The following is a 72,089-nucleotide window of genomic DNA, read 5'->3' on the forward strand; positions in this document are numbered from 1 at the left end:
TGCTAATGTTCAGTTCTTCTTGTAGTTGAATATATAGTTCTTCAAATATCGATTCTAATTGAATAAAATCTCCTTGATCTACTTCATCATTGCTGAGCAAGTATTCATCGTTTAGTTGTGAGATCTTTGCCCAACAATTCTTCAATTTTTCCATCTTAAACTGCAATGCTTCAACATTTTTTCTTAAGTCTATTGTCTCTTTGATTTGCAACAGATTTGTGCTTAATATTGCCAAATGTTTGTTCGTACTATTACTTGGCTCGATGATGGTGACTTCGTCATTGCTACTTATATCGTGATGCCTTTATGACCGAGCTTTCTCTTGCTCTCTTGTAACTTGATGCCTTGAGATTTGAGCTTCCTTTTGTTGCATTTGCTTTATTATTTTTAATTCATTATTAAATCGATTTTTAATTTTATCCCGTCTTTGCTGTAACTGGCCGAAGCAATTTTTTTTGATATATTCATGACAGGCTTTAAAATTTTGATCAGATTATCATCATTATCTTCAAATGCGTTCCATTTCTGACTCACATTTTGAGATGCGTTTTAAGATTTTGAGATGCATCCCAAACGCGTCCCGTTTGATAGCAACCATGCGTTCTAATAATATCGCATGATTGCTCCGTTAATGAAATTAAGCGCAGGGCCGGATTTGGGAGACGCGTGGGTTAACTCCTCCCTTACGAATTTCAAACGTCCTCGTTTGGGCCCTTGTACTTAGTTCCACTCACCGCATCGATTTCCACTCACCGCATCGATGCTCCTCTCCACAAAAAGAACCCGACACTCTCACCTAAAGATACCATCTTTTATTGAATTAAATAGATTACATAAATTCGTACTTAGACTTAACTTAAATATAAAATTTAATTACAATTCATTCATAAAATTTAATTATAATTTTAAATAATTAATTTATTAAATTCCATAATTACAAAATTAAGTTACAAAATTGTTTGGTTAAAAATTCATTAGTAAATTTAAATTTTAATCTTAAATAATCAATTTTTTATAATTTTTTTATATTATATTATAGTTATAATTTTAAGTAAATATGATTTAGAATCTTAAAATATAATTTAATTGTAGTTAATCTATTGATTAACTAATAATTTTTTTCAATTTAATTTTTAATTTTTTTTTATAATTAATAGTTTAGGTTTAGTTAATAGTTAACCTATTGATTACAAAGTATTTAGTATTTACAATTTCAATTTCATTTCAAATAATTAACTTATAATTTTTTTGTAATTCGTTTTACTTATAATTTTTTTGTTTAGTTACAACATATTTTCCTACAATTTTTCATTTAGAAAAGAATTAAATATGATTTTTTTTATTTAAAACTTTTATAATTATTTATTTAATCAATATTTGATTTAGTTATAAAACATTATTTACCATTAATTAGAATTCATTTACCACCGTTACTCTTTTTTCTTCTTCTCTTCTCTCATAAATTGTCGGCTCAGAAAAAACTTGTAAAACAAAAACTATTAAATTTTATTTAGAACATTTTCTTAAGCAGCGCTATGCACTCTATAATAAATAATTACGTAGGTAATAAGGGATAAAGAAAAAGAATAATTATTGCATTTTGTGCCAATATGATTATAATAACTATCAATGTTCTACTTTTTGGCAGCGCTATGCGCTTTATTATAAGTTAAATAAAATATTGATAGATTCACATTTTAATGTATGAAGTTAACTCATTATATTATTATAATAAATATCAATATCCTACCTTTTGGGAGCGCTATACGCTTTATTATAAGTTAAATAAAATATTGATGGATTACCTTTTAATTTATAAAGTTAACTCATAGCCCCTCGACCTTGAATTGAACCCCTTCCAGATTCGGTAAGAACTGTTGAGCGGTGATTTTCCTTTACCTTTTCCTTTTTAAAACGCTTAGCCAGTTTAGTCCCTATTCTTTTGTTTTGTTTTACGTAAATCTCCTGTCCGGGTTCGTAATCTTTAGCTTCCTTCCTATTTTTATTGTGATATTTCATATCCTTTTTTTGTTTAGCCAAAAGCCTTTCATAGATCCCTAAATGGGTTTTTTCATAATCTCTGGGTCCAAAATTTGATATTCTTCCAAAAAATAAATCCACAGGTCTTTTATTTGTTACAGAATGAATGGAGTGGTTATACTCGTTCACAGCAGTCTCAACTAGATCTGCAAAATTTTTATTTGAATCTTCATATTTTAAGCACCTCATGATTTCAGAAAGAGTTGAATGGAATCTCTCTACTTGTCCATTTACTGCACTTTAAGGAGGGGTGGTGAAGATATTAATTTTTAAGTCATTTTCCATAATGAACCGGATTGACTGCGAATTAAAAGATTTTTCGTTATCGAAAACAACAAATTTCGGGACTCCAAAATAAAAAAGAATTTCTCAGCGGTTTTCAAATGTTTCAGTACTCTTACCATCTAACATCCTAACAACGGCGAACTTTGTAAACTTGTCGATTGCGATAAGGATCTTTTTCTTATTGGTGCAAATATATCGATGTGGAGGGTATGACCAGGATATGTAGGCATTGGTGTGGCACTTCAAATTTAATTATCAGGACGCCTATTATATTTATTTTCCCTGCATATCGTGCATTTATTTACCAAGTCTCTTATTTTTCTTGACATGAAAGGAGAATAATATTTTTCTAGGATTTGCTTTCTATTTTCGCAAACATTTCTATGCGCTCTATTATGGGTCTCTGTGTTTCTGTTCTTCTTTAGTTATTACATCTGATCCGACAATTTGTGAAAATGTAATTTTATAATCTTTAAGATGTTTAAAATAAATGGACTGAATTTGCGACATAAGTGGATCTGTTGTTTTAATAAAGAACATTAGGGTGGGGTTTTGTCAAATGTTGAGTTGGGTTGGAGTGGCGTCCTTGTATCCCAAAAAGCCCACTTAAGCACAAATAATGGCCCATTGTGGTACCACAGGAGTTACATTGATTTGTATATAGATTGTAATCAGTATACATTCAACGTCGCAGAAAGGTAACGACTCCCCTATTAGGTAAAGGAAAACCAACCTGACAGTTCTATGAACTTGGCTAGGTCCCTAACATTACAGGATGACAGCTCAGTCAGGTCAGTTAGAAAAGGATATCTAAGGGTTTTTAATCTTCTTCTGGCTATGGAAGGGCACTGACACATGAGATGGAGTACAGTCTCCTCCTCATCCTCAGAACCACAACCTCAACAAAAGTCATTAAAGGGGAGACCCAGTCTCATAGCGTGCTTTCCTATTACGCAGTGTCCCGTCAGCACAGATACCGTAGTGCTGAGCAGGTTCCGTCTTAGTGGAAGTAGCTGACTAGTTCTTTTCTTGTCTAGGTTCGGCCAAGTCAACCTAGAAATCTGACATTGAGGTTCGTCAGCTCAGTATTGCTTGGGTATGCACAGGTATTTTTGTATGATTGCCAGTTTAACTGTAGCAAGTGGAACGCCTATATCAGAGAGGTTAATGTTGGGGAGAAGAGCACCTGCCTTGGCTAGGTCGTCTGCCCTACAATTTTCTGTGATATCCCTGTGACCAGGAACCCAACAAACCTAGCTAGGTCATTTAGTGAAGCACGGCAGTCTTGAGTTGTAATTGATGTGGCTGAGATGCCAATCAGTGATCTGGTGGCAGCTTGGCTATCAACCCATTTTACAGCTTGGTGAATTGCCATTATTTCAGCTTGAAAGACGCTACAGTGGTTTGGAAGTCGAAGCGAGATGCTAAGACCCAGTCTTTCAGAGAAAATGCCACAGCCGACTCGTTTATCTATTTTGGAGCCGTTCGTGTAAATGTCAACCGTTTGGAGAGGGATCACTCTTTCAAGGATCCAGTCCTCCCTGCTAGGTATAAGAGATTCGAACCCCCTGTTTAGGTCTGGGTAACATGTAGTCAATAGAGACGGGAGTTGGCAGATCCTGATTCAGTATGATCGCGTGGCTCATATAAGTTCTTGACCAGCAGGAGAGGGCGTTGAGCCTGGTTGCAACTATTTTGGCTTGCTGTTTTACCAGAAGCCGAATGACAGCCTATGAAGCAGAGCGGAAAGAGCTTGCGTGGGGTGGAGCGAAGAGCACCAGTGATTTGTAGTGCAGCTATCCTCCTAGTTTTGTCAATTAATTTGGTGTGACACGCTTTTTCAGTTGCCTGCCACCAGAAAGCAGTCCCATACAGAAGAATTGGTTCGATAACAGCTGAATAAAGCCAGACTATAATGCACGGTTTGAGCCCCCAACTGCGGCCTATAGCTCTTCTACAGCAGTTGGTGGCGCATACGGCTTTGCGGGCTCTCTCAGCCGAGTTGTCTTTCCAGCTGAGTTTAGAGTCCAGAATAATACCCAGATATTTGACGTTCGAACTTAAATTTAGATTAACGCCCTTTATCTTTGGTAAGGAAAATATCGGTATTTTATATTTCCTGGTAAAGAGAATAACCTCTGTCTTTGCGGGGTTAATATCAAGACTGAATTCCTTACACCATTTAGTGACAATGAGGAGCGCAGAGTTAATAAAATTGGACAAACCTTGGGGGAATTTGCCAGATGAGGCAATAGCAATGTCGTCCGCATAAGCTATAACACTGCATCCGGATTGTTCCAAAAGTTTTAGCAAAGAATCAACCGCTATGTTCCATCGAAGAGGAGAGAGAACCCCACCTTGTGGCGTTCCCCGACAGACTGCTCTGGAGGATTGAACACTTCCGATGTCGGATGTAATAATCCTAGTTTTGAGAAGGGCCTCTACAAATTTAACCAGACTATTGTCGAGATTTAGCTTTGAGAGGGATTTTATGATACCATTGGGGCAGACATTGTTGAAAGCGCCCTCAATATCGAGAAAAGTGGTAAGTGTGTATTCACTGAGAGAGATAGAGTGGTCAACTTGCGAGATGAGTGCATGAAGCGCAGTATCGACAGACTTGCCTTTAGTATAAGCGTGCTGTGATGGAGATAAGAGTACTGAGTTTATCTTGTTCCTGATATGCAGATCAAGAACTCTCTCCAGTACTTTTAGAAGAAAAGAAGACAGACTGATTGGTTTATAGTCCTTGGCACTGCAGTGAGTTATTTTCCCTGCTTTGGGAATGAAAACTACTCGAGCCACTCTCCAGCAGCTTGGGACATACATAAGCTTGAGACAACTATTGTAAATGCTTAGGAGCCAGGGGAGGATTACGAATTCACCCTGTTGCATATTGGCGGGAATAATTCCGTCCGGACCTGGAGATTTATAAGGTTTAAAAGTTCATATAGCCCACTTGATTTGATTGTTGGTCACTTGAAACGGTTTCAGATTGTTTAGAGGGGGCAAGCTGATTAAATCAGCATCAGAGGCTACACTCCCTGGCAAGTGCGAGTCCAGAAGGATGTCGAGAGTTTCCTTACTGGAGTTGGTCCATTGACCATTTAGAGCCTGGATACAATCGAGTGTCTTATGGGTGGAATTGAGGATTTTGCGCAGTCGGCTAGACTCAGAGGAGGATTCTATGTTGCCACAGAAGTTTTTCCAAGCTGCCCTTTTGGCCCGCCTAATAGCGTATTTAAATTCTCTTTGCTTCTCTTTATATGCAACCCAGTTTCCTGTTGCTTTAGCATCATTAAAAAGTTTTCTACAGGTTTTTCGGAGGTCTGCAATGTTTAAGTTCCACCAAGGAGGTTTGGGTTTGCCCCTAAATTCGGGTTGCTTGCAGGCCGCGTTTGTGCCGCATCTAAATGCTGATGTGAGAAGGTCAACCGCTCGATCTATATCGGAACAGTTGAGAATAGTGGGAGGGTCCAACTGTAAGTTGGATTCCAGGTTGGCTCGAAAAATGGGCCATACAGTACGTTTCCTATTTATTGGTTTAGATGATCTGTTCATTTCAGGGTTCCCCACAAAATCTAGATCAAAATTGATGTACCTATGGTCTGAAAAGGAACAATCTTGCGATACGGACCAATTAGTAATAAAGTAAGAGGAGTGCTCGCTAATCAGGGTGATATCGAGAACTTCCCTTCTGATTGAAATCATGAAGGTTGGTTCCCTACCTATGTTAGCAATCACTAAGTTTCCTGCAAGAATGAAATCAAAAAGACACTCAACTCTCGCGTTAGTATCTGTGCCAACCCCACATCTCATGATGTGCGTTGGCGTCAGCTCCTATGATCACCGGGATCCTACTGTTATTTGCCTCTGACACCAGAAGCCTGAGGGAGTCCTGTGGTGTAGTGGCACCGTGATTGTGTGCCATATATGCTGAGACAATCCAAATGCCACAGATCTTGGTTTACCTTGACCTTCTGTGAATACTAACCGATATCCGTTTGTATTCAGTACGCAAACCCGATTGTTTACAATCGAAGGTTCTTGGATCAACATTATGTCCTCTCCTTTTTCAGTTAGACGGAGGGTAAGGGCTGCCGAATCAGTTTTGGAGTGTTGGAGGTTAATTTGGACGACCTTCAACAGCTTGGTTGTTTTTCAACTATGGTACTGTCCAGTTCATCCTCGTCCGACATCGGTGAGGTCTCCCGGGAGAGCGCCATACCTGTAAAGAACTCGCCGACCAGTTCGGAAGACGAGATTACGCTACCTCCGTCTTCGGAGGAAAGAGTGCCGATTACATCGGAAGTCCCTACATCAGGATTGTTTGGAACGGAGATGGAACCGATTCCGTCATCAAAGATCGTTTCCGAAGGTGCCCCACCAGAAGGTTATTGTTTGGCGGCTTGAGAGTCGCTTTTGTAAACATTTAGGGTGACCGACCCAAAGTCATAGTGAATCGTCCCATTTCGGGCTTGAAGAGATGCTAGAGATTGTTCGTTAAGAACTACGACGGCTTCGACGAAGTCACCCTTGGGATCACTTACCTTCGCAACTTTCCAGTTATGCGTGGGGAGGTCAGTGTTACTGGCCCTTAAAAGGTAAAGAATTTCTTAAGGGGAGGTTATCTCCGAAGGAAGCCATACTTTGGAGCTGGGGCGTTGTGGGATATTATCCACCGAAACAGCTCTAAACTGTGCGCTGGGCCAGAGTTCCCTAACCTTTTCGATGGCCTGTTTATATAGATCCGCGGAGCGCTGGTCTGAGCTGGCAATGATATTAATATGACCCTGGTACCATCCAGCGTCTTTACAGCTGAGAGATGGCCCAGGGTTGAGGGCAATAATTTCCATATATATTTTGAGGAGAGCCCGTTCGACTTTCTTCCAGTTTGCTGGAGAGATGGTGCCATCACTATTGCCAGTGTCGATGATGGCCCATGTCAGGCTCTCTTTGACTATTTCGCTGAGAGGTTTTGACAAAGATGAGGGTCTCGGAGGATCAAATTTGGGGCGCTTAGGAGCGCTTGACTGAATTGATTTACCAGCCTGCTCAATCGACCTTTGTCGTTTCTGAGCAGGTGCAGAAGTAGAAGCGATGTCATAGGGCCGGAGATTGACATTTCCCTTGCCCACTTTAGTGATGCCTTATCGCTTTCTGAAAGCGAGGAAGTATCCGCGGCATTAAGCCTAGAAAGAATGCGGTATGCTGACCTCCGCGCCCTAGATGCCCTTGTCGAGGGGTTAGGATAGGAACATGTACCAGAAGTTGAGTTGGTACTAATTGCAGATGGAGCGGTTGGCGTATTAGCTTTGACCGCAGCACTAGCAGAAGACCAGGAGGCAGCATTACCACCTGGCACAGTTGCCAAGGTGCTCACTGACGAAGCATTACTTGTTCGAACCGCCTGAGCAGAAGCTCTACACGGCTGATTGTTAGTAGGCGGTTGCCTTGTAAGGCTTGAACGCCCCCTTTAAGGGTTAGGAGTTTTAGGAGTTTTGTTAAAGTTTTGATTGGATTTGTTCATTCTTAAAGGGTCCCCACTCAAAGCCGCTATATGGTACCCGTAAGTGTAGTTACTGAAAAAAAGAAGTCCCATGGTTATCTAGGCAAGTGCAGGAAGGCCATGCGAGGGTTGGCACACGTCCTTATGGGAACAAGTGCTCAGACACCGACCAGAACTAATCGGGAGCTAAGCTTCAACCGAACTTACACGACCAACTTAATGGTGACGGATGCAGAACGTACTTTGAGGCCTGCCAGGGTTTTAAGGGGACGGAAGCAGCCACAGACTTAGCCTGGAGCCATTCACACGCGAGTTTCACCCCGGTGCTACCGTGTCAGAAGACAGCTAGGTCCAGAAACCTGTAACGATCAAATACAAAAAGAGGATCTGAAGAAACGTGGTCCAAGGACAAAAACGGTCGTTACCAGAGGATGCTGGAGCCCCTGAAGAGGACAGCATCCAGGAACGGGGAATAGATCATTTGGCGTTACCCAGGGTGCACCACGAGGAGGCGATCTAAGACTACACCCCAAGCGTACTAAATACAATTTTAAGATTTTCTAAATCCTCTTCCTTCGTTCTACCAAAAATTAGAATATCATCAGTATAAACAAAACATGTAATCTTTGAAAAATAGCAAGAGCATTACTTAATCCAAATGAAAGCTTAGTGAACTCGTATTTACCGTAATTGACAGAGAAAGCAGTCTTTTCAATGTCATATTCTCTCAAAGGTATTTGATGGAAACCACTTTTCAGGTCTAACGTTGAGAAATATTTATTGCTACCCAGATTTTCTAGAATATCCGTTATCTCCGGAATTGGGTACCTATCAGGTATAGTCACTTCGTTCAGTTTCCTGAAATCAATAACCATGCGGTATTCTAATTGTCCCGGAGTATTAGACTTCTTTGGAACAATCCAAACTGAAGAATTGTACGGCGATCTTAAGGGTCGAATTGCAAAATCTTGTAGAAGCTGTTTGATCTGTTGATCAACTTCAGACTTTATAGCCATTGCATATGGATATTGTTTAGAGTAAATCGGATTATCATGTTTCGTATTAATTTCCCCCTTCACGGTAGTAGTAAATGTAAGCTTTGCGTTTGGATCTGAAAACAAGGTTGGACAGGAGTTGCAAATGTTGTTTATCTGTTGATTTTCTTCTTCAGTCAAATGACTCCATCGAGATTGTAGGTAGTTACTGAATCAAAATAATATTGTTTAAGAGGAAAGCTAAATTTTTTCTGTAAGGTGAAATAATCTTGTTGGGTATAAATGACTGCTTCGAGTCTTTTCAATGAATCATTACCAATTATACCGTCAAAAGGGGTCAAATTGGCAAGAATATAAAATTTCTGTTTTTCGATACCATAGTTAAAAATATCAATATAAGCATGATGAGGGATTACAGATCTACATGCTATAGATTTAACTATTATATCTGTATAATTTCGATTTTTATTTATCAAAAACTCCTAGTTATTATTATTTCACAAGTAACAAAACTAACCACATCTTTAGGTGTTGTTTCGTAGAGGCCAAATGCATCAGCTAAACACTTTTCGTTGGCGATATCTTCGGAAGTACGTATTTCTGATGATAACTCATTTTTTTGATCTTTTCGGTTACGAATTTGGTTGGCACGTGCACGAATATGTTTGCCATGTTGTAAGTGAACATTGTAAATGACGTAACCTATGCGTTCGATTATTTTTCCTTTTGTCCATGCAAAGTGTTTGTTTTTATATATGTTGATATAAACAAGCTCGAGTCTTTCGTAAAACTTTGGCTTTGCACTGTGCCTTTTGTTAAACTGCGCTTTCATTTTCAGTTGTGTATCGCACTTGTTTTTAAAGTTGGCGTTGGTTTAATCAAGTCAATTTTAACACGGATATTTCTTTTTAGTAAAACTTCAGCTGGCGATTTACTGTCCTCATTTTGCTTATTCGGAGTTGATCGGTAAACTTGTAGAAATATTTGAAGATTTTCAGCAGTTACCACCTTCTCATTTCATTTTTAAAGTTTTAAAGCTTTAAAGTATCCACAAATCTTTCGGCTTGTCTATTTGACATGGGATAGTACGGACTGCTTCGTATATGATTAATTTTTTTTTTTTTTTTTTTGAATTTTATTTTGATTTTTATTGAATCTTCTAAAAGTCAACTTAGAACTAACAATAAATTTTCGCTGCTAATTGCTGTATTAAAATATTTGAAAAAAGAAAAATAGATAATTAATTGTCCTTAGCCAAAGCTTCGTCCAATTTCGTTACCATGTCGGGCGTTATTCTTGAATAGCCGGGTTTATATAGTTTTTTTTGAGTCGCTGTGTACCAGCGCTTTGGGTAAGGTTGCTTGCAAGTGGATTTTGATGGTTCCTGAGTTTGATTTTGTACTTTTGTGTGTTGCTGGTAATTACATCTGTGACTGTGTCAATTCGAAGATCTCTATGAATATTTGCGTTTTTTATATACCAGGGGGCACCGACTATTTGCCGGAGGATTTTTGATTGAGTTCTTTGAAGTTTTTCAATGTTTGATGGAGAAGCAGAGCTCCAGAGTTCAATTCCGTAGGTCCATATGGGTTTTATCATTGTATTGCAAAGTTGCACTTTATGGGTGCGATAAAGTTTAGAATTTTTCTTTATCAGCCAGTTTAGTTCTTGTTGTTTGAGTTTAAATTGGGTTACCGTGGTTTCTATATGCTTTTTCCACATAAGCCTTCGGTCGAGATGCATTCCTAAGTATTTTGTGTCATTGCATTGTGGTATTACTTTTAAATTAATACAAAGGAAAGGGTAGGTATCTCGTCGTAGAGTGAAGGTTATGTGTACACTTTTCGATTCGTTAACTTTTATTCTCCAGAGATCGAGCCATTTTTGCAGTTTGTTGAGGTGGTCTTGAACTGATTTTGTGGCTGTGAATGGGTCGTCACTATGGCTGAGAATGGCAGTGTCATCCGCAAATGTTGATGTTGTTGTACAGTCACTGGTTGGCATGTCTGCTGTGAAAATCAGGTACAGCAAGGGGCCCAATACACTACCTTGGGGTACACCGGCCATAATGGGGAAGGCATTGGAGACAAAAGAATTTTGTTTTATAACAAATCTTCTATTTGAGAGGTAGTTTTTGATAACTGAGGATATATTGTATGGTAAATGTTTCTCAAGTTTCCAGAACAATCCTTCGTGCCAAACTTTGTCAAAGGCTTGGGTAATGTCTAGAAAGACGCCTGAACAATACTGCCTCTTCTCAAACGTTTCTTTAATTACTCGTACTATGCGGTGTACTTGTTCTATTGTGTTGTGTTTTTCTCTAAATCCAAATTGGTGGTTAGGTATTATTCTTTTCTTATTTATATATGGCATTAGTTGTTTTATAAAAAGTTTTTCAAATAATTTTGAGAGAATTGGAACCAGACTTATGGGTCTATATGAGGTGACTTGAGCGGGGTCCTTTCCGGGCTTGGGTATCATCATGATTTTGGATAGCTTCCAGTCGTTTGGAAAATATGCAGTCCTTAAAATAGCGTTATAAATAAAAAGTAGTTGGTCTTTGGCGATTTGTGGGATCTCTTTCAGCATTTTCGCTGTAATTAGGTCGTAGCCTGGGGCTTTTTTGGTATTTAAATTTTTGATTTCGCTTTTTAGTGGTTTTTTACTGAAGCAAATTGTCATATTGTCGTTTCGTGTGGAGTAAGGCAGAGAGTCAAGTTTTGTTAACGTAGAGATTGGGGTAAATACATATATAAGGTGATTTGCAAAAGCAGCACCCTTTTCCTCATCGCTTTTAGCCCAGTTTCTATCTGTGAGTTGGAGGGGTGCTCTGTGTATAACGGGCTTTTTCTTGAGTTTAGTGGCTTTCCAAAGTGAGTAGTTTGTTGTTTGCGTTGGAGACAACTGTGAAATAAAATTTTCGTATTCTATGCGATTTTTTTCTTTGAGTAATCTCTGAAGTGCTTTCGTCAGATTCTTAAGTTGTTTTTTAATACGGGGGGATCGTTGTTGTTGCCATTGGCGTCGTACTTGTCGTTTCTCCTGTATAAGGGTTGCAATTTCGTTGGATGTATGGTAGTTTATAGGTTTGTGGGGTATTGGGAGTGGGGTTGATATTCGAGCGGCTTGTTGAAGTAAAGCTGTGAAGTCCTGGACTGCTTTGTCAATTTCAATATTTGATTTTAGGGAAGTGTCGGTGTTAATATGTGAGCTAACATATTTTTTAAATTTTAGCCAATTTGTGTGCTGGTTTGTGAGCTTTTCTTCAGATTTTGGATTGACTATTGTTGTGTTTCTAATCAGAATAAAAGTCGGCGTGTGATCAGAGGAGAGTTCTAAGGATGCCTCGGTAGCAATTTGATCTCTTTTTAAATTCTTTGTTACCGCAAAATCAATGACGTCTGGAGTTTTTTTCCGATCTGAAGGCCAGTATGTTGGTGTGCCAGTGGAGGATATGTTAAGGTCGAGTTTTGATATCACGTTCATCAGGGATTTTTCTTTTGGTGATATAAGTCTTGAGCCCCAGAATGTGTGTTTGGCATTGAAGTCGCCGGCCGCTATGAACTTGGGTCCAAGCTTTGTAAAATATTCTTCGAATTGAAGTTCCGTTATTTTATACCTTGGTAGACAATAGATTGAGGTTATAGTCAGACCTTTTATGTATTCTTCTAGACATATGCTTGTCGCCTGCATATATTCTGCTTCAAGGGTTTGAGTTGGGAAGTGTTTAATGTGGTTTTTTATGAGGATAGCAGATCCGCCTCTTGCTCGTCCACTGGGGTGTTTCGAATCGTAGAGTATGTAACCAGGTATCTTAAAGTAGCTTTTCTCGTTAAAATGGGTTTCTGAGATCAGCATGACGTCAATTTGATGTGATTGTAAAAACAATACAAGTTCGTTTTTATGTTGGCTTAAGCCGTTAGCATTCCAGAAGCAAATTTTGATTGCATTCATGGTTTGGATAGGATTGAAAGTAAGATATTTTGATTTTGAATCATTCCCTGCATCATATTTTGCAAGGTGTTCATAAATTGTGTCATATTTTCCATAAACAGTTGGATCATGTTTTCAATATTTGAAGATGGTTTAGTAGAGTTTTCATTTTGGACGTTGCTTGGGCCAGTGAATCCTCTAACAGCGTTTGCATATGATATTTGTGTACACGTATTGTTGGAGTCAGATGGAGCATTTGGCTGAGATCGCATTTGAGTAGGGTGTGGTGGGATTACTGACTGAGAACGGGGACGCAATGCTGGAAACATTCTTTGTTTTTCGGTAGTGTATACTACACATCCTTTATAATTAGCGGTGTGATTGCCTCCACAATTTCCGCATTTTTTTGTTGTTGGGTCCTTCTTATTTGATGTGCAATCCTTAGTGCGGTGAAAGTCGCCACATGCAACACAAACACTACGAAGTGTGCAATAGGACTTCGAATGTCCATATTCCTGACAATTAGTACACTGCACCGGGTTTTTACGCTTGTGCGGTTCTTCTACTGATATTTTTCTGTGTAGTAGGAATTGTAGGGAATAAATTGGATGAGCCTCGTTCGATTTGAGTTTCTTTCCTTCAGGTTCAAGCTCTATTTTATAAAGTGGTGTCGAAACTTTATCGCGGTTTTTAATGTTGTATATAGATTTTGATTTAAATCCTTTTTCTTCAAGTGCTTCTTTAATTTCTGCTGTATTCAAATCTGGTTCTATTCCTCTTGTTGTGTATAGCGCAACAATGTAAACAAACAATAAATTATGTTATGAAAGTGCTTATGCACAAATTATTTTATATTAACTAATGTAATATGTAATGCGATCGCACACGGAAGAACCACCGCAATGCAAGTAGAATATTTGGTCATAGCAAGTATGCAATTGCTATTTGACACTTTTCTTTTCTGTGCTTCTATTCTGCACATGTCGATATGACACACTTGAATGTGTCATAATATTTTCTAAGCATTGACGTGGGTCAACCTTTTTAGTGCCGCCGCAATTGAAATTATTAGGAAAGATATTTGTAAATTATTGTAAAACATTTTATATAAATAGTTTGGAAAATTGATAATAAAATTCAGATTTTAAACTGAGCTCGAACAGCTTAAACAAAAGTATCAAAAATTATTTTGTCTCGGCATTCTAGGATGCCTACTAATGAGCAGATTTCTTCCTGCTAATTCTAATAAGAAGAAACTAATTATATCGAATGAAAATATTTAAAACAAAAATAATAAATTTATGTTTAAACAAATTTATTATACATGGCAAACCTGCATGTATAATTAATAAATTTAATATTACAAAAATAAAATTTATTATTACATGGCGATCCTGCCAGGAGTGTAATAATAAATTTTATTTTTGTAATATTAAATTTATTAATTATACATGCAGGTTTGCCATGTATAATAAATTTGTTTAAGTATAAATTTATTATTTTTGTTTTAAAGATTTTCATTCGATATAATTAGTTTCTTCTTATTAGAATTAGCAGGAAGAAATCTGCTCATTAGTAGGCATCCTAGAATGCCGAGACAAAATAATTTTTGAGACTTTTGTTTAAGCTGTTCGAGCTCAGTTTAAAATCTGAATTTTATTATCAATTTTCCAAACTATTTATACAAAATGTTTTACAATAATTTACAAATATCTTTCCTAATAATTTCAATTGCGGCGGCACTAAAAAGGTTGACCCACGTCAATGCTTAAAAAATATTATGACACATTCAAGTGTGTCATATCGACAAGTGCAGAATAGTAGCACAGAAAAGAAAAGTGTCAAATAGCAATTGCATACTTGCTATGACCAAATATTCTACCTGCATTGCGGTGGTTCTTCCGTGTGCGATCGCATTACATATTACATTAGTTAATATAAAATAATTTGTACATAAGCACTTTCATAACATAATTTATTGTTTGTTTACATTGTTGCGCTATACACAACACTCTTATAACCACTGTTAATCCTTTGGCACTTTTTAATTGATAGGTGTAAAAATTTTTTCCATTTTTTCAAAGTTGTTTACAACTGCTCTGTAATGTTTTTCTTCGTTAATCGAGATTTTTGTTTCATCGAAATTTCCTTTACGAAGAGGCACAACATGGAATGAATCTTTGCCAATACTTTGTGTTAGGGAGTATATAAGAGCGTTTGAATTTTTTTCACGCAGAAATATGGGTGGTGGTTTCTGGGTAGGGGCGGGTCTGGTATTTTTATCGTCTTCGGCTAGAACGGCAAAACGATTCGCTGTCGAAATATTTTCTATTTTTCGAGTTTTTGTCGAGATTGCATTGTTAGCATTTTTGTTTCGGGCTACGTTTTCTTTTTATGATTTGAATATATTTATCCATGCCACGGACTTTGGGTGAATCAGGATTTTTTGCTATGTTACTATTCTTTTGCAATATATTTGGCAATATGTTAACATGTTGCGCTGATGCTGTGTTATTTTTCGAAGATGTTGCTGGACTTTGCGGTTGGTAGCTTGATTGTTTGCAAGAATTTTCACTTACCGAGTATGAGCGTTGCCTTTGGGTTTGGTTGTTTTGCATTATTGTTTGGTTCGTGGTTGGCTTCTCAGAACTACCATCTGCTGTTGGGTAGCATATGGGTGAGTGGTTTGTGCCTCCGCTATGCGAAGGCGGTGATCTATTAATTGGCATATCGTGGTTGGTATCGTGGAAGTTAGCTGAGCAGCCAACTGTCTCTGAGTAATTGGTTGTGAAAAAGAAGCTTCTACTTTTTAATTATTTAATTATAAACCTTTAAAGTTCTGTTTTAAATGGCACGAGAAAAATAGTATGTATTTAAAAAGAAAAAATATAAATATATATTATTAATATAAGTATAATATTAATTTATAATATAATAAAATATAAATTTCAATTTTTCTTAAGAATTTATCAAACAATAAATTTTTTTTTTTTTTTTTGAGGCGTCCTTTCGCGTATTTATTTATTTTATTTATTTAGCATAAGTTTGTTATTTAATTACACAATTACACAATTTTTCAAATTTGCGATTTGTAATTTGTTTAGCTATTCTACCCGTTTGCAACACTTTTTTGTAAATTTGTTTTTGAGCTTTTAAGCTTTGTTTGCTGTCTTTATCAGCTGTTTTCAAGTGTGTGTGAGTTTGGAAAAAAGTAAACAAATTCGAAAACAAAATTAAAATTCACTTTTTTCGCAAAAATAAATAAATATAATAATATTTTATTTTATCAGGCACTATTATTTTTTTATTAATATTATTTAAGAGTCACTGTCTCGATTATTTGTGATGAGTTTAATATCACTTTCTAAGTTTTTCGCTTAGAAAACACTGAAAATTACGGAGTGATTTTTTTGCGCGCCAATGCTGTATATGATTAATGCCGTTTTCCGCTAAAAACTGTTGAAATTGATGACTTACAAATTGAATACCATTGTCTGAAACTATTGTCTTCTAGCGAAAATTTCTTTCAAGCTGGAAATTGTTTGAGTTGCTGTTAAAAATTTTGTTTGTATAATTTCTGGCCATTTTGAGAACGCATCGATTACGACCAAAAAGTAGTATGAATCTATTATTCCTGCATAATCAATATGGAACCGTTCCTAAGAATCAGAAGGTTTTGACCAAGGATGTAAAGTTCTTTTGCAGGCATTTTAGCTGCTGCGGCACAATTTGAACAACTTTTCAGCATTGTTTCAATATCGTAATCGATATTTGACCAATAAACGTAGTTCCGCGCGATGGCTTCAGTACGACCTATTGCTTGATGACCTCGGTGAATTTCTTTAAGAATGCGCTTTAGGAAAATTTGAGGTATAATAATGCGTTGTCCGAACATTAAACATCCGTCAACTATACATATGTCGTTTTTTCGGTTAAAGTAAGTTTTTAACTCACTGTTGTTGCAGTTTGATGGCCATCCTTCAGTTACATATTCGAAAATTTTAGCTAAAACCTTGTCCTTAGCTGTTTCGTAAGTAATCATTCTGCTGTTAAGCGGCAGCATATTAAGTGAGTTATGTAAAATTTGTTTACTTTCAAATTCAAACTCTACTGCAGTGATGACATAATCTTCTGAAGGATTGATTGTGTTATGTATGTAAGATTGTTAGTTCATTTTAGTTATAATAATGAATTAATTTTATGGATATTTTAAATAATAATCGACCGCAGAACTCCACTTGTAAATTTCGCTACAACCACGCTGACTCCTTTTAACACACACTGCTTCTGACGCTGCTCTTGATGCACTAACACTTCTTCACACACTGACGTTTACCAGGGTTGCCGCGCTTCTCACTACTGTCTAGTGTTGCCGCTTACACTCGGTCCTCCTGATCATCATCTTTGTCAGATGACTCTTCCTCCTCCTCTTCCTCACTGTCGTTCGTGCCCATATACTGCCATAGCTTCATGTTATCGGCGCTGGTTGATGTTAGCGGACCCTAAAATTCTGCTGCTTTCTTAACGTCATGTCGTCCATTTCGCTTTATTTTAATAATTTGATATGACCCTATGTACTTGTTTGCCAACTTTTTATTTGTTGTGCATTGCGTAACTCGAATCGCTACTAAATCAGCCATCTGATAATCATGCTGCGTTTTTCGTTCTAGGTGAGGAATACAAGGTCTTCTGTGTACCCATATGTCTGAAGTTATGAGCACGCCTTATAATTTCTCTTTCCATCATTTTAGGTACTGCTAACAAATCTTGTCCATCATTTTGTTTATATATCAACTGCCATCCGTTGTTATATTCATGGCCGGAAAACGACTCATGCTATCAACGTGCTTCATTCTGCATGCTAGTCTGTGTTCAATTTTATACGTAAAATCCTGTAGAAACATTAGCCATTGCACTACTTCTCTGGGTATATCTTTCTTGGCGTTCGTCTGCTTAAAAGCCGTGCAATCAGTTACTAAATCAAACTGAATGCCATAAGATAGTGTCTTAACTTCATTGTCGCTGCTTTTACTTCTACAAAATACCATAACTATGCAATTTCTTCTTTTTTTCTGTTTTTTTGCTCTAATAATAAACAGGATGCCACTCCAAAACCATATTTGGATGCATCGACGTGTAGTTGTGTTTTTGCGTTCTGCTTAAATATTTTTAACACTGGTTCTTCCATTAGTGCCGACTTCAGACTTTTAACTGCTCGCATTTGTTTCTCTTCTATTTTAAACTCAACGTTTTTCTTCAATAATTCAGTTAACGGCCTCACTAACAAGGCGCAATTTTGAACGAATTTTCTGAAATACCCCGTTAGACCCAGAAACGCTTGGACCCCTCGTATATTTTTTGGTAATGGAAAGTTTTTAACCGCTTTAACCTTCTTCTTCCCAGGATGTATATTTCCATCCTCGACTTCATGTCCCTGAAAATTTATTCTAATCTTCAAAAACTGACATTTTGCCTAGTTTATTTCAAGCCCAAACTGTTGTACTCGTTCTAATACTTGTCGCATATTTATCACACATTACTCTGCTATGCTTCCAAGAATTACAATATCATCTACGTATATCTCCATAATACCTTCGTTTACTTGCTGCTGAAATATATAACTGACATAGCGACTAAATACCGCCGGTGAATTATAGAAACCAAACGGTGCTGTATTAAACTCGTACAGTCCTTCTTTTGTCACAAACGCTGTGCTTTTTTTGCTGTGTTCTTCGATTTCCACATGAAAGAAACCATTTTTGAGATCTATCACTGTAAAATATTTGGCCGCCTGTATTTTTTTAAGAACATCCTCGATTATCGGTAACGGAAACCTATCTCTCAGTATAAACGTATTCAACTTAAGAAAATCTAAGCACAATCTGATGCTACCATCTTTTTTACTTGCTAGTACTACTTTGCTTGCAAGACTTTCGTACAACACTTTGCTTTAGCTACTCCTCTATTTGATTTCGTACGAACTCCTGTTCTGGCACTGCTAATCGACTGGGTCTTTCATGGAATATTATATTATCGCAATTTAATACAATTCTTAATTTAATTAGACTGGCTGCTGGGTTGTCGCCTGGTTTATAATTGTTGATACATTGCATTACAGTTTCTTTATACTTCGGCGCAACGTGGATCTCAGTATCGGCACCAACCACATTATAAATATTGTAATTCTCCCCATATGAATTATCATCTGCATCTGTGAACGCATAGCTTGCAGCACTTATAACTACTTTAATTTTCTTAAAAAAATCATATCCCAGAATTACGTTAGTATTCATTTTTCCATTTGCTACAATTAAAAATTTGTGTTTTGTTGCCAATTCATCAACTTCAACTTCTGCTGTAATTTCGCCCAATACTGCCGTGCTAATATTGCCGAAGCCATAAAGCTTAATTGAACTATTTTGTACTTTGTGTGTCGGGAATTTTTCCTTTACTATACTTTCGGTCATTAACGACATGTCTGCTCCAGTATCCACCAAACACATTGTGCTTTCTTTGTTAATTTTTATCTCATTTAGACGACTTTCCTCTATTATTCTCTGCACACATTGTTTTACACTCGTACAATTTCTTTCTATATGCCCAACTTCGTTACACTTAAAACATTTTGTTTCAGTTTTGCATTCGGCTCTTTTATGTTGTTTCGATTCACAATTAAAGCAATGTTGCTGTTTGGGGTTGATATTACAATTTGCTTCTTCCTGCGCACAAGCTTCTGCATGTATCGTTTGTAGTCGCTCTTCTCTTGCATTCCTCTCTATCATTGCCTCGATCTGCTCGAATTGTTTTTTCAATTCTTTAAATGACGAGGCAGAATACAACGGGAATTTCAAGTCGTCTCTTAATACTAGCCCATTTGCAATGTATCCTATAACAGACTTCTCGTCTAATGCTCCAAGTGCTGCGATTTTACGCATTTGCAAAATATATTCGTGAAAACCTTCATTTGGATGTTTCTTACGCTCTTTTAATCTTTTGTGTACCTCCGCGCTGCTTAATTTTACCTCAAATTCTTCCAACAACGCTTCGCGTAGACCACTATAATTGGTTACTGTTATGGTTTCTAAGAACAGTTTCGCCGTTCCAGTCATTTTGTTACGTGCATTCACGTACTTCTGTTTGTTGTTTAATTCATATACATCTGCGTTTGCTTCGAAGTTACTTATCCATTGTTGAATTGGGATTGACACACCATCTAAATCAAGTATAACTTTTGCAAAATTTTCAATTGGGACACTGCTACATCTGCTTACGTTTTGTTCTAACCACTACGCTAGAAATTCGACCAGCTCGCCAAAATCTCTGCCACGCACGTCTAAACACATTTTTCCTTCATCTTTCTCGTCGATCGTTTCAATTTCATTTTTATTTTGCTACTTACCTATGTCGCTTGATTTGCTTCTTTTTCTACTGCTTTTCGAAATGCTGTCACTTACGCCTTTTTTAATTTTTCCCGTTCCAAGTTCTTTTCGTTCCTCTGTTTACTTTTGCGTGTTGAGTGTTGTTTTCTGCAGCTTCTTTTTTGACGCTCTTGTTAAAATTTGTCTACCGTTGTCTGCGTCGGCGTCACACATGTAACGAAAAAGTTTTGTTTTGTCTTTTTCTATTTTTTACCTCTTTCGGCCACGGTTGAACCCCCAAATGTAAGATTGTTAGTTTATTTTAGTTATAATAATGAATTAATTTGATGGATATTTTAAATAATAATCGACCGCAGAACTCCACTTGTAAACTTCGCTACAACCACGCTGACTCCTTTTAACACACACTGCTTCTGACGCTGCTCTTGATACACTAACACTTCTTCACACACTGACGTTTACCTGGGTTGCCGCGCTTCTCATTACTGTCTAGTGTTGCCGCTTACATGTATGAGTTGTGACAAAACGTCTGCATACCCAAAACTGTTAGTTAAAATAAACTTTAATTCGAAGTCGCATGCAATCATGTTTTTCAGTGGATCGTAATGCGATAATAATAACTCTGATGACAAAATTTGTTTGAAATCAACCAAACAGCGTTGATGAAGTTCCGTCCATTGCCACTGCTTGTTGTTCTGAAGTAGTTCGTCTAATGGTCCTCGGTATTTGCGCATGTGATTTATGAATTTTCCATAAAAATTGATAGCACAGAAGAGTGATCTAAGTTCTGATTGATTGGTTGGCGCAGGCATTGTCTTGATTGCTTCAATGTTTCATGGATCTGGGCGAATGCCGTCTTTACTGACAATATATCCCAAGTAAGCAATTTCAGGAACTGAAAAATTGCATGTTGCGATCTTAAGTTTAAACCCGTATTTATAACTACGTTGTAGAACTTCCTGTAAGTTGTTGTCATACTTCTGTTGGTATCTATCTGAGACAAAGCTATCGTCAATGTAAGCAGCTGCGTAATGTAAGCCCGCAAGCATTTTATCCATAATTTGTTCGAAAATTGCTGAAAAGTTTTGACACCAAATACCATACGCTTGTATTTGAATAAACCTAGATGCGTGTTTATTGTGAGAAGTTCTTGCGATTTGCTATCAACTTCGATTTGGAGAAAAGCGTCCGAAAGGTCTATATGACTAAATACTGTTGCATTGCTAATTTTTGCAAAAATATCCTCTGGAAGCGGTAGTGGATACTTGTAAGATTCAATCGCGTCGTTAAGTTCAGTTGAGAAATCAGCGCAAATACGAATGCTACCATTTGGCTTTTTGATGACTACGATTCGTGCGGCCCAGTCAGAATAATTGATAGGTGCGATAATGTCAAGATCTTGAAGTCGCTTAATTTCTTCTTCAACCAAATGTTGAACTGCGTATGCTACCGGGCGTTTAGGTGAGAAAACAGGTTGACAGTTTGGTTTGATACTTAAATGTGCCTTAGTTTTATTACAAAGACCCATAGCATTCTCGAAAAGTTCTGGAAATAATTTTTTCGGAAGAAATTTGCCATTTGAAGAGTTTATGGAAACATTACTTGCCTGTTTTGTTGTTGAAATTTGGCTGCAAATAGCATTAAGCGTCATATCGCTAAGTTGAAAAGCAGTTATCTAGTCCAATCCGAATACGTTCAAATCGATCGTTGTAACGAAGCACGTAAGTGTTCTAATTGTGTCTTTTAACTGCACATCACATGTAAATTTTGCGTACAATGGTAAGTTTCCAGTTGCACTTTTAGCAGATTCTGGTTGTACTTCCATTGTATTTAAAATATTTAATTTGTTGAAATTAAATTTTGAAATGATAGTTAAGTCCGATGCAGTATCAAATTGCAATTTGATTCGCACATTGTTGATTTTAACGTGGACATATTTACGCTGTGAAGCTGTGATGCTGTTCGTTGTGTATATACTGTTGGATCGTGGCTGTGAAAATGTTTTTGCTTTACCATTGCTATTATTTTTGTTGTTGTTATTGTATTTTAATTTTGATGAATTTTTCGCTTTGCAATAACCTTTTTTATGGCCTATGTTGTGACAGTCTTCGCATTTATAATTTTTGTATTGGCAGTCACGCACATAATGCATTGCTCCACAAAACCAGCATGGTGTTTTCGGTTTTTGATTGTTATTAAGCTTATTTGCTTGTTATCGATTCACCTGATTTTCACGTGGTTTATTTTCTACCAGCGCTGTGTCGGATTTCAAATTAATGATACGCTGACACTCGTTTGTTAGTTTTTCCAAGTTGGTGGCATCAGCTTCTGTGTTCAGTTTGGTCAATATTCAGGTTCTTATTTCGAAGTCTGCTTCCGATTAAACATTAAACATTTGAACTGGTCCTGTGACAGGCTATTCAATTTAAAATTTTCACAGTGTTTATTAACCTCGGCTGCGTACGTAGTATAGTCGGTATCTGGTGGTATGGTTAACTGTAAACAGCTATAGCGTAAGCTGATTTGTGACTTTTGGAGTCCAAACAGTTGTTTTAATTTCTCCACTGTTGTAGTGAAATTATATTCACGTGGATGGTTAGGCAAAATTAAGTTCATATATTTATTATGTACAGTTGTACTGAGTTTCCTTAATAAAAGCCTGACCTTCGCTGCGTCATCAAGTTTGCTAGCATCAACCAATAATAAATCTGTATACCTCTTGTACCACGTTTCAAATGTTAGGTTATTTTCTGGATCATAAACAAATTCCGTGAGACTCGAAGCTAAAATCTCCATTGCTTGCTCCGGTTTTTCTGTTTTCGGAAATGCTTCAGTATGCATCTTCATTTGCAAACACACCTCTAAAAGTTCATGCATTGCTTCTGTGTCTTTCGCACGTTGGTTTTGCATTTCGTGGAAAAATACCTGGAATTCTTGTGGATTCATTTTTTTTTTACATATACTTTTCAATGTAATGCAAAAAAAAATTCGTATCCTCGTCGCCACTATTATATCTGTATAATTTCGATCTTTATTAATCAAAAACTCCTAGTTATTATTATTTCACAATTAACAAAACTAACATGTGGATTCTTCTTTTTACGTCATCTGTCATCACTGGCCAGGGTTGCCAACATTAACAAAGAAAGATGATTCATTTTTTTGAGGTTTGCATATGAGACTGCCGATAACATAATTTTTATTGGAACCTGTGTCTATAAGAAGCTTCAGTTTTTTACCGTTTTTTATTTCAAATTCATAATATGGAAGGGTGTTATGTTTTCCAAGGTTCCTCTTGTTCTCGTTATTATTGTCTGTTGTCTTTATTTTTTATTTCGTTTTTATTTAAAAATCTATTCTTTCCTTATTGTTTTTAGAATTATAATCGCTGCTTAATTAATTAAACACACTTGAACACTTATTTGATATTGGTAGTAACTTAACCACTGTTCAACTATTTGCTGCATTTAAGTTAAGTTTTCCAAAATTCATCTAAATAATATAACTATTAGAGTTTTGTATCAAAACAGCATTTATCACTGATTGTTTCTATTAACTAAGTTTTAAGTTTAAATTGAAACATGTTATTCTATGTTTAAAGTCAAAAATTATATACCAATCAAAAATGTAGCACATGTGCTTTCTCCTCGTGTCATTCGCTTCTCCTTTGTACCGTCGCTACTTCCGCTGCCACGATCAACGACGTCGCTTCTGGCTAACACTTTGGTTATTGCTGATGAGATTCGCACTTTTATTTTATTATAGCTGTGTTTTATTTTTCACCCTTTTTATTATTCTGTACTGCCAAAAAGGGTATAGATTTACAATTGAACTTGTGCATAAAAATTATTTATAAGAAATCTTTAACGCGGTCTTAAATAGTTTCGTTCGACCACTTCAGTTGTCTCCCACTCAAAAACTTCCAAAAATCATGAGCATTGACCTGTTTCTTTCCTGCAAATAATTTCTGCAAAGCACTCTCCCCCGAAATCGTTTTCTCACCAATGTTGTTATATTTAGTGCCGGCAGACACGACTTCGACGACACCCTTTTGAGGGGGCATCCACAACAAGGGAGGAAGTATTTAATCTAAAAAATTAATATTATCTGTCTGTTCTGAGTGATCTAAAGACGGTTCATCCATATTCGAACAATCAGAGGCCAAACCATTCTCAGCATATTGTACGTTTTCAGGCTGGTTGGTGTCCATCCCTGTCTGTGTATTAAAGACTTGTTGTTGGTTACCGCTAAAATTATTGCGACTTGCTCTATTAGTGCTGGAGTTATTAATAGTTCTATATTGGCTATGATTTCTCGGAGGAATAAAGGTTGTAGCTTGTTTTGACTTATTTTGATAGTTAATTGAGGATGGTTGTATAGGATTTTTGACTCCCATAGGGTGCTGGTAATTTTGTAAAAAAGTTTTGTTGGGCGTGAAATTGGAAGGAATATTAGAAGAGTTTCTTGAGAGGGTTGGTCTATCAGTATCTCGGTTAGGGACACGTATTGTATCTGAGTAAATCTGTCTGTAACGATCGTTTGCATGTTATTCCTATAATTTCTGCAACTTTAGGCATATTTGGAGAGCTTGGGGAAGACTTATAGGCTCTCTGACACTAAGCAATCGTGCCAGGTCGCCATTATGACCTCGCATCCAAGGCATCCAACACCTTATTTTTATAAACGTTTGTCATAACACTTAGGGTTTCCTCGCTAATATCTGAGCAATCTATCTTGTCAAGAATCAAGGATAAATACCGATATATCTGCCGATAAAAGTCTGTTACCGTCAGATTCCGTTGTGCTAGTGTAGACATGTGATGCTCCAGGGTCGCAACGTCGCGTTTATCCGAATAATGAAGCATTAGGCAACTTTTCATCTTTCCCCAATCAAGGAGTGTTCTGTACGATTCCAGGATCGTATCTGCTTCACTCACAATTTTATGGCGAATGAAGTGCATAATATCTCGGAGTGCCCTTCAATTGTGAGTATAGGGTAAGTGTTCTATCGACAGATTTTAGCCATGATCCAAATTCTCCGATTTTGCCCGAAGTGTTTTTACGATATCAGAAATTTTTTTCCGACTCGGCAATATTTTCACAGTAATCCAATTGCATCACCAGCTTCCCTTCGATCAGGTCTTGCTTCGGCCTTAAGGCCTTTTTTACGCTGATATTAACCATGCGTTCCAATTCTAGCTTTTGCTCTACTGAGAAAAGTTGTAAATTTATATCGAAGTTTCGAGTCGAGGTATGTAATGTAGGCCTGCACGAAAAGAGAAAAATTAGATATACAGATATTAAGAGTGTAACCAAGATATTACCTCGGGTTACCCGCGACGCCCAGCTCCACTCCAAGTAGCACTAGTTTCGTCCACCAGTATTGTTTCCTCCACTGGTGATTGTGTGCTACGCCAACAGCACTACTGGTGCTACACTTTACTTTTTTAATACTTATATATACAATATTTTTATTATATATATAGTATTTGTTAATGAATTAACACCTAAGGAAATGAATTGACAGCACTTAAACTGTAACTCTTTAATTGAAAGTTGAGTTTTCAGCACTTGAACTGAAACTCTGGAAATGAAAATGAGAGATCGAATATTGGTTTCAATCTGAATTTTATTAAATTAAATTTTTCCTTAAATACTAAATTATTACAAATTATTACAATAACAATTTCTAAATTTTATTCTTTTCCTTTACCGTCTTCTTGCCTAAAGTGCAAGCTCAGCATATATTATGCAACCAAATTCTTTGTTGTGTCTAGCAACCAAGAATTAATGCCAATGCACTGGCCTTGATATATGTATGTTACATATTCAAAGTTCAGTGCCACTGCACTTAACAAAAAATATAATGCAAATATTCAAGTTCAGTGCCACTGCATTTTACCAAATTAAATAATGCAAAGGAAAGTCAAAATTTGGATATTGCTAACATCAGCATATATGTTCAAATTTTACAAATATTGTACAATAATAACAATAGTAATAATAATAATATTTTACAATAATAATAATGTGTGAACATGCTGCCCGCCTTGAATTGACAACATCAATTCTAATTATTGGAAGCTGCAAGTCAACATGCTGTATCCTCGGTCATCTGCTGATGTCGTGGCATCGGTATTGGAGGTGTTTGATAGGTGATTTTTTGCCTTCGCCATATATATAATAGTGCACTAGCGACACATAGAAACATTGCTAATGCAACGTAGCTGGTTATTAGACTATGTGTCCCTGGACTAATAGCATCAGTTGGAAAACTGGAACTCTGGATGTGGCCTAATTTTCGTTGAATAAGTTCAAGCTCATGGATTGTGGGTGACAATGGTTTGACGCTGATGTTATTGCTCGCATATTGTTTTGTCCATCCTACAGATAGGTTCAATCTGGTGATCGATGCCTGCATTGAAGTAACCATTTTTTGATGACCTTGAATCGTAATGTGTTCATTTTTGATGATGCATTCAGGTTCTAATTTAATCAAACCACTGCCCACTAAAGTTAATTGAAATGCTTTCTTGTTGCATACTGCATTCATTTTGATGTTATTTATGGTTGCGTAAATCCATTGATTCGGATGATTTAGTTGATACCATACAGTTGTGTCCTTGAGCTGATACATATCGCATCTTGGTTCAGCTTGATTGTTAAATAAGTCAATTTCACAATTATTGACGTTTGACGATTCATGAAATGTTGCTTGTATGTTTGGACATAATAACTCTTCGTCACTTATCGATATGCATGCGTCCACTTGATGCTGTGTCATTGGTCGAAATTCATCATGATGCGGACTGATGGCTAGAAATTCTGTTGAAAGTTTCACTTATAAAAGTGTGTTATTTATAGCTGCCACAATTGGAACAAGATATAACAGTTGAAATTCTCTTGGATCCGTGAGAGGTAAGTCGATGCAAAAAATGACATGGCCCTTTGCCAGGATTCCGTTGATCTTCATGAGCTTATATACTTCGAGTAAGTTATTGTGGTGGATAGGTAACTGTAGGTGTGATGGAAGATGTGCCCTAATCATATTTGCTCACTAAGCTGTTGTGGAGTCCGCAGAAGAGGATTTATTTTATCGTGATGACTGTCGATTAGTACGTCCATAATTGATGAGTGAACTCTTTGCAGGTTGGATACCATCATGAGCATTTGCATTGACAACATAAGCATATTTTGTGTTACGTGTATGTCGTTTATTGACTCATCTGTATACAACAAGTTATTGATGCGCTTTTCAATTTCTTCAAATTTGTCATGCATGTTTAATTGATTCTTCTTAAAGATATTGATAGTTGAATCAACAAGTGACGTTTGATTTTTAATGAGTTGTTCCAGGTGATTGTCGTTCCTTTTAAGACCATTTATTGTGCTTGACATTTGTGCCGCGTAGTTTGAGTCGAGGACACCAAACAATGAATTTGCAAAATTTCCGACAATGTCTATAGCTCCTCTTGTTATTCTTTTTCTAACAGAGAGAAGATTAAGTTCCATTTGCAGTTTTTCCGTTATACGGTCAAAATAGTTGAGTAATACCTTGCAAGCAGTGTTATCCAATGCCTTGTCGCATAAATTGTTCAACCTTTTTGTTCCATCAGCTAAAATACTCATTTGTTGTTGGTATGGGGAAAGGTCAAAATATACAATCATTTTCCAATCAGCAGACATGATTTTGACTGGTTTAAGCTGCTCAAAATAAATGCCAGGTTTGTTGTTGAAGGTTGTTATATTGACGGGACTACATAGTGCAAGTGGCAAAATGAGTAGAGTAATAATGGTGAGCAGCAACCCGGAATTCAGACATGATCGTTTTGTCGGAGTTAACCCATTGACTAATGATTCAGGTTTTCTGATGCGATTTAATGGAATTTTTACGATAAGCGACACGGGAGGTGACCTTGGAGTTTCTTGAGTCTGTTCTGATTCGATTTTTCTTTCAGTCATTTTTCCAAAGGTTGGATCTTCTAATTTATCGTCTTCAGGAAATAATGGAGCTAATCTATGCACCGGTCTTTTAAATACTCCCTTTTTTGTTTGAATGTCACAAACTCTCACTAAACCATCTTCACCTTTGTAAACTTTGATGATGCGTCCCAAAGGCCATTGCAGAACTGGGACATTGTCTTCTTTAAGGATTACCATCGTATTGGTCTGTATGTTGGTGATGGGACCCTTCCACTTGTGGCGCTGTTGCAATTCGCTTAGATACTCCTTAGTCCAGCGCTGCCAAAAACTGTGTTTTAGCTCTGATACCAGTTGCCAGCGTTTAAGTAATTTTTCTTTAGAGTCACGTGCATGCACATCAACGCTTGAAGTGATTTCTTCACCTATTAAAAAATGACCTGGAGTTATTGCGTTCAAATCGTTTGCATCTGATGAGCTAGGAATAAGGGGTCGCGAGTTCAACACTGCTTCAACTTCAATAACGACAGTTTCAAGCTCTTCATATGTAAGTGATGCTGTTGAAACATTTTTGACCAGCAAATATTTGGCAGATTTTACTGCTGCCTCCCATAACCCGCCGAAGTGTGGTGACCTTGGTGGAATGAAGTGAAATTCTATGCCTTTCGTACTGCACATTCCTGCAATTGATTCCCTCGCTCGATCAGCGTAGATGACGTCAGTAAGTTCCTGCAACTTGTTTTTCGCTCCAACGAAATTGGTCGCATTGTCGCAGTATAACGTTTTACAGCGTCCTCGTCTTGCTATGAAGCGTTTTAATGCTCCAATGAATGCATCTGTGGTCAGATCAGTCACAAGTTCTAAGTGTACGGCCTTGGTTGCAAAACAGCAAAAGACAGCGATATACGCCTTTTGTGGACGCTTGCCTCTTGTTTTGTAATGAACCCATATTGGGCCACAATAATCAACTCCAGTGCTGAGAAATGGTCGAGCTGGTTGCACACGGTGTCCAGGCAAATTTCCCATGATTTGATTGTACACAATTGGCCTTGCTCTTCTGCATCTTAAGCATTGTTGTATTACAGCTCTCATCAAGCTTTTTCCTTTGAGGGGCCAAAAACGCTGCCTCACTTGTGCCAGCAATGCTTGGGCGCCACAATGATAATTGTCCTTATGTATTTTTTCTACCAGCAACTTTACTAGTGGATCGTTGCTGGGTAAAATCATTTGATGAATGGCATCAAATTGTAGTTTTGAAGAGCTTAGCCGTCCGCCAACACGTATTACCCCTTCTTCATCTACGAACGGAGTTAGTGAACTGAGGTTATGAGTTTTTGGCACAAATTCGTCCTTAACTAGCATTTTCCTTAGATCAGAAAAATCGGAGGCCTGGATTTGACGTATTATTATCTTAAGTGCTACGTCGAGCTCCATCGGTGAAAGCTGCATGGTCTCTGGTCTTGATTCTTTTGGTTTCCGTGCGTTTTTTGTGAAACGAAGTACATATCCAACAACCTTTTGGACATGTGTAAATAAATTTCTTGAATGAATCGAGTAGACCCATGCATGCTCATTAGTAGGTTGTTGTGTTGATAAAGCAAGCACCACCGTGTTATCTTCAACAATTAATTCCCTTTTGAAGGGAGCTGGCCACAGCGGCTTTGGCTGATATAAAAATAGTGGACCATATAACCACATGTAGCAAGATGAAAATTCCCGCGGTTTAAGCCCTCTTGACAGAATATCTGCCGGATTTTGTTTTGACGGGACGTGACGCCATTGTTCTGGAATTGTTAACCGAAGGATTTTTACAATTCGGTGGGCGACGTAAACGGGTAATTTGCCTGGATGATTGTTTATCCAGGAAAGCACAATTTGTGAATCTGTCCAAAAGTAAGTTGCTTTGTCTTGATAGCCTAAATCAAGTTTAACTCTTGCCATGAGTTCTGCTGCTAGCAACGCTGCACACAATTCTAGTCGTGGAATTGTTTGAGATTTTATGGGTGCTACACGAGATCTGGAGCATAGTAGATTAAGTTTTATCGTTTTATCCTTTTGTACTGTTCTAATGTATACTGCTGCACCATAAGCCTTTTCTGAGGCGTCACAAAAAGCGTGCAGCTCAACATGGCTGTAGCCTTGACTGCTGAATACGTGCCTCACAACTGTTGCATTGTCCAACAAGGCCAGATCTTCTCTATACGATGTCCATTGTTTACGTATTTCTGACGGAAGATCATCATCCCAATCGAGTTTTAGCTGCCATGCTCCTTGCAACAAGATTTTACCGGTGACCAAGATTGGACCAATAAGACCCAAAGGGTCATATATGTGTGCCAAATCGGAGCTCATAGATCGTTTTGTTGTGTGACTATGGTCTCGAATGTTAACCTTGATACGAAATGAATCTGACTTTGGTAACCATAAAAGACCCAGCGTCTTTGTGAATTGGGTTTCCTTGGAATCAAAATTGAGATTTACTTCTTGATCTTCTGTAGCGATTCCATGTAAAAGTTTTGGGTTGTTTGCACACCATTTTTTTAGTTTCATTCCAGCCTTGTCTAGAATTGTTATTAATTGTTGTTGAATTAGTAACGCTTCGTTGATGGTATCAGCTCCTATTAGACCGTCGTCAACATAAAAATCCCTTTTTAAAGATGTGGCGCCATATAAATAATTTCCTTGATATTCATCCGCCAATTTTGTTAGACAGCGTGTTGCTAAATATGGTGCTGCTCTTGTGCCATAAGTAACTGTGTTCAACTGATAATAATTAAGTGGTTCTGTGGGATTTTCTCGCCACATTATGAGTTGCAGATTTCGATCATCTTTGTTAACCCATATTTGACGGTACATTTTTTCCACATCAGTTTTTAAAACATATTTGTGCATTCTAAATCTGAGCAAAATCGAAAACAGTTCGTCTTGAACTTTTGGACCATTAAACATTATGTCATTTAGTGATGGCTCTGATAATTTGTGTACTGATGCGTCAAATACAACTCGCAGTTTTGATGTTGAGCTGTCTGGACGTAGCACACAGTGGTGAGGGATGAAATATTGGGGAGATATTATTTCGCTACCGCTGAATTTTGTCATGTGTCCCAATGCTTCATATTCCCTCATAAATGAAACATATTGATTCTTTAGATCAGGATTTTGAATGAAACGGCGCTCGATTGTCTTGAACCTCTCGTAAGCGATTCCTTTTGTATCTGGTAACACTGATGGATGATTCTTTAGTGGGAGTTTTACAACAAATCTGCCATCACTTCCTCGAAAAGTGTGTTGCAAAAAATGTGACTCACAACGCAATTCGTCTTCTGTGAGTTCCGAAGTTGAATCTGGAATTTCTTCTGATTCCCAGAATTTCAATATAGATTCTTCTAGTTCCTTAGTAGTGCATATGCCACAAGTTGCCGTGCTTGAATTTAAAGTTTCAACATTGCCAGCTACAACCCATCCAAAAATAGAATTCTGAAGTGTTGGAAGACTAACTGCTAGTTTTATTTGACCTTCAATAAGTAACTTGAAAAAGATCTCTGCTCCTAACAGGCAATCTATTCGGCCAGGTTTGTTAAAATCTGGATCAGCGAGAGTTAATTCCTTTGGAATATCCCAGGATTCGATATTCAAATACTGCATTGGCTGATCTGAAACGATTTTTGGTATGATATGTGCATCCATCTCTGCTACAAATTCGTTCAACGTTGATTGTACTCGAATTATTGTTTGATGACGTATTTTTGATTCATTTGCTCCTACGCCTTCCATACTCATAAGCGTTGGCCTAGGCTTGCAGCCCAATTTTTGTGACAGGCGGTTTGTTATGAGATTGATTTGAGAGCCAGAGTCCAATACTGCTCTGCATTCAATTTGTCTTCCATTTGATGCCAGCAATCTTATTCTGGCCGTCCCTAATAAGACATAATTAGATTCCTGTCTGGTATTGTTTGTTAAAAGAGTTATTTTATTTGATGATTGGTTTGAAACTGAAGCTTGACCTGTTTGTTGAGGCGTCGAGTTATTTCCTTGAAGAACAGTACCTTTTGTGTATTGATTCCCCTTTGGATTATGCATCAAAGTGTTATGTTTTTTAGAACACTTAGTGCAGTGCCTGGATTTACACTCATCAGCTCGATGTCCAATCCTGAGGCAGTTCACACACAAATTGAACTCCTTAACCCAATTCCATCGTTGTGATAGATTAGCCGTCTCGAATTTTTTGCAAGCGTAGACCATGTGACCGTCTTTATTGCAAATTGGACAGGTTTTACTTAAACCAAATTTTGTAGCTGAAGCACATGTTCGAGTGAATGATGAATCTCCTTTTCCCCTAGCCTCAAGTGATTGAAATCTATGTTCCAAAAATTTTAGCAATTCATCAATGGTTATTAAACGTTTGTTGTCTGTTAGCCCTTGTTCGAAAGCTGTTAGAGTTTCTGCATCCAGCTTGCGCAGCAATAGATGTACCAGGATAACATCCCAATGTTCGACTGGAACTCCTTGAGCCTTGAGACCATGTATGCATTCCTTGCTTACATCGTGTAGAGATTTTAATGCTGGTGCCGACTCCCTTTTAATGGAGGATTGTCCCATTAATTTATTTAGGAGTGTTGTAACCAGAAGTCGTTTATTTTCATAACGACTTGTAAGTAAAGTCCAGGCTATATTGTAATTTTCTCCTACTACTGGAAGATGTCTAATTAGCCCCTTTGGCTCGTTATCCAATGATGTAGTCAGATAATGCATTTTTTTGCTGTCACTGATTTCCGTGTTGTGGACCAATTCCATATACAAGTCCTTGAATTCCACCCACCGCATATAGTTTCCATCAAATTTTGGTAGTGATATTCTTGGTAGAGGCAATTCGCAATCTGTCTGTCTTGAGTTGCGAATTGTCTGATTATTATGCAAATGTCTGTAGTTCGATCATGGCAGCTCCTGCCTTTTCCTCGAGTTCATAAAACATTTCCAGTGTGTAGTCCTCAATGATGCTTTCGTCGGTAGCTTCCCATAACGTTGTGTTATTTGCCGTTAAATCGACCATATATCCTTCAAGACTGGCTGCCTTTATAGAATAGTATGTAGATGGTTGTTCAACTTGCCTGTTGACCATGATTCCTTCTATCGTTCTTTCAATTACACGTATGAGTGCCTTCTGATTTCGGAGTAGTTTCCGAATGTTTGAATCATTTATCTGTTTGTTTTGCTCAATTGTTATGCCATTGCTTGCTGAAGATAATTTTTCTAGCTCTATTGCTTCAATTTCTAGAACCTTGTTGTAATCGACAATCATTTTAAGAATACTCTGATACTCTTTGTTCACCAAGTATTCATGGTCGTCAACCTTGTCCACTGAAGCCATAATTTCCTGATGATTTTCATGATATTCGTCACCCAACCTTTGCAATTCTTGAATCTTGTCTGTATAGAATTGAGAAGTTCTGCGAGGTTTTCCAGCTTTTTTGCAATTACCAATAAATTGTTTGATTTTGTCGCCCAATGCCTTTTGGCGATCCACTAGCGAACTGAAACCCATTATCCAGTTAATTGATTTGTTGATTAACAGCCAATTTCACACCTTGTGAAACTAAAGTTGTTTTATTTGTCCTCTGTTGATGCTGACACCAAAGCCTGTATTGATGTGATCGTAGGACACCTTTACGTCAAATTCGTGTTCTTTGTCCTCTTTTGATGCTGACACCAAAGCCTCTGTTGATGTGATCGTAGGACACCTTTACGTCAAATTCGTGTTGAATTATCAAGCGATTCACCTGATAATCACGTCGGGGTCACCAAATTAAATGTTAATGAATTAACACCTAAGGAAATGAATTGACAGCACTTAAACTGTAACTCTTTAATTGAAAGTTGAGTTTTCAGCACTTGAACTGAAACTCTGGAAATGAAAATGAGAGATCGAATATTGGTTTCAATCTGAATTTTATTAAATTAAATTTTTCCTTAAATACTAAATTATTACAAATTATTACAATAACAATTTCTAAATTTTATTCTTTTCCTTTACCGTCTTCTTGCCTAAAGTGCAAGCTCAGCATATATTATGCAACCAAATTCTTTGTTGTGTCTAGCAACCAAGAATTAATGCCAATGCACTGGCCTTGATATATGTTACATATTCAAAGTTCAGTGCCACTGCACTTAACAAAAAATATAATGCAAATATTCAAGTTCAGTGCCACTGCATTTTACCAAATTAAATAATGCAAAGGAAAGTCAAAGTTTGGATATTGCTAACATCAGCATATGTTCAAATTTTACAAATATTGTACAATAATAACAATAGTAATAATAATAATATTTTACAATAATAATAATGTGTGAACAGTATTGATTAATTTTTTTATTATTTTTATTATTGAATGCTAACAAAGTGCATTGCTCGCACATTGCAGAATAAATAAATGGGTAAAAGCATTTGTACATTTTTTGTTTTGATCAAATTGACAGCAAAAGCTTTAGGAGTAGTAAAGATCAATGGTGCCAGAGCAATGCACAATGGAAGTCTTAAAATAAGTTATAAAGGGAAAAAAGTGGGTAATGCAGGTGGAACGTTCGGAATGTACAAAAGAAAAACAGTATTAACTGAAGGTTCAAAGAACGACCTCCAAAAGTGTACGGGATGAGTTTACAACGGGTGAAATTACGGAAGGATAATAGATATAAAAGTGAAAGAGTGGTTGCTAGCTTTCTTCTTGAACAAATGATTTGAACGGTGACGGTCGATGTCCGCGAGCAGTTAGAAAAGTTTTTTTTATTGTTGGAATTTAAAATATATGATTGAAATATATTAACTAATAGATAAAGTGGATATTTAAAAATAAAAAAAAAATAAATATGAAATAGCTACAGCAGTAGAAAAATACCAGATGATGAATAACTAAAACTGAATACTGTAAATGATTATAATTAATAATTGTGTTATATTAAATTATTAAAATATTCAGTGGAACAAAAATGTTAAAAATGACAATAGCATTTTTTTTGCAATGCACTTTACATATTGTGTGAGAAATTTAATAAGTTAAAATTACATAAAAGTGCACTTTTATATACAAGTTATACATATGTACGAATGTACGAAAGAAATATTCATTACGCTTTAAACGTTTAATCTATTCTTAAAAATCGGAGGCTTAAATTATCGCCAAAGAAAACTAAAAAGTTCTAAACTAATCTGGCCACTTAACTAATGGCCATGAATTGAGAATATCCCTATCTCAGTGGCATGAATAAAGCAGCAGCAAAGAACAACAAGTGAAAAGTAAATCCACCGGATGAAGAATTAGTTACTCTAACTGATCCCCTTTTTACAAATGAATGGCACATCACGCAATAGCGTTACTGACTATGCAGAATTTGTAGAAGCTCCACAAGAAAACAGCAACAAGACAGCAGAAACAACAACAGCTAAGTGGCGAAAAATTCATTATTTCACATGATATACCTATATCATTTATGAATTTTTTTTTAATAATTATTTTATTATATAATTTTTATAATTTTTATTATTTTTTTTATTATTATTGAATTCTTATATCATTTATAAAATTTTTTTTAATAATTATTTTACTATATAATTTTCATAATTTTTATTATTTTTTATTATTATTGGATTCTTAATATTTAATTAAACTAATTGTTGAAACAGGAGTCAGAAAGAAAAAAGGGGAAAAGAAACATGTAAACTTGATATATATGTGGGTATATAGGCAACAACCAATATACTATGAAAGTACTTAAGAGTACAGATAGAAAGAGAGTCTTAGGTTTTATTTTAATTACAGGTTTCCTGGCTGGTGACGTCACCAACATGGAGGCTAATTCGTAAATAAGAGTAGTTGGATAAAAAAAAATGCTACTTGTAATGATCCTCTCTTTGTTTGTTTATCTTTTTACTTATTTTCTTTTTCTCTTTGGGTTTTTTTTTACTCTTGATTTATTTTTGTTAAATATTTCTAATATTATTTGAATTTGCTCATTATTTTCTTATACTTTTTTTTATTTTTTTTTATTTAATATTTCTTTTATTTTTATCATGTCAATAATTTTATTTACATAATTATATTTAATAAAATGAAGTTTGTTAGTTATTTAAGCTTACTTTAAATACCTTTTTGCTTATTTTCTTTTTCTCTTTTTTACTCTTGATTTATTTTGTTGAATATTTCTAATATTATTTGAATTTGTTCATTATTTTCTTATATTTTTTTATTTTTTTTATTTAATATTTCTTTTATATTTATCATGTCAATAATTTCATTTACATAATTATATTTAATAAAATGAAGTTTGTTAGTTATTTAAGCTTAGATTAAATATTTGTAACTCACCATTTATTTTTGTTTGTTTTGATTCAACCAAAAATATAAGTCATTAAAACCAATAATTTTTTTTGTTTTGTTGAAATGTTAGTTAGATATGTTATTTAGAAAAGAAATATACTTAAACATGAGGGCTTAAAAGAAGATATAGACGACAGGTGGATGTGAAAAAGGGGACAAAGTTAGGTAGCTGGAGAGCTGGTAGCTGAGAGCTGGAGAGAATTTAACAGGGCCTGTTACTTCAGCTCAACGGTAACTGCGGTAGTGTAGTCAGGGTGGGTAGGTCCAAACCGACAGACAAGGACAGGGACAATACGGAAAAACACTGGTAGACACAGAGTATTACAATGAAATAGTAATAGTAATTTTATATATTTTTTTTGTTATTTCTACCTTCCTTCTTTTTTTTGTTTATTTGATCTACTTTGATCACATTGATTGCAATTTTTTTTTTGAACCAAACTCTCTGGCATGATTTTTTTATTTTTTTGTTACGGTTCGAATGTGCTATAGCGGAGTAAAGAATCCACCCCTTTTCTGACGAGCTAGCTGGCCTCGCCACCGTGCCAGACTTTAACTCTGCTCACAAGAATATCAAAAGATGTTGAACGTAACAGGTAGTACCTTGAGCATGTAATGGGTCAGACAGGTATAATAAATCAATGCAGTCTGTCTCACAGACTGGGGTTTTATATAGTTCGGTGTTCATGATGCACGAGTAAAAATAATAGTATTCAACAAAATAGGAAGAATGAACAATAATAAATAAGTTCTTGCGAAGGGTTCTGATAATAACAACGTCCGAAATTATGATGATTTATTAGAGAAGGTTTAGATAGATCAAAATTATATTGAAAAATTTGAGTTAAAAATTTGAATTATTTTCACTAACCATAAAAATTAGAATCAAAAAATGAAAACATTTCTAATGTTTAACACTTGTATTTTATGTCAATTTTGATAGTATAGTAAGAGAGAAGAAAGAAAAGAGTAGAATTAAATAAAATAATAAAAATAACGAACAATATTTAATTTATCAACTAAAAATATAAAAATTGTAAAAAATAATAACATTAAAATTTAAATTTTTATAATTTGAAAAAAATAATAAAAAAAATTTACATTCCATAGTGTCCACAAAAATATTTTTCATAACGCAATGCAAATAAAAATTATATTTAAAGAAAATCACTTGCCAATCCAGTCCTGATGGGTTGATGTTTAACGTACATATATTTGTTGTAGGAAGTAAAAAGTAATTGAAAGAAACTGTTGTTTTTTTTCTCTCGGCCGTTATTGTTGTTTGTGTTTCTAAAGCGACGTATTTGTGGGCCGGATTAATGTTATGTTTAATTATTGCTAGCAATCGTTGTTTTCTATTGTTTTAGGAGGAGCACATTTTATCACTGAAACCGTACATTTCGTCTAAGTTCTTTAATTATTTCTTAAGATTTGCTGTTTAAAAAAAGTGAATAGTTTCTCTTTTTTTTCTTTTTACGAAAGTAAGTCTTCTTGCTGTTGTATATTGCTTTTAAATGTCTTCTTTTTTTTATGAAGGTAAAGTTTTTTCTCTTTTTTCCTTTTTTTAATAAAAATATTTAATTAGGCATAGATTTTACTCGTCTGGCATTGCTTTTGTTGATTTTGTACTAAAACGTTTTTTGTGGTATTATAGCTTCACTCGTTATACTTTTTTTTACACAATAAAATTGTCTCGTTATATTTTACGAGTAAATTTTATAAATTTAACTCCTCTATAAAATAGTTCACTTTAAATTTTAAATTTTTTAATAGTATGAGTTATAATTACACGTGGTTTTTTCTTGTATTTTATTTATTATTTTTACATTCTTTACTCCCAAATAAGATAGTTCATTTTTTATATTTTAAATTTTATAAATTATAGTTAATTTAATTTTTTTCTTGGGGTAAATGCTCCGTTAATGAAACTCAGCACAGGACCGGATGAGACGCGTGTGTTAACTTATATAATGTTCCTTATCCCTGGTGGGGGGAAACAATATATAATTGATGAGGCATTGATTGGAAGTCAATAACTGATTTTATTTAAGATTTCTTCATCTTTTATACAAAATAAAATGCAACCATAATTAATTTCAAAGTACTAGATACACAATAATTACTTAAATTAATTTATTAGTCAATTAATTCCTTTTTTCTCTTTTTTTTTCAAAAAAATATTTGTGTTATTTACAAACTTCTATTCAAATATTAAAGTTTTAATATTTGAATAGTTCTTATAATTCTTGCAATTAGTCAAAACTTTTATTCAGATATGCCACTATTGCATTGTTTTTCTTCCTGATCTCTTGAAGTTCTTAGTTTTCCCACTAAGAATTTCAGAATTCAGAATCAAATTTCTTTCTTCACTCAGATTAATCTCACCCTGTAATGATCAATTTTTTTTTTGCCCTTTTGTCAAAACAAAATTGGTCTTACAGTTTCTTAAGGGCCCATTAGACATCAACGCTCGTTGTCAACGCGCGCTTGCCATTACACAAACAATTTTTAAAAAATTTTTTAAACACGCCTCAGATAAAACAACAAATATACTAAAAAATCGCTCTCACATGAGAATTTTTTCTCCTACTTTTCTCCTACTTTGTGAAATGCGAAATTTGTTTGTGTAATAGTAACATTTGAAATTTTAAGAAATGTGTTGACGAAAATCAAAAAATTTTGATATTTCTTCAACCACGCTCGTGTTTTTGCATGTACAGTCGGATTTGGTCGGCATGCAAAATTTAATTTATTTTGAGGAGTAGAAGCGTAAACATCGTTTAAATGCACGCATGATTCGTCGTTAGCAAGCGATCCTTTGCAAATATGAATGAATTGTATCTTTTATTTTAAATATTTGTATTTTCTAAATAGGTAAAATTTTTTAATTTCCAAAACATGTTATTAAGAAGATTAAAATATTAATAACCTTGGGCTAAAAAAAAATAACTAAACATTAAGTTACAATGAAAATTTTGTTTTAAATATTAATTGCATTGTGCATTTACGGAAAATTTGTTATTAAAATATACCAAAAAAAAAAAATTAAATTATATAAAATATAATATATATAAAAATAAATATATAAATTGAAATCATAAAAATAAATATAAATATATATATTAAAATTATAAATTAAATGTAAAACATCATTTTTCGTAAGGAAATTACGCATAGCAGCCGCTGTTGACACTTCAGCGATTGCTTTAATACTGATGAGTAAACAAATTTTGCATTGTTTGCTGGAGGCGTGTTTAAAAAATTGTTGGTAAATTTAATGTGTAATGGCAAGAGAAGACTTCGTGCGTTTGTCAACGCGCGTTGATGTCTAAAGGGCCCATTAGACAGCAACGTTCGTTGTCAACGCGCGCTTGCCATTACACAAACAATTTTTTAAAAATTTTTTAAACACGCCCCAGATAAAACAACAAATATACTAAAAAATCGCTCTCACATGAGAATTTTTTTCTCCTACTTTTCTCCTACTTTGTGAAATGCGAAATTTGTTTGTGTAATAGTAACATTTGAAATTTTAAGAAATGTGTTGACGAAAATCAAAAAATTTTGATATTTCTTCAAACATGCTCGTGTTTTTGCATATACAGTCGGATTTGGTCGGCATGCAAAATTTTATTTATTTTGAGAAATGGAAGCGTAAACATCGTTTAAATGCACGCATGATTTGTCGTTAGCATGCGATGCTTTGCAAATATGAATGAATTGTATCTTTTATTTTAAATATTTGTATTTTCTACCTAGGTAAAATTTTTTAATTTTCAAAACATTTTATTAAGAGGAATTAAAATATTAATAACCTTGGGCTACAAAAAAATAACCAAACATTAAATTACAATAAAAATTTTGTTTTAAATATTAATTGCATTGTACACCTACGGAAAATTTGTTATTAAAAAATACCAAAAAAAAAAATTTAAATTATATAAAATATAATATATATAAAAATAAATATATAAATTGAAATCATAAAAATAAATATAAATATAAATATATAAATTAAAATTATAAATTAAATGTAAAACATCATTTTTCGTAAGGAAATTACGCATAGCAGTCGCTGTCGACACTTCAGCGATTGCTTTACTACTGATGAGTGAACAAATTTTGCATTGTTTGCTGGAGGCGTGTTTAAAAAATTGTTGGTAAATTTAATGTGTAATGGCAAGAGAAGACTTCGTGTGTTTGTCAACGCGCGTTGATGTCTAAAGGCCACTTAAGGGCCACTTTAATATGTATTTTTTATAGTCATCTTTGTTTTGATAAATAAATAAAAAAATATTAAACACTGGCAGCCAAACACATTTATAAAAAAAATCAAAACAAAATTAACGAGAGAAATGACATTTTGTGTGTTTACATTTTCGTTTTCGCCAAAGCTGAGAGTGCAGCTTAAAATCACAAAGTAATTGAAAGCTTTCGGAAGTCTGGAAGTAGAAAACCGAACATCTGGGGAAAGATTGAGTTGATGAACCGGAAAAAAAACGGCTAACTGGAAAGTGTACTGCAAGCAGTGATAAAAAAAATGAAATGAAAGCGGGAGTCGAAAAAAACAGTTTTATGATGCTGAGGAGTCTCGTGGTTTTTTTTAAGATGTATGGTTGATCCTCGCGGCGAACTCGGGGTAAAAAAATGAAAAGTGAACGACAAACGTGATAAAAGAAAACGTTTATATAGTGAACATTTGCGGGTGAAGCTATAACTTAAAATAGAGTTTAAATGAACTAAAATAAATTCGATAAAATTTGAACAATTAAAACTTAACAGAAAGAAATTTACTAGCTGGAGTGCGAAAATTACTAAAAGATTATTAAAAGAAAACATTTAAATAAATTAATTAAATCAAGTGATTAGTTGGTGACTGCAAACCATGTATGTTCAGAATAATATTTGCTCAACACCGAAGAAGAAGACTCTGAATTAAAGGGAAAAACCCAACAGAAGGACGTTAGCCAGTGATATCTAAACAGTTGGTTAGCTTCAAATATTGTTAACGGCCAGCAACAGTTGTATGCAGCAGCAGCAAAGAATTCTAAAGCATGTTTTATTTTATGTATTTATTATATCAATGTCATTTTTTTTATATAATTAATTGAATTTTGTATATATAAATACCTATACATATAAATCATATTATATATATACTATATAATGTTATATACTACATAAATCACATATTACATGAATTGTATTAATTATTTTATTACTTATTATTGTATTATTTTCTTTGAAATATATCTAGTTTGTAATAATTAAGCATATATTATATAACCTGTGTTATTTATTTTGTTAGTTATTTATTTTATTAGTTTTCTGTTTGGAAATATCATGAATTGGTTATTCTTAGTTTAAATAGTTATATGATATTTTTTGTACTGAACCCTGTTATACGCTGAGTATACCCCAGCCTGGGAAAGGGCCGGCAAAGGTCTTTACAACCCTTAATGTAAGAAAGCAGCCTCTATGTTAACATTAGAAATGCCCCATTAACTAATAAAATTTTAAAAATTAATTAAAAATAAAAATTTATTTTGTAGTAATAATTTTGCGTAATGTATAAAAATTTAATTTTTTCCGACAAATTGTCTTAAGCGCGGTGCAGACTATCATTCTAGAGTGTCATTCAAGAGAGAAAAACGATGAATGACACTCAAAAATGATAGTCTGCACCTTTGAATGACACGCAACCACCAAAATTTTGGTGTGAAGTTCTGTGACTGTAGATATGCCTTTTTGACCAGCGTTTTTAAAGCCACTACGACACAAAAAAAAACATTTTAAAAAAAGAACTGACTCGGACAGGTTACAAAAAACCAACAGAACATTTTTTATTATATTCAAAAACAATTCAGATAATTTTGGGGTTGCCAAGTGCAACAAAAAATAAAAAATGAAGTGAGGGTTATCAAAAAGTAAAATTATTAATAACAATAAATAAAATTTGATGTATATAAATAAACTAATAGTAACTATTTCACGAACAATATGTATGAATCTTACAGACCCTTTAGAAATTAGGACTGAAAATATGCCATAATGTGCTGGTGAATTGTAGAATTTGAACAAACTGATTGCCAATTCTACCCTTTTAAAGTTAACTATTTTGATTATATTGGAGTTTCTTGCCCTGTGAACTAGTGATCTTTGATCGCTTTCCTTGGTTGCACTAAATCGATATTCAGGGATATGAGTTTTAAGAAGAAGTTCTAGTATGTCAGCAAAAAAGTTTATAAAGGTACTGTCTGTATTTAGGCAGTATTTGGGACATCTTTCAGTTCCTTACAAATGTTTTTTCGTGAGTTCCTTTATTCTTATTTATTTATTTAGTGCATTAAACATATGCTTTTCATTGCACTATTAGAAACTAACTTAAAATTTAACATAATATTCAATCAAGTATAATTTATTTAGAATGTTATTAAGAATAAATCGAAATTACAAAAATTATAAAAAAAGATAAACTTATATACAATATAAGTGAGCTACAACTTAAAATGAAATATTATGATAAGGAAGTTTAAAAATTAAATTAAAATTAACATTGAATTTAAACTAAAAATATAATATTATTAATTAATTAGAGAATTTTAGAATAACAAAGAAAGAAAGAAAGAAAGGACAAACACAAAATATTTTATTTTTAATTTTATTGAAATTTGGTTGACCATACAACGCTGTTTCGAGTATTGCCAAGTACTCTTCATCAGTAGTCTTAGAAAATAATCGAATTTTTATTTAATTAGTTTATAGTCCGTATATAATTTGTTTGGACTGCAACTGCCGGGCTTAGAACTTGTGCCTGTCAAATTAAAAGCGTTTCTCTAAAAAAATTTCTAAAATTCTCTTAAAAATTTAAATATTGCAAGAGTTCTGTTAGAAAACAGAGGTTGCAATCAATTATGAATGTATTCCGGATATTAAGTAGTTTTCAATTTAAACAGAAATAAGTAGTTTCGAATATTTTAATACTGCTTAATGTCACAACACGGAATAGTGTTCCAATAAACTGTAAGGTAATCAAACCGTTTAAGGCCCTGTAAGATATTTAACTAATGCATTATATTTAATAATTGAAGTTCCAATAGCCATCGAAGGTAATTCATCTTAGTTTAATTCAAGCCTAGTTTTCAAAGCAAAAATAAAACTATTGCTTAAAATTTTGCTTTCACAATTGCTTAAAATATTGCTTTGTGTTATATCTGTATAATTTCGATATTTATTATTCAAAAAACTCCTAGTTATTATTATTTCACAAGTTCAAAATAACTGACAGAATTAAAATGTTAATTCTTCTTTATCTGTCATCTTGGCAGAGTTGCCAACACCTCCCCTTTTGAGATTAAATCTCCAATGCGGTGATTCTAGGGCCTATAACGGTCAATAGGATGTCTAGTACGCCTTGGTCGGGTATACGGAACAACTGCCTCATTGTGCTTCTCAGTTTGAGGGATTGCAATCTCGGTTACTTCGTTGAAAGATTGATCTGGAGTCGAAACCATGTTGTTGTTAGTTATTTCGACCACATCTTTAGGTGTTGTTTCGTAGAGTCCAAATGCATCAACTAAACACTTTTCGTTGGCGATATCTTCGGAAGTACATATTTCTAAAGATAACTCATTTTCTTGATCTTTTCGGTCACGAATTTGGTTGGCATGTGCACGAATAAGTTTGCCATTTTGTAAGCGAACATTATAAATGACGTTACCTATGCGTTCGATTATTTTTCCTTTTGTCCATTCAAAGTGTTTGTTTTTAAATATATTGACATAAACGAGCTCTTGTTTTTCGTAAAACTTTGGCTTTGCACCGTGCCTTTTGTCAAATTGCGCTTTCATTTTGAGTTGTGTATCGCACTTGTTTTTAAACTTGGCATTTGGGTCTGGTAAAGACACCAGCGTTGGTTTAATTAAGTCAAGTTTAATACGGATATTTCTTTTTAGTAAAACTTCAGCTGGCGATTTACTGTCCTCATTTTGCTTATTCGGAGTTGATCGGTAAACTTGTAGAAATGTTTGAAGATTTTCAGCAGTTACCCCCTTCCCATTTAACTTTTTGAGTGCTCGCTTTAAAGTATCCACAAACCTTTCGGCTTGTCCATTTGACATGGGATAGTACGGACTGCTTTGTATATGACTAATGCCGTTTTCCGCTAAAAACTGTTGAAATTGGTGACTCACAAATTGAGTACCATTGTCTGAAACTATTGTCTTCGGTAACCCAAATCTAGTGAAAATTTCTTTCAAGCTGGAAATTGTTTGAGTTGCTGTTATAGATTTTGTTTGTATAATTTCTGGCCATTTTGAGAACGCATCGATTACGACCAAAAAGTAGTATGAATCTATTGGTCCTGCATAATCAATATGGAGCCGTTCCCAAGAATTAGAAGGTTTTGGCCAAGGATGTAAAGTTGTTTTTGTGGGCATTTTAGCTGCTGCGGCACAATTAGAACAACTTTTCACCATTGCTTCAATATCGTGATCGATATTTGACCAATAAACGTAGTTCCGCGCGATGTCTTTAGTACGACCTATGCCTTGATGACCTCGGTGAATTTCTTTAAGAATGCGCTTTCGGAAAATTTGAGGTATAATAATGCGTTGTCCGAACATTAAACATCCGTCAACTATACATATGTCGTTTTTTCGGTTAAAGTAAGCTTTTAACTCACTGTTGTTGCAGTTTGATGGCCATCCTTCAGTTACATATTCGAGAATTTTAGCTATAACCTTGTCCTTAGCTGTTTCGTAAGTAATCATTTTGCTGGTAAGCGGCAGCTTATCAAGCGAGTTATGTAAAATTTGTTTACTTTTAATTTCAAACTCTACTGCAGCGATGACATAGTCTTCTGAAGGATTGATTGTGTTATGTATGAGTCGTGATAAAACGTCTGCATACCCAAAACTGTTAGTTGAAATAAACTTTAATTCGAAGTCGTATGCAATCAGTTTAATTGCCCAACGTTGAATTCTATTTGCTTGATGCACCTTAATTCCAGTTTTATCACCAAATATAGCCAGAAGAGGCTTATGATCTGTTTGAAGTTTGAATCTTCTCCCAAAAACCATTCTGTGAAATTTCGTAACCGCGAAAATAAGCGCAAGAGCTTCTTTTTCTATTTGGCTATATTGTTTTTCTGTGGTCGTTAGTGATCTGGACGCATGACATATTACTTTCATTGAACCGTCGTCAGCTTCATGAAAAATGCAAGCTCCGAGCCCATAGTTAGATGCATCTGCAGCGACTACTACGTTTTTTAGTGGATCGTAATGCGCTAATAATAACTCTGATGACAAAATTTGCTTGAAACCATCCAAACAGCGTTGATGAAGTTCTGTCCATTGCCACTGCTTGTTGTTTTGAAGTAGTTCGTCTAATGGTCCTCGGTATTTGCGCATGTGATTTATGAATTTTCCATAAAAATTGATAGCACCTAAGAATGATCTAAGTTCGGATTGATTGGTTGGCGCAGGCATTGTCTTGATTGCTTCAATGTTTCATGGATCTGGGCGAATGCCGTCTTTACTGACAATATATCCCAAGTAAGCAATTTCAGGAACTGAAAAATTGCATTTTGCGATCTTGAGTATTGATAAATACGTTGTAGAACTTCATGTAAGTTGTTGTCATGCTCTTGTTGGTTTCTACCTGAGACAAAGATATCGTCAATGTAAGCAGCTGCGCAATCTAAGCCCGCAAGCATTTTATCCATAATTTGTTGGAAAATTGCCGGAAAAGTTTTAACGCCAAAAACCATACGCTTGTATTTGAATAAACCTAGATGCGTGTTTATTGTGAGAAGTTCTTGCGATTTGCTATCAACTTCGATTTGGAGAAAAGCGTCCGAAAGGTCTATATGACTAAATACTGTTGCATTGCTAATTTTTGCAAAAATATCCTCTGGAAGCGGTAGTGGATACTTGTAGGATTCAAGCGCGTCGTTAAGACCAGTTGAGAAATCAGCGCAAATACGAATGCTACCATTTGGCTTTTTGATAACTACGATTCGTGCGGCCCAGTCAGAGTAATTGATGGGTGCGATAATGTCGAGATCTTGAAGTCGCTTAATTTCTTCTTCAACCAAATGTTGAACTGCGTATGCTACCGGGCGCTTAGGTCGAAAAACAGGTTGAGAGTTTGGTTTGATACTTAAATGTGCCTTAGTTTTATTACAAAGACCCATAGCATTCTCGAAAAGTTCTGGAAATAATTTTTCCGGAAGAAATTTGCAATTTGACGACTTTATTGAAACATTACTTGCCTGTTTTGTTGTTGAAATTTGGCTGCAAATAGCATTAAGCGTCATATCGCTAAGTTGAAAAGCAGTTAACCAGTCTAATCCGAATACGTTCAAATCGATCGTTGTAACGAAGCACGTAAGTGTTCTAATTGTGTCTTTTAACTGCACATCACATGTAAATTTTGCGTACAATGGTGAGTTTCCAGTTGCACTTTTAGCAGATTCTGGTTGTACTTCCATTGTATTTAAAATATTTAATTTGTCGAAATTAAATTTTGAAATGAAAGTTATGTCCGATGCAGTATCAAATTGCAATTTGATTCGCACATTGTTGATTTTAACATGGACATATTTACGCTGTGAAGCTATGATGCTGTTCGTTGTGTATATACTGTTGGATCGTGGCTGTGAAAATGTTTTTGCTTTACCATTGCTATTATTTTTGTTGTTGCTATTGCATTTTGATTTTGATGAATTTTTCGCTTTGCAGTAACCTTTTTTATGGCCTATGTTGTGACAGTCTTCGCATTTATAATTTTTGTATGGGCAGTCACGCACATAATGCATTGCTCCACAAAACCAGCATGGTGTTTTCGGTTTTTGATTGTTCTTAAGCTTATTTGCTTGTACTCGATTCACCTGATTTTCGCGTGATTTATTTTCTACCAGCGCTGTGTCGGATTTCAAATTAATGATACGCTGACACTCGTTTGTTAGTTTTTCCAAGTTGATGGTATCAGCTTCTGTGTTCAGTTTGGTCAATATTCAGGTTCTTATTTCGAAGTCTGCTTCCGATTTCAGCCCCAATACGAACATTAAACATTTGAACTGGTCCTGTGACAGGCTATTCAATTTAAAATTTTCACAGTGTTTATTAACCTCGGCTGCGTACGTAGTATAGTCGGTATCTGGTGGTTTGGTTAACTGTAAACAGCTATAGCGTAAGCTGATTTGTGACTTTTTAGGTCCAAACAGTTGTTTTAATTTCTCCACTGTTGTAGTGAAATTATATTCACGTGGATGGTTAGGCAAAATAAAGTCCATATATTTATTATGCACAGTTGTACTGAGTTTTCTTAATAGAAGCCTGACCTTCGCTGCGTCATCAAGTTTGCTACCATCTACTAAGAACAAATCTTCATACCTCGTGTACCACGTTTCAAATGTTAGGTTATTTTCTGGATCATAAACAAATTCCGTGAGACTCGAAGCTAAAATCTCCATTGTTTGCTCCGGTTTTTCTGTTTTCGGAACTGCTTCAGTATGCATTTTCATTTGCAAACACTCCTTGAAAAGTTCACGCATTGCTTCCGTGTCTTTCGCACGTTGGTTTTGCATTTCTTGGAAAAATAACTGGAATTCTTGTGGATTCATTTTTTTTTTGTGTACATATATTTTTCAATGTAATGCAAAAAAAAATATCCTCGTCGCCACTATTAAATCTGTATAATTTCGATATTTATTATTCAAAAAACTCCTAGTTATTATTATTTCACAAGTTCAAAATAACTAACAGAATTAAAATGTTAATTCTTCTTTATCTGTCATCTTGGCAGAGTTGCCAACACTTTGATTATTGCTTAAAATATTATTTCGACTATTGCTTCGAAGCAATAGTCAAATATGTGAAATCAACCATTGCTATCGGCTTCGACTATGTGATCGTGCACAGTCGGAAGCATAGTTAATAGGGGTATTCACTCTCTCTTGTGAACTCATTGCAAGGAGCACGAAATGCAAAAATGCTATACAAAAACTGCAAGAACACCTCAGATGCATCATCAAAATGAATCAGCTGCTTTTGTAGCCGTATCACATTGAGCAAAGAAAAATAAAAGTATAACAATGTCGCGAACAAGTGAAATACAAAAATGTATAGATTTTTTTATTGAAAATAGTGCTTTAAATATTCTGATTGAAGGTATTAACATGTTGTTAATGTAGTTTTCACTAATGTATAGTTTCTATTTGTTAGATGATGCAAATTATTGGAAAATGATGGAGCAATTAAATGAAGACCTTTTGTTTACTTTAGTAAACCATTACGGAAATCACCAACCCGTACCAAACTCTATTCAATGGAGATCTACAATTCTTCAAGAATTTGATGAAGCCCGTTTTCGTCAGATGCTTAGAGTAAATTGGAACGAAGTTTCTTTAATACTCTCACTAATAAACACTAGCGCGGAGTTGACTAATTCACATTCAATTCAACAATTCCCGTTCGATCTTCAACTTCCTATTGTTTTATATCGTTTGGGTTCATCAGGCGAAAATGCGGCTTCGTAAAATCGCTACATTATTTGGTGTTGGAGTTGGGGAAACAATTTATAAGATAACCCGAAGAGTCTTTCGCTTTATATTGGAACTGCAAACCAAATTTATAACGTGGCCAGATGTAGCTGAACGACAAGATAAAGTGGAGAAAACCTATCATGAGCTTCCACATTGCATAGGATATTGACAGTACTGAAATAAAACTTGTCGAAGCACCATTGGTTAACCATACATCCTATTTTTCAAAAAATAGAGTGTATTCAATAAAAGCATAAGTCGTATGTGACTATAAGTTGAAGATTCGACATGTCGCAGTTTGTCACATTGGAAGTGCACATGATACTCGCATGTTTCGCACAAGCGCTCTCTGCATTCAAAAAAATTCTATATTTTCTTCAGAACAATGGTTAGCAGCCGTTTCTGTTTATCCATTACTTAAAACTCTTATAACTACGTTTCGGTCAAACTCCCAACAACTTGACTACTCCAAACGTAAAACTTTTAACTTACGCCATAGCAGATTTCGTGTAAGGATTGAACATTGTTTTGGACTTCTGAAGGAACGCTTCGGAAGTCTTAAGGAGTTAAGAATCCGTATTTAGAAAGATACGAGTCATAATTTTTGTTCAGATTGGTTCCTTGTTTGTGGCATATTGCACAACATTTTGCGACCTTCATGTGATGATACGGAACACGTGGATTACTTACATGACAACGACGAAGAATCTGATTAGCTTATGCGGAATGAAGCTAGTCAGAGAACCAATGAAGGAACTTCGAAGAACTCCAATAATTACGAATAATCAATAATTTACGAATACAAATATATAAAACATACATATATGTATATATATTTAATATATAAGTCAATTGCGACATTACTTTTTTCCAGTAGGTTTATTTCATGAAAAGAATAATGTATAAAAACGTATATATATATTAATATATTAATATATATATATTAATATATTTAATAATAATATAATATAAAAATAATTAGTATAATAAAAATAAAAACTAATTAGTTATATAATAAAAATATAACTAGTTCTTAATTTATTATTGTTATTTCTTGTTTTTTTTATTGAGGGGGGTAGTGGGGCTTTGCACAGCAGAACTTACGACTTTCGGTGCAGAGCTGGATGATGTGTTGTCTGCAGACGATTCAATAAAATAAACTTCGTCGCCTAGCGCAGAACTAGCTGGTCCAAACACTTTATTCAATAGTTCAAAATGTGGACAAACTTTCGTAAGTTTCACTGAAATTGATAAATAGATAAATTATTTCACAAATGTATATGTATATAATATTATATTTGTGAAAACTTAATTAATGGCCACATCGTTTTAAATCATTGAACGAAACGCATGTATATAGCATAGCCATAGATTAACATATCTCGAAATTTTACTAACCGTCAATTCAAATTTAAAAAGGAGAAGCAACAAATGTCAAAACAGCCGATTTCTGCCATTTCTGTTTTGTTGCAAGCAAATATACATAGGTTTTAGTATTGGAAGATTGCATGCACCCAGCGGGAATCGATTCCCTCAGCGCTGAATGGTAATGCCTAGCGCTGATTCTTCAAAGGAATCTCCTAATTACTTTAACACGTGCATGTCATTGCGGGCAAGCGCTGAATCGTTCGATTACCTTTTCAAATTTGTAATGCAACATGCTCGCTTACCTTTTCGAATTTGTAATGCAACATATCAGCGCTGACATGTTCGCTTACTTTTTCGAATTTGTAATGCAACATATCAGCGCTCTCATGTTAGGTTACCTTTTCGAATTTGTAATGCAACATATCAGCGCTGATATGTTCGCATACCTTTTAATTTTACCTATGCTATTGATTTTTAAATAAAATACTATAAATTTTTTTGAATAAATTATATTTTATATTTTATATTTATGGTTTATAAAATTGAAGTATTAATATTTACATAAAAGAATATAACATATTTACATTTTAAATTATTTATACATAATTATTTACATATTAATTTATTTAAATATTATCTTATTTACATATTAAATTATCAATTTATTCACATATTTACATAACATATTAACTTATTTAAATATAAACTAAGCTCATTCACATATATACATATTTATATAAAGATATATCATTCTGTGGTATTGTTGCTAGAGACTTGAACAGATTTCCGGACACTCCTCGCCTTGTGGTACCTGTTTTTGGCTGATCGAAACGCATGCCTTATTTCATTTTCGATCACTTGGCTAGGTTTACCATCTGTCCTTAAAGCGTCTGTAAATACAAAAGTATGTTAAGTTATTGTATACGCTAAAATAAATTATTTACAATATACTATACCAAAAAGTGCTGCTGTCACATTCTTTAACGCTCTTAAGGACTTCTTGCCTTATGTACCATCGAAGTTATAATTTATGAGTATACTTTCTACAAAAATCCACGAAATCTTTCGCGTTATTGGTTGTTTGTCAATAACGCGTCTCATTGATGCAGCCTATAATTAACGAAATAGATGAAAAGAAATGTATGAGTTCGTAAAATTGTTACATGTGAAAATATTAATAAGTTGAAATTGAAAGTAAGAAACATATATAATTTAACTTACAACTACTTCAGCGGCAGTGTTTCCTTCGTTAAACTAAATTAAATCCTCATCAGATTAAATTGGAAACTGTTCCAATTGAAGCAGCTGACAGCATTTTTCACTTGCTTTAGAGTGACTGCATTCGCAGCACATTAATCAATTAATCGTTCTTGACGCAGTTGCATCTACATAATACAAAACAAAAAATAACATTTAAAATTTTAATTATATTTACTTAATTTTGCATATACTTACAGTTACTTTATGTTAAATTCACAAGTTATATTTTATTTATATTTTTAGATTCACAAATTATATTTAATTAATATTTTTATATTTTATTTTGATTTTAAAAATTAAAAATTGTTCACTGCACTGATTTGACGCACTTCACTAAAATCAAAAGCAGACTAAATGTATATAATGTTGGCAAAACAAGAAATTCTTAATACTCATATGCTTTTCTTCTTCATTCTTTTATAATTTCAACCCCGAAATTGCATTTGTCGAACACAAATGTCGAAAACAAAGAAAAATAAAAACGAAGAGCTATTACCTCCTCGCTTACTTTTTCACCGCTGGCATAATGGTGCCGCTGGGCAATTGTACGAAATTTTGTGCGTGTATTTTGTTGTGTTATTTGCATTCTCGTACATTCTCTGCATTTCGTGCACCTAGCAATGAGTTTGCAAGAGAGAGTGAATACACCTAATGAAACTATTTTGCGTTTTTGCTGTTGCTTGTGAAATTTGCTTTTTTCTTTTTTGTAGTCATAGTCACAGCAAATAGTTAAGCTTTAATTTCAAACTCTGTCCAGTATTCCTTTCTAGTTAACTTCTTGTGTGAGATAAACACTACCATTGTAAAAAATATACAGCCATAGTCAAAAGTATTTACATATCGAAAGTTTTTGTACATATTGCATAAAACATGTTTTTGTTGTTACTGTTGGATGTAAGATGCAAAAAATTTTTTGTTGTCACTTAGTTTTATTTATGGAGAACCAAATAAAAAAAAAATTGCAAAAACAACTGTTCATTTAACAAAAATATAAGCAAATGCACTGATGCCTATTAATTGTCAAAAGTATTTACACACATTTTTTTCGCGTCAAAAGTATTTACACAAAACGTTAATTTCATTTTCTTCTTCTTAATTGATGAATTTTTTAAAATTGTTTTTATTTTTATTTAATTAATATGATTAATATTTGGTTACACCACCTTTGGCATCAATGACTGCCCGCAACCTAGCTGGAATTGATCCAATCAAGTTGCGAATCAATTTGGACCGAATATTTACATTATGCTATCACAACATTTTGGATTTCTATCAATGGTATTTTGCTGTTTTATGCATATTCAATGACATTAAGACCAGGGCTCTGTGCAGGTTATAAAAAACACCAGGATTTAACTCTTTTTAAATTGGATTAAGTCTACATCCTTGATGATATGGTGTATTGTCATGTTGTACAACCTAGTTATTGATTGGAAAAGCTCTATTTTCTGACGTTAAGACATGGTTATTTAGAATACCAATACAACCGGACTGATTTAAGGTGCCATTTTTCGGTACCAAATCTGCAAATGCATAGCATGATAGATATCCCCAAAATAAAACTGTGCCACATTTAAATCTATTGAGTGGCTGCACTGTTTTATTCTTTTGGCGTTGTCGTAAATGCATGGAGTGGTTATCAAATGAACCCTAGAATTGAAATCCAGACTCATCCTTTCATAACACATTGTAACAAAACTGTGTAGGTTTCTTAAAATACTTCAAAGCAAATGAGAGAATATATAATAGGGTGTTTAAAGTAATATTAACTATTTTGTGCACCACATATGTATTGATATTAATGTTTTTTAACCTATGATGTAGTGTAGCATCACTAATAATCTTGCCAATCAACTTTTTCGATGATGCTGCTATTTTGACTATTTTGACAGCATTTATTGTTCTTTTGACAACTAATAAGCATCAGCACAGTTGTTTATATTTTTGTCAAATGAACAGCTATTTTTCCAATTCTTTTTTTATTTGGTTGTGCATAGACAAAACTAAGTGACAACAACTTACGGCCAACAATAACAGTAAAAACATGTAATGCAATACATGCAATATGTACAAAAACTTTCGTTGTGTAAATACTTTTGACTATGGCTGTACATACAGTTTGTCTTGAAAAGCCAGGCAAAACTAAAATTTCTTTACATTTTCGACTTTAACAATAAGGTGGTGATATTTTTTGTCATTTTTTTTTCTGTTATCATTCTGTCAATATATATGAAACGGAATACAATCAGAAAAAATTTATTCTTAACAATTTACAGTTATGAACAACGAAATAAAATAAAATTTCAAAATATTTACTGTCTCAAAAAGAATGGCAAGATTATTGCAACATTGGAAAAACCAAAGCAATTGACCCCAAATATAACAATAAATCGAAAAATCACATATGTGTTAATATTTAATTTGGAGAATAGTAAACTAATTATAATTATGTTTATTATGTTGCGTAGTTACCATTATTTTGTTAAGAAAAAAGTATTATTAAATATAGGTAAAAAAAATATAAATGAAAATATTATTTAGCTAGTGTACTACCATTACCACAATGGAAAGTCCTAGGTTCCCAACTCACAACCTTGAAGCAGAATATATGCAGGGGACAAGCACATGTCTAGAAGAGTACATAAAAGGTCTATGCATAACCTCAATCTATTGTCCACCAAGGTATAAAATAACGGAACTTCAATTCGAAGAATATTTTACAAAGTTTGGACCCAAGTTCATAGCGGCCGGCGACTTCAATGCCAAACACACATTCTGGGGCTCAAGACTTATATCACCAAAAGGAAAATCCCTGATGAATGTGATATCAAAACTCGACCTTAACCCTCCACTGGCACACCAACATACTGGCCCTCATATCGGAAAAAAACTCCAGACGTCATTGATTTTGCGGTAACAAAGAATTTAAAAAGAGATCATATTGCTACCGAGGCATCCTTAGAACTCTTTTATTTCACAGTTCTCTCCAACGCAAACAACAAACTACTCACTTTGGAAAGCCACTAAACTCAAGAAAAAGCCTGTTATGCACAGAGCACCCCTCCGACTCACAGATGAAAACTGGGCTAAAAGCGATGAGGAAAAGGGAGCTGCTTTTGCAAATCACCTTACGTATGTATTTACCTCAATCTCTACATTAAACAAACTTGACTCTCTGCGTTACTCCACACGAAACGACAATAACGCAATTTGCTTCAGTAAAAAACCACCAAAAAGCGAAATCAAAAATTTAAATAACAAAAAATCACCAGGCTACGACCTAATTACATCGAAAATGCTGAAAAAGATCCCACAAATCGCCAAAGACGAACTACTTTTTATTTATAACGCTATTTTAAGGACTGCATATTTTTTAAACGACTGGAAGCTATCCAAAATCATGATGATACCCAAGCTCGGAAAGGACCCCGCTCAAGTCACCTCATATAGACCCATAAGTCTGGTTCCAATTCTCTCAAAATTATTCGAAAAACTTTTTATAAAACAACAGATGCCCTATATAAATAAGAGAAGATTAATATCTAACCACCAATTTGGATTTAGAGAAAAACACAACACAATAGAACAAGTACACCGCATAGTACGAGTAATTAAGGAAACGTTTGAGAAGAGGCAGTATTATTCAAGCGTCTTTCTAGACATAACCCAAGCCTTTGACAAAGTTTGCACGAAGTATTGTTTTGGAAACTTGAGAAACATTTACCATACAATATATCCTCAGTTATCAAAAAAGGATTTGTTATAAAACAAATTTCTTTTGTGTCCAATGCCTTCCCCATTATGGCCGGTGTGCCCCAAGGTAGTGTTCTGGGCCCCTTGCTGTACCTGATTTTCACAGCAGACATGCCAACCAGTGACTGTACAACAACATCAACATTTGCGGATGACACTGCCATTCTCAGCCATAGTGACGACCCATTCACAGCCACAAAATCAGTTCAAGACCACCTCAACAAACTGCAAAAATGGCTCGATCTCTGGAGAATAAAAGTTAACGAATCGAAAAGTGTACACATAACCTTCACTCTACGACGAGATACCTACCCTTTCCTTTGTATTAATTTAAAAGTAATATCACAATGCAATGACACAAAATACTTAGGAATGCATCTCGACCGAAGGCTTATGTGGAAAAAGCATATAGAAACCACGGTAACCCAATTTAAACTCAAACAACAAGAACTAAACTGGCTGATAAAGAAAAATTCTAAACTTTATCTCACCCATAAAGTGCAACTTTGCAATACAATGATAAAACCCATATGGACCTACGGAATTAAACTCTTGAGCTCTGCTTCTCCATCAAACATTGAACAACTCCAAAGAACTCAATCAAAAAACCTCCGGCAAATAGTCGGTGCCCCCTAATATAAAAAAAGCAAATATTTATAGAGATCTTCAAATGGACACAGTTACAGATGGAATTGCCAGCAACACACAAGTGTACAAAATCAAACTCAGGAACCATCAAAATCCACTTGCAAGCAACCTTACCCAAAGCGGTGGTACTCAGCGACTCAAAAGAAACTATATAAGCCCGGCTATTCTAGAATAACGCCCGACATGGTAACGAAAGCTTTGGTTAAGGACAATTAATTATCTATTTTTCTTTTTTTCAAATATTTTAATACAGCAATTAGCAGCGATAATTTATTGTTAGTTCTAAGTTGATTTTTAGAAGATTCAATAAAAAGCAGAATAAAAATTCACAAAAAGAAACCTTCAGTTGATTGATGTCATCGCCACTCGTGGGAATAGTGACGTTCTGTCAATTTAATGTCTGATATTGTTGTTGATGTATTGTTGCATTTATCGGACTTGAATGAAAACTCGTATGAGAGTATTTTAGACGAGTAGTCAACGTATAATGACTTCTTGGGTATTACTACAGAAATAATATATCGTAATGTTCTGCATTGACTTAACTGTATGTGTGATATTGTGAAATATTCATTCCTGTGGGCATTGAATGCCATAAGAGTAGTACATGGCGTTATTCGCTGATAGGTTCTGTCTTGAATCCCCGTTATTGGAATTACAGAGAACAAATCAAATGTTTGGTAATTTTACCAAACAACTGAACTGCTGGTGACAGTCATTAACGATTAGAGTTCGGCGATGTTGCTCGTATTTCCTGGCAAGTGTGTGGTTGGACTGAGATACTCTCGAATCGTAGTAATTACGTCATTAAACTGCATTGGTGTCAGCAGATTTTTCCATCATTGGTATCAGTTAAAACGCCTAAAATTGCAGTCTCGTAAAACTTCACGTTGATTGTTACACTCAACAATTGTGTTGCAATGGGAGTAAATAATTGGTAAAATTTAAGATGAGAAATCTCGCCTTCGTCTTTTTGTACATTGTTCTGTAGATCGTTCAAACGTTTGACTGTTAGTTCGACCGTTGATTAAGCGATGTGTCGATCTCTGTTCATAATATTCAGTGTGGAATCTAATATCGACGTTTGGTTTTTCAATAGATGAATGAGATGATCGTCGTTGTCTTTTAAGTGTTGGATGGTCTGTGGCGGGTATTGCCATTTGGTTTACACTCAGCGCCGGCAACCTTCCAACGAGCACTTGACCAAGTAATATGAGTGGACCGCGAACCTCATGTTTTTGCATACTTGGACGATATCATCGTAACTGGTTTTTCCTTTGAACATCATCTGGAGAACTTGAAACAAGTATTACAACGTCTGAAGAATGCCAACCTTAGAATATATGTGGAGAAGAGCAAATTTTTTCAAACAGAGACCAAATATCTGGGGCATCCATACAGATCCAGACAAAGTCGCAGCTATACGAGATTTACAGCCTCCAATCAACCTCAGATAGTTGACAAAATTTTTGGGCATCGCAACCTGGTATCGTCGTTTCGTTCCTGATTTCGATCAAATTATCCACCCTCTGACGACTATGCTGAAGAAAGGAAAACACTGGAAGTGGAGTGAGGTTCAACAGGAAGCGTTCCTCGAAGTGAAGAAACGACTTACAGAAGCACCAGTGTTAACCTGTTCCGATTTTAACCAACCCTTTTGTCTCCAAACAGATGCCAGTAATATAGGAATAGGAGCGGTTCTTACGCAGCATATTCAAGGTTCCCAGAAGGTGGTAGCTTACGCTAGTCGACACCTTACTGCTCTGGGGATCAACTGCTCAGCCACGGAAAAAGAATATTTAGCCATAGTCTGGGCAGTAAGAAAAATGAGACCATATTTGGAAGGTTACAAGTTCACCATTATGACTGATCGCTTGGCACTTAAGTGGCTTAGCTCGATAGAAAACCCAACCGGTCGAATAGCAAGATGGGCGTTAGAATTGCAGCAGCATCAGTTTGACATTCAATATCAGAAGGGAAAACTCAACGTAGTAGCAGATAAATTGTCTAGATAACCCGTAGATGTAGCAAAACAAATTGCGACTCCACCAGTGGAAGAGACATCATGTGTATGGTACCAAAAATGCTTGATATAATCAGAAGAAGTCCCGAGAAAGCACCTGACTTGACTATAGCAAATGGGCAAATATATAAACATATACAGGTTTCCCGTACAAATCCGCATGAGAAAATTTGGAAGCTGTGCATCCCCAGCAATCTTATAGAGCGAGTCATGCGACAGAACCACGGTGATGTTCATGGTGGACATTTCGGGATAAGAAAAACAATAAATAGGATACAAAATCTGTACTACTGGCCAAAAATGTCGAGAGATGTCACTAAACATGTAGGAGAATGGACGCTTTGTCAAAAGTTCAAGCCGAATAACACAAAACCAGCAGGAATGATGCTCAGTAACATTACAGAAGAACCATAGGCGACTACAAACGTAGATTTCGTAGAACTTTTGCCATGGTCGGGAAATGGTAACACCATGTTACTCGTAGTACTAGATAAGTTTTCCAAATGGGTGGAGTTAATAGAAATGGTAAGAGCTACTAGTGAAAACATAATAAAAACTTTACGCAAATGAATAGTTATGAAATTTGGATCTCCAAAAGAAATAATCACTGACAATGGCTCACAGTTCACGAGAAACTATTCATTGATTGGTTAGAGAAAGTCCTTATACGTCACAAGAAAATCCTACGGATCGCGTGAATAGAACCATAAAGACGTTGATGTCTCAAATCGTCCACAACGAACAACGCAAATGGGATGAATTGTTACCAGAAATCGCTTTCACAATCATCACTGCAAAATCAGATTCCACTGGGTTCAGTCCTGCGTTCTTGGTCCAAGGACGCAAATTAAAACTACCAGCAACCGTGTTTAACGAATATACATCTCCAAGATCGTAAAGCAAAATCTCCACAAAGCTGCGTCAACACGAGTACGCTACTATAGCCAACGGCGCAGAAAATGGAAACCACAACTACAACAATTAGTATTGGTCAAACAACATCATTTGTCCAAAGCAGCTAACGGCTTTTCCGCGAAATCAGCCCCCAAATTCGATGCTCCGTATCTGGTACAAAAATTCCTATCGCCAGTCATGACAGAATTAGTCTCTATTAACACTGGTAAATGTATGAGGTCGCATATTGCCGACCTTAGGGTGTACTACGGCAAGTAAGAGTAAGAATATCAGTAGCGGACAAATGACAGTAAATCAAAACTAAGACCGTTACTATATTCAATATATAAAGAGCGCATGCAAGTTAAACCAAATAGTTAAAGTTGACCTTCACCGAAAGTAACCAGCAGGATATGGATGGAAAATTTGAATTAACTGTTACAAAATTTAAAACACGGACTGAAGAGCTAAATGCATCAAGGCCACGGAGTATATTGTTATCTAAACCAATCAATATGTCTGCGAGCATATTAAAAAGTGTCGTCATAAAGTGAGTGACAAAAGAAAGATCACGAAATCACCGAAATCACCAAAATCAGCAAGTAAAAACCTGAACAAACACACTCCCAAACCACTACCTGTCCTCACTCTCGCGGAACGCGTTCAGAAAGTAAAAGCCACGGGTTGGATGAAGCGCGATTACTACAATTCGCCACCAAAAGAGCACGAAGAATTCGTACATACCGATCAAGAGACCATAGAAAACGGTGCTGACGACGCCGATATGCTTCACTGCGTTTAGAGGAGTTTAGAATCGTTACTCGATAATGCCACATCTCCGCTACCCGAAATACGAGATGAATTATATGAAGAACTGATTGCTAATATGGTTGATTCAACACCACCAGTATTTGCAGACACAAACACGACAACCGAATTACTGGTTACGGAAAAAAACACATGTGAAAGCAAAACTGATTGGCCAACAGAACTTAATGAAGCTATCGCTGACGCATGTAAAAACCGGCGTAAAGGTCAGCGTATCACTTTTCGAAGGAAGTTTCACAATTTAACATATTTAGTAAGAATTAACCGCACCGGCCACTGTTCAGTAAAGTAGTTGTCTAACTACCCGTAAGACGGAGGGAAATGTGAAGGCAAAATTTGATAAAAACACCGAATTAAATTTAGCTGTATTAAATTTTGGTAAATTCTCAAATTTTACTCACATGTTTGTAAATTTTTAATTAGCAATTGGAAATTTTTTTGGAACCACTGAAAATAGCATTTTTGTTTTAATAAAATGAATTGGATTTACAACACAAACCCACAGATTTTATTAATTTACATCTTGTCACACGGATTGATATTAATGAAGTTTGGATTTTAAGTTCAAGCCGTCTTTAGAACTGATATTATAAATGAATATTTTGTTTTTCACATCGAATTTTAAAAGTATTATTGTGTAAATTAATATTACAAAGTAATATTATTTCCCGCATGCACAAATATCGACACATAATTCTGGTGCATGCCAAATTTTCGCCATGAGTGAAACACAAACCGGTAAAAGAAGATAAGCGAAAGGTGAGCAAAGAAAACAAGTTAGACAACAAGATGAATTAACACAAGCATAATATTAAATACATAAACAAGGCGAATTCTAACAAACGGCAAACAAAACAAATAACTGCTGAAGCAATGTATGCGTTACAGGAAAAGCTTCGGTCGTTTTAGTATAAATAAGCGCACGTCATAGGGAGAAGGGTTCTTAGTTGGAAAACTCTCGAAGACAGTGAAAACAAATAACAGCTGAAGCAATGTATGCGCTACAGGAGAAACTTCGGTCGTTTTAGTATAAATAAGCGCACGTCATAGAAGGAAGGGGTCTTAGTTGGAAAACTTTCGAAGGTAGTCATACGTCTTTGTGAAACAAGGAAATAGTGATTTGACCAGTAGTTTTGTATAACGTCAAGGTAGGATGTACGTCTGCATTGCCTCTTGCATCTGATTTTGTGGTGTATCCATATTGGACCACAAAAGTCCACACCTGCGTTGAAAAAGGGTCTTTGAGCTGGGACTCTGTCAGCTGGTAAATTGCCCATTGTATGGATGGAAATTTTTACCAATTTCCAACCTACATATAATTAGTGTGCAGTTAATACCTGAAATAAAAACTGGTTAATTTTTATATAATATATTAAAGGTAAACAACTTATTAAAAGCCACCCCCGCATGCACGAAACAGCATCACAATGAATTAAACCTAAGATTACATTTAAAAATTAAAAAGAATGCAAAATATTTTCAAACAAATAAATATTGTACCTACTTTATTTATTTATTATTTAAACTAATAATTTTTAATATTTATTTTATTTTAATAAATAAATATAAATATTTAAAGCCGCCACTACCGACACTAAGCTAAACACGTTTCAAAACAAAACAAATGCACAACACAAGAAACGTCAAAAAAAGCTTTTGTGCAAAGAGCTTTGTGTAAAAATTGATGCGCGCGCATATTAACGACGGCGAAAGCGCAAAACAGCAACGACGTCAAAAATCCAAGCCAGCTGTAAACTAAGCTTTGCGCTACGTTAAAGTTTGGTCTGATGCGTATATAAGAAGACGCATTTACTTAGAAGAAGGCAGTTAGTGATCGACGCTTGAAGTCATCGGAGTTCGTGATAGACTCGCCAAATGAAGCATTGGGAAACATTACCGGAGCTAAGTATAAAGAAGCACCTTTATATTATTTTTTTGTTTTTTTTTTATATAACTCTTTTATCCCTTCCCCAGCAAATATATAAGCGTGAACACGTTTATAATTTGCTACCAAATCCTTGCATAAGCGTGAGAACGTTTATAATCCTTGAATAGCGTGAACACGTTGAATCCTTTCTCCAGCAAAATAATAAGCATGAACACGTTTATAATTTGCTACCAAATCCGTGGATAAGCGTGAACATGTTTATTCTTTGTCACTAAAACTTATATAGGCGTGTACACGTCTATATATTAACATTGATAACCCTTTACAATAGGTATAGAAGAAAGGAAATCAGCTAAAATACACAAAACCATCAAAGAACAATACGCTGGCATCGAAGAAAGGAAATTACTATCAACATCAACATCAATAGCAACATCAATATCAATATCAATATTAAAGTCAATATCCTGTAATAGGACAGAAACATAGCATAATTAAGACGATTGTTAGTTTTAAAATAAATATATTAATAAAGAAAAGAAAATTAAAACAAAATTTGAAACACGGCCTTCTAACATTTATAAATTTTATTATAACGACCCAGGACCAACCCCTGAGTATTACCCCGACAAACAGAGCGACGGAAAATTGTCGTTACACCATGATGTGTTTGAACATATGTGGGCGTGTTCGAGTGCATTATACACAGTGTCATACAATGGATCGAGCCATAACCATGCCTTTTATTGGCCAAAATCGCTGGCTGCACTGAGCTAATAATGTTTGCGGCGCGCAGTGAAGTACCTTTCCATATAGATATTTCATATGGAGCTTAGCTATTGGATCGATATATTGCAGCAGGATGGGATGTCTGGCATCATAGGTAAGATGTGACGACGTCAATCGGCCTCCAACCCTGATGATGCCACGGCCGTCGACAAATTGAGAAAGTCCGTAGAGAGTACTGCTTCTCTTCAATTCTTTTTTCTTTAAGAGTTGAAATCGCTCTTCATTGAAATCACTTAGCTGTATGACTCTTATAATAATATATAGCGACTCATATAGTTTTATTAATGTATACTTGGTGTCATTGTATTTGTCTTTATTGCGTAGTCTTTTAATGAGTCTTAACACATAGCCAAGAATTCGTTGCATTCATGGAGGAATTTCCACGCCTTATGGTATAGATTTTGATTAGTTCATCATCATGTGAAATTGTAAGCACATGTACTTTTCTTTTGACTTTTGCTTGTATTTGGTCGGATGTTACTAGCTCCTGACGAAATGGTTGGGACCAACATTCTTGATTTCTATGGAGGAAAAGTGAACCTTCACTACTACGGGAGCCATTAGTCGAAGTGGATCAAAGAAGTGCGCTGTTGTGAGTTAAATATTTATTTTATTTAATTTCACGGGTTTTTGGCAGTTTTTCTGTATGGTAGTGTGTACGATCTTAGGTGATCGTACATTTCCCTAAAAATAGGCAAGGTTATTTGCATCTGGGCAGTTGTTGACTAGAACCAAAGCAGCAGACCGTCAGTTCGACGATAAGAAATGCTGAGTTTTGGTATTTGGTTAATAATTGGTGTCACGATGTAAGTGACTTTGAAATTGTAAATACGGAAGAATTGCAAAAATATGTAGAGCATTCTTATTAATAATAAAAACTTTGCAAATTTAGCAAAGTAAATTATGAAACTATGAATAAACCCAATTAGGTAACTAGGGTAATTTGAAGGTCATATATTGGATTTTTGCATCAAGTTTGGGTATATAAGATAGATTTAAAACCACAAAGAAGTTAGAGTGGTAGTGAGAGTTGTAGCGGAAGTTGAAGTTAGAGTCTAAGTTAGAGTCTAAGTTGGAGTAAAAATTAAGAGTCAAAGAGGAGTCAAAGTCGGGAGTTTAAAGTTGTGTAGAAATAGAAAATAAAAAAAACAGTGGTTAAACGAAGTAGTGGTTAAAAATTATATACTGTACACTTAGACAAATAAAAATTGATCAAGCGTAGTAGCGCTGACAACAAATTTTAAAACAAATAAGTCGTGTGTGACTGAATTTAAAAGACACCCAAAGAATATAAATTATAACATAAATAAAATTAATAAAATTAAATTGTGAAATTAAACTCAAGTGTTTTCATAACAGCTAAGGACATTTTAAAAATTAGCTATAAACAAATGCAACTGAAACATTTCGTCCAAAACTTGAAATAAAAGATTCAACATTTGGCACACTCGCGTTTTTCCACAAAAATACACAACATAATTGGCGCAGCCGGTATACACACGTTTTTATAAACATACAATATAAAACGTGCAACGTGAGACGACAACGTCACCTACCTACGTGGGAGTTTACAGCATTACAACTATACAACACAACATAATTAATTAATTGAACACAACATAATTGTCAACACATAATAATTTTTGGCAACACATAATAATTGGCAGCCGATACACGTTTTTTTTAAAAACTAAAAGTAACAAAACGTGCAGCGAGGGACCACCACATTAAGGACAAAACAAGACCCGGATTAATAAGGAGTATCAACAAAAACACACAACAAGAAGAAAAATGGGAGAAAAAATTGTAAGTCATTAATAAGAAATATTTATAGTTAAGTTTTTAAAATAGAAAGACATTTCATTTTTTAAGAAAGACAAATCAAATCAAATGTGTTTTATTACAACACATAAAAATAATATTGTAATGATATAATATATATTTTTATTTTTTTTAAAAATCAAATTTTATATGTAAATTTTCTGAATGTAAGTTTTATGTATGTAAATTTATTTCTATATGTAAGTTTTTTTTTTTGAGTTCTGTTGTTCTACGTTGTTATGTGAAATTTCTTAATTTTCAAGTTTGTTCAAATATGGGGAAAAGTTGTTTTGTTTGCGATAAGCAATTCGAGGAAAAAGATTTAGAAAACCATCTAGATTCGCATAAATGGTTGTTTGAGGAAGCACATCGTATTATTAGTAAAATAGACAATACAAAAGATAAGGGAATATCTTACGAAAACATAAGCATAAAACCCAATAAAAACTGCATAAAACGACCAGTACCAAAAACAGATAAAGAGTGGGCCCGACAATATAGGCAAGAATTTAGAGAATTGTGGAATTAAACATTGTTTTTTTTTTCTAAGTAATAAGTGTAATGCAGAGATATGGTTTGGTATTTTCTCTTTTGATTATTTAATTATTGTTATTGGTTGAGGGGGGTCACATAATTGTTTTGTTTTTATTTCTCATAAATGGAAAAGGAAATCGAACATTTACAACAGGAGCTTAGAGTATTTAAAAGATATTTAGAATCAGCAAGAGTACACGCTTGGGAAAAATTAATTGAACTTAATCCAGATAAGGAATTTGTTCAATTAACAAAAGATCATATTAGACATAACAGGTTAACGAGGGTTGAAGAACTTGAATACATAAAGGAAAATATAGAGAGTGTGGAAGGGATAAGGTCTAAAGAATTGGCGAACGTTATTGAAGATTTGTCAGATGCTAAAAAGGGTTTGGAACATAAGTGTAAGCAACTAAGTTCACGCATGGAAGAACTAACATCTTTATTGCAAGACGCGGAAGATCAGACGGCAATTTTGGAGAACGTTTTAAAAAACCAGGGAAAAACGGAACAGGACATCAGTATAATCTTGGACTCAGAAGAAAGAACTAGCGAAGTGCGGACAAACAAAACAGTTACTGAGAACAATGGTGGAAACAAACAAAAACGAAAAAAAAGTTATGGCATCGATTACGGCAATCATGGAAATAGTAACCAAGTTGGTACCGTATTTCACGGGCACAGAAGGACCCGATCTACGGAGTGAAGTACACAAGTTTATTGCTGGTTGTGAACTGGTACAACAAGCACTACCGCAAGAGGGAGCACAGTATGTCGTAAGTTGCATGAAACAAAGGTTAGTGAGTGTAGCTTACGAGAATATCGCGGGTAGACCATTCAACACAGTAAATGAATTGTGTGAGGCGGTTAAACGTACATACCTCAGGAAACGTACATTGGAACACATAAGGAATGATCTAACTTGTACTAAACAAAGACAGAATGAGTCGGCGAGTTCATTTGGAGGTAAACTGGAGGCGTTACTACATGAAACCGAACAACTAATAAGAAATCAAGGAGGTGAGAGTGAAATTCTGTCACAGTTAGGAGAATACAGGCGACTAACAGTACGTTGTTTTATTAAGGGTTTGAAAAACAATAGTTTAAAGCATAGGTTTATTGGGTTAGAGAATGATCCTATCCAGAAACTAATTTTTATTGCAGAATCAGCCGAAGAATTATTGGGTGAATCACGTTCAAATATAAACATGTCCACCACAGAGAATCGAACAGAAATGAAATGTACGTTTTGTAAACAAGACGGACATGGATGGGCATTCTGCCCAGAAAGACAAAATACGCCATACTGTACAAATTGTGGAGTATATGGGCATGAAAATGGACCCAAATGTAGAGAACATCCTATGGAGACAGTAAAACAAGAAAAATCGGCCTGCAATTTCTGCAAGAAGACGGGACACGATACAAAGGATTGTTTCAGTAGACTAAACAAATTGTATTGTACTTTTTGTGGAGTGAGAGGACATGAACAGAATAAATTTTGTAAATTGGGACATACAGGACGTGGGAACCAAAATAACTACAGTAACGTGAGACAAGAGAGGGACTGGCAAAATCATTCAGTACCTTTAAAGCACAGTAATCCAAACTTTAACAGACCAAGTGGAAGACCTTTGAGTGCAAATCTTAGATGTTTTAGGTGCGGCAAAGAAGGACATTTTGCAAAAACTTGCAGAATAACAGTACCAAATCCGTCGGGAAACTTCAACCGGCCCAGTCTAAGACATTAGACTGGACTGCCGTAAATTCAAAAAGTAAATGTCAATTTAATTTAGGACCTGCACGAATAACTACAAGTAACAGCAACAACAATGTTCAGAACCGATCGAATACAAATAATAAGATGAAGAATTTAGGAGCCAAAGCGGTTAATTCAAGGAATCATGGTATAATCACGATAAAACATAAGGAAGTGCAAGAAAAGTTGACCAACCAAATGGGGTTTAAAAATTTAGAGGAAAAAATTAGTTATTCGAAAAAGCCGAAATTGAATAATATAGTGTTGAGGGTGAACAAATATATGTTCAGTATTTGGACATGTATAGTTACATTACTAATTTCATATCGTTCAATACTATCGGATTACTGGAAAGAAAAATCAGAGTGGGTGTTTGAACAAATAGGAATTCTACGGGCAAAAGGAGCGAGTTACAATGCCAAAAGTAGCATTAGTCAATCGTTTGATGATGCCTATGTAGAAGTACCTTGCGAACGTGCAGTGGGGAATAAACTTCGACTTTTAGTTGACTCGGGAGCAGACACCAGCCTTATAAAAAGAGAGGCATTAATCAATTTAAAAGATATAAACACCAAAGACACAAAAGGTCTTACAGGAGCTTTTGGAGGCAATATAAGTACTTTGGGTACGGTCAATATTGAACACCGAAAATTTCCAGCTCTACAATTCAAAATGCATGTAGTGCCAGTAGGTAGCCAGTTACCAGCAGACGGACTTCTAGGTAGAGATGAACTGTGGAACCGGTCTACTACAGACACAATTAAAAAGGTTTTAAAATTTTTTAAGAATAAAGAGGAATTAGCTACTTTACCACTGGTAAGCATTGTAGATCTTGGTCGGATTTGTATAGCAGAAAGCATGACAATCCCAGGTAGATCAACAATGATTATTCCAGTAAAAGTAGTGCCTAAAGAAGGAACACTCGTAATACATAAAAAGGAAATATTTACAAATGTCTATTCAGGTGAATGTTTAACAGAAGTAAAAAACGGAATAGGTTTTGTAAGAATTTTGAATGCAAACAACTATGCAGTTGAAATGAATAGTGAAATTGAATTAAAGGGCAGTGATATGAATGAGTACTATGAGTACAATGTCCCTAATGTTAATTTGAACAAAGAAGTAAACTTACAGGAAAGGTACGGAAAATTACTGAAATTAATAAGATTGGATGAGCGTTTAAACAATGAAGAAAGACGGTTAATCACGCAGACAATTAAGGAATATAACGACGTATTTCACTTACCAGGAGATAAACTGTCCTATACATCAGTGTTGGCACACGAAATTCCAACAAGTCATGATCAAATACCGTTAAATCAACGACAATATAGATTACCAGAAGCACATAAGGAAGAAATTAATAAGCAAGTTAGTGAAATGCTAGATGAAGGAATAATAACAAGGAGTAAATCACCATGGAACTCTCCTATCATCCTTGTACCAAAAAGGTCAGGTATAGATGGGGAAAAGATGGCGTCTCGTGGTTGATTTTAGAAAATTAAATGAAAAAACAATTAAACAGGTGTTTCCAATTCCTAGAATTGATGAAATTTTAGACCAACTAGGATGCAGTAGATATTTCTCAACGCTGGATTTGGCTAGTGGCTATCACCAGGTGATGGTAGACAGTAAAGACAGGGAGAAAACGGCATTTAGCACAGGTCTAGGACATTTTGAATTTCTTAGAATGCCATTTGGTTTAACAGGAGCACCCGCAACTTTTCAGCGAATTATGAATAGTATTTTAACAGGATTACAAGGGATAGATTGCTTCGTCTATCTCGACGATATTGTTATCTACGGAAGGAATTTAAATGAACACGACCAAAGGTTAAGGAGAGTATTACAAGCACTAAAAGAAAATAATTTAAAATTACAAACGGAGAAATGTCAGTTTTTAAGACGAGAAGTCGTTTACCTTGGGCATAAATGTTCAGACAAAGGAGTAATTCCAGATCCAGACAAAACCAAGTGTGTTAAGTCTATCCCAGCACCTCGAAATGTTAAGGAACTGCAATCATTTTTGGGACTTGTGAATTATTATAGGAAATTTATCCCACAAGCAGCGAGTGTGTGTTTACCACTTAATAAATTACTAAGGAAAGGAGAAAAGTTCGAATGGAACGACAGTTGCCAAGAAGCAATGTTTAGACTGAAGGCTGCTATAACGAAGCCTCCTATACTTCAATATCCAGATTTCTCAAAACCTTTTGTTTTAACAACTGACGCTAGTAATGAAGCGTTAGGTGCAGTATTGTCTCAGGGAGAAGTAGGTTCTGATTTACCACTTTATTTCGCAAGCCGTGCTCTGAGTAATACAGAGAAAAGATATTCAACTATAGAAAAGGAATTTCTTGCGATAGTTTGGGCAACTAGGAATTTTAGGTCTTACTTATTGGGAAGACATTTTAAAATATTTATTGACCATAAGCCATTAAGAGGTATAGCAAATCTTAAAGACCAAGACACACGTTTGGGAAGATTCCGATTGAAATTGTTGGAATACGATTTTGAAATTTTGTACAAACCAGGAAAAACCAATAAAAACGCGGATGCTCTGAGTCGGCTACCAATAGCAGTAGTTACGAGAGGAAATAAAAGAGCAACAAATTGAAGGAAAACAAAAATAAAATGGAACAAAATGAAATAGAAGAAGTGGAAGATACGAAGGACCAAACGAAAGAAGATTACGCGGTATTTCTAACCAATAAAAAAGATATCCAAGAAGTTTTAAAGAAATTCCACGACTCACCTATCGGAGGACATCAAGGAGCTGTTAAAACGTATTTCCGAATACGAAGACAGTTTAAATGGGCAGGCATGCAAAGACAGATAAAAGACTACGTCGGAACATGTCAACAATGCCAGAAAAACAAGAGTTCTAGGGTAGAGAAAATGCCAATGGTTTTGACGGATACCCCTCAAAGACCATTCGACAAAGTATTTATGGATATTGTAGGCCCACTACCTACTACAGAGAATGGGAATAAACTAATTTTAACATTTCAGGATGATTTTTCTAAGTATTTGGTATGTACAGCATTACAGGATGGGGAAGCTACGACAGTAGCAAGGAAATTCTTTAACGAAATAATTTCAAAATTTAATATACCAAAAGTTCTCGTGACAGACAATGGGACTAACTTCACATCAAAATTATATAAAGAAATCTGCAAAATTCTTGGTGTTAAAAAGATACAAACTACTCCATATCATCCACAGGCAAATGGCTCTTTGGAAAGAAGTCATCGTCCTTTAGCGGAATTTTTAAGAAGTTTCGTTAAATTGGATGGATCCAACTGGGATGAGTGGTTGCATCATGCGATGCATGTTCATAATAACACTGTGCATTCTGCAACAAAGCAGACACCATCAAAAACACTATTTGGGTTCGATTTCGAGATTCCTATAACATTAAAAAGAAAACCAACACCATTATACAACCACGACGATTTTTCAAAAATCTTGAAATATCAAATTCAACGCTCATACGACGTGGTTCGAAAAAATCAGGAGTTGGCAAAACTTAAAGCAAAGATAAACTATGATAAGAATTCTAAAAATAGAATGTTCAAAGTAGGAGATAGGGTATGGTTGAAGAATACAAGTAGAAGAAATAAGTTTTCACCTATTTGGGTGGGACCTTTCCCAGTAACAGAAATTACTAGTCCAGTAAATACTAAGGTAATAATTTCAGGAAGGGAAAGAATATTCCACAATAATTTACTTAAATTACATAAAAAATAGACAAAATTATAACTATTAACAAGTTTTTTTTTTTAAATTTAGTCTTTAGTTTTAATTTTTAGGAGTTGTAGGTTTACAATTAGGAGATGAAGGTTCCTGTTTTTCCGGGGGGGAAAAGTAAAAAAAAAATGAAACTAGAAAACTGAAATAAATATTTTTTATTTGACTCAACATTTTCATTATTTATTATAATCTAAATAAATTTTTGACTAATAAGTAGTTTATGATAACAATCATAATAAACAACAGAACACAATAAAAAAGAAATTTACAAATTTCAATTTATGAAAAGTAAACATTTCTTAAAATGTTTACTTTTACCAACTACCAATAAGTAGTTTATAATAAGAATCATAATAAAGAAATTTACAAATTTCAAGAGTAAACATTTACTAAAATATTTTAATAATAACAAATTTTTAACTAATAAGTAGTTTATGAAGAGTAAACATGTATGGAAATATTTTTGACGTATATAAAGTGTTATTTTTTTTTAAGAATAATGTTATGAAAAAATTAAAATGTAATATAGATTTAAGATTTTAAAATTTAAATGAATAATTTAAAACGTAAACCTAAATTTGATGCAAGTTTAATATAGACCGTTAGATATGTAACATTGTGACCCACAATGTTCTTCATAGGGGGAAGGAATGTTGTGAGTTAAATATTTATTTTATTTAATTTCACGGGTTTTTGGCAGTTTTTCTGTAGGGTAGTGTGTACGATCTTAGGTGATCGTACATTTCCCTAAAAATAGGCAAGGTTATTTGCATCTGGGCAGTTGTTGACTAGAACCAAAGCAGCAGACCGTCAGTTCGACGATAAGAAATGCTGAGTGTTGGTATTTGGTTAATAATTGGTGTCACGATGTAAGTGACTTTGAAATTGTAAATACGGAAGAATTGCAAAAATATGTAGAGCATTCTTATTAATAATAAAAACTTTGCAAATTTAGCAAAGTAAATTATGAAACTATGAAAAAACCCAATTAGGTAACTAGGGTAATTTGAAGGTCATATATTTTTGCATCAAGTTTGGGTATATAAGATAGATTTAAAACCACAAAGAAGTTAGAGTTGTAGCTGAAGTTGAAGTTAGAGTCTAAGTTAGAGTCTAAGTTGGAGTAAAAATTAAGAGTCAAAGAGGAGTCAAAGTCGGGAGTTTAAAGTTGTGTAGAAATAGAAAATAAAAAAAAAAAGTGGTTAAACGAAGTAGTGGTTAAAAATTATATACTGTACATTTAGACAAATAAAAAAATGATCAAGCGTAGTAGCGCTGACAACAAATTTTAAAACAAATAAGTCGTGTGTGACTGAATTTAAAAGAAACCCAAAGAATATAAATTATAACATAAATAAAATTAATAAAATTAAATTGTGAAATTAAACTCAAGTGTTTTCATAATAGCTAAGGACATTTTAAAAATTAGCTATAAACAAATGCAACTGAAACATTTCGTCCAAAACTTGAAATAAAAGATTCAACATTTGGCACACTCGCGTTTTTCCATGAAAATACACAACAGCGCCAACTCAAAACTTGTTATTTTGCTGTCTGTAGGTTCGTTAGTTTTTATAGAAAATTGATCCGACTTTGGCAGCCAGATAACGCCTAGAGTTTTTACTGTCTTATGCAATTCACTGCTGATATCGAGATCCACTTCTTGATCTTCTGGAGCGAGCCCTTAAAGTAATTGAGCAGTATTTGCGCACCACTTGCGAGGTTTGAAACCAGCTACCAACCACTTAGACCGTCATCGACATAAAAATCCTTGCTGACTGTAGCGGAACCAAG

The 72,089-nt window shown here is 34.9% G+C and overlaps 6 protein-coding genes across 6 annotated transcripts; all 6 read right to left on the reverse strand.

The window, feature by feature from the left end:
* Window positions 1–20,974: 20,974 nt before the first annotated feature.
* Window positions 20,975–21,792, reverse strand: LOC119675361 (uncharacterized protein K02A2.6-like). Its single transcript, XM_038086559.1, has 2 exons — window positions 21,264–21,792; window positions 20,975–21,216 (listed from the first exon to the last, which is right to left on the reverse strand). The coding sequence occupies exons 1-2, from the start codon at window positions 21,790–21,792 to the stop codon at window positions 20,975–20,977; spliced, it is 771 nt and encodes a 256-aa protein (XP_037942487.1).
* A 4,440-nt stretch (window positions 21,793–26,232) lies between these two features.
* LOC119675362 lies at window positions 26,233–26,925 on the reverse strand. The gene has a single exon (XM_038086560.1). The coding sequence runs from the start codon at window positions 26,923–26,925 to the stop codon at window positions 26,233–26,235; it is 693 nt and encodes a 230-aa protein (XP_037942488.1).
* Window positions 26,926–27,185: 260 nt separating this feature from the next.
* On the reverse strand, window positions 27,186–32,813 carry LOC119675363. Its single transcript, XM_038086561.1, has one exon. The coding sequence runs from the start codon at window positions 32,811–32,813 to the stop codon at window positions 27,186–27,188; it is 5,628 nt and encodes a 1,875-aa protein (XP_037942489.1).
* A 10,993-nt stretch (window positions 32,814–43,806) lies between these two features.
* Window positions 43,807–45,840, reverse strand: LOC119675364 (uncharacterized protein K02A2.6-like). Its single transcript, XM_038086562.1, has one exon. It carries the CDS (start codon window positions 45,838–45,840, stop codon window positions 43,807–43,809), a length of 2,034 nt encoding a protein of 677 aa, XP_037942490.1.
* Window positions 45,841–45,875: 35 nt separating this feature from the next.
* On the reverse strand, window positions 45,876–46,922 carry LOC119675365 (uncharacterized protein K02A2.6-like). The gene has a single exon (XM_038086563.1). It carries the CDS (start codon window positions 46,920–46,922, stop codon window positions 45,876–45,878), a length of 1,047 nt encoding a protein of 348 aa, XP_037942491.1.
* A 525-nt stretch (window positions 46,923–47,447) lies between these two features.
* LOC119675367 lies at window positions 47,448–48,056 on the reverse strand. Its single transcript, XM_038086564.1, has one exon. The coding sequence runs from the start codon at window positions 48,054–48,056 to the stop codon at window positions 47,448–47,450; it is 609 nt and encodes a 202-aa protein (XP_037942492.1).
* Between the last annotated feature and the right edge of the window lie 24,033 nt (window positions 48,057–72,089).

This window comes from Teleopsis dalmanni, chromosome 2, assembly GCF_002237135.1.
Source record: "Teleopsis dalmanni isolate 2A chromosome 2, ASM223713v2, whole genome shotgun sequence".
In the NCBI taxonomy this organism is placed as follows: Eukaryota; Metazoa; Arthropoda; class Insecta; order Diptera; family Diopsidae; genus Teleopsis; species Teleopsis dalmanni.

Bases quoted from the DNA above. Each gene is read 5' to 3' on its own strand.
- LOC119675365 (XM_038086563.1), bottom strand. From the start codon at position 46,922: ATGGAAGTACAACCAGAATCTGCTAAAAGTGCAACTGGAAACTCACCA.
- LOC119675367 (XM_038086564.1), bottom strand. From the start codon at position 48,056: ATGAATCCACAAGAATTCCAGTTATTTTTCCAAGAAATGCAAAACCAA.
- LOC119675364 (XM_038086562.1), bottom strand. From the start codon at position 45,840: ATGCGCAAATACCGAGGACCATTAGACGAACTACTTCAAAACAACAAG.
- LOC119675361 (XM_038086559.1), bottom strand. From the start codon at position 21,792: ATGACGCTTAATGCTATTTGCAGCCAAATTTCAACAACAAAACAGGCA. The intron at 21,217-21,263 runs GTTTATTCAAAT...AAAACTTTTCAG, and splicing joins CACAATAAACACGCATCTAG to CAATTTTCGAACAAATTATG.
- LOC119675362 (XM_038086560.1), bottom strand. From the start codon at position 26,925: ATGACACAGCATCAAGTGGACGCATGCATATCGATAAGTGACGAAGAG.
- LOC119675363 (XM_038086561.1), bottom strand. From the start codon at position 32,813: ATGCATTATCTGACTACATCATTGGATAACGAGCCAAAGGGGCTAATT.